General features: G+C 37.1%; 2 pseudogenes; both read right to left on the bottom strand.

The window, feature by feature from the left end:
• Positions 1 to 35,913: 35,913 nt before the first annotated feature.
• Positions 35,914 to 62,667, bottom strand: LOC149250765 (UBP1-associated protein 2C-like; annotated as a pseudogene).
• Positions 62,624 to 64,727, bottom strand: LOC149250764 (ABC transporter D family member 2, chloroplastic pseudogene; annotated as a pseudogene).
• Between the last annotated feature and the right edge of the window lie 7,362 nt (positions 64,728 to 72,089).

Genomic DNA, 72,089 nt, shown 5'->3' with positions numbered 1-72,089 from the left:
TAATCCTCCTGCATCCTAGGGCTGACAGTCAGGGAGGTTAGACTATTAAACAGGCAACAAGGGATGGAGCTTAGACGGTTAAACTGCAGGGCATGGAGCTTAGAGGGTTAAACAACTTAGAAGGTTAAACAGCCAAGAGTTTAAACATTTAAGCGAGCAACTAAGGTAGCAAAAATAGCAATGGCGCCGACATCTGTGCTGGTTAACGTGCAGGCTGATTTGATGGAGGTTAACGTAAGACAGGGCATTTGTACAAAGTAGCAAGAAGGGCAATGGTGCTGCCATCTGTTTGGGAAGCTATGACATTTGTGCAGGTTAATTTGGTGGGGGTTAAGGTAAGTCAGGTCATTTGTACGTGGTAGCTGCTAATTATTCATTGTGTACACATTTCATTCTATTCAGCATTATGCATGCATCGTCTGCTACGTGTAAGTTACTTTTGTTGTTATATAATAAAGTTAGAAATGATTTCGTGGTTACCTCGCTTCGACTTTTATTTTTGCTTCAGCTCCACTACATTGGTCTATATCAGGTATTGTTTATGTTATTACATTGTTTTGATATATTTTAGCCTCTGTAGGGTTTGAGTTTTTTACGTTGGTTGTGTATGATTTCAGTTGGGTTTGAGTTTTTTACCTAGGCTGTGTACGATTTCAGTTTTTATCTTGGCAATGGTTTTTTTTGTCTGAGAACTGTTTATCTTGCAAACCATGATTTGTTTTTTTCCTTAGTTATCATTATTGTAAGATTTGTCTAGGATAGAAATTCCAGGAAAGCACGAAGATGAAGGATTTCTTGAGGGCAGGAAGATCAGTGGAAGAATCAGAATGGTCACTAGTCTCAGAGGACGAAATGAAATCTAGTTCCTTGATCTATACATTAGAATCTACAGGGGAATGAGTATCAATATTAATATCATTATGATCATTAGATTCTAGAATGAAATCACAAAATGTAGGTTCTAACATTCCTGTTTATAACCTTTCTAGCTGGGAACCTGAACCTTGAGGGCCCAATCCATATCTTCCCTAGATTTAAGTCAGGTTTTCAATGGCTAGGGCACAAATTTCTGAATGTATTTTCAGACCTATTTTTTCACTACTAGCACAGAACTTCTGAGCTCATTTTCACCAACAAGGTAATCTTGGGCAAATATTTCAGAGCTGCTTTTTGGGACTGAGTTTTCACTACTAGGGCATCATATTTTGCAAAATTGCTAAGCTCATTTTCTGTGCCCCTCCTTCGCGTTTATCTTGTGTTGTGAAACTCCTCTGCGGCTGATGCCCTGTAGCACACCGTCCAATAAATGGGCGTAGCTGGGGGAAGTTAGTTGCGACTTACCTGCTCCGCCCCTATCCTTCGTCACTGATCTCAATAGGTAGGTGCAAAGGTTTCTTTGAATTGCAAGTTGCATAATGACCGAATAAGAAACATGTTCAGAGCATCTGATTTATTACCATTTTCTGTACTGTAGAATCCACTGCCAACTGCATGATGATCAATTGTGGATCAACCGTGCAAGCTTACCCTTTTAATAATCCCATTGTGTGGAGACACCCTTATAGTGAGGCTATTTTGTAATTCCTAGGCAATTTATGCTATCCACAAGTGTCCCAATTCTTGTAATTGGGGCAGGGGTTCCTCTGGTGCGGGCTGGAGGTTTGTGTTTTATATCAGATTAGCTTGCCTTTTCATCTAGATGCAGGAAGGGGAGGCCCTGCAGCCATGGTAGACCCTATGAATCTTCGGCCTTAGCTTTTTAGGAGGGGCGCTTTTCACATTCTCAACACGGTGTGAAGAATACAGAATCTAGTAATTTTGCTTCGCCAACTGTATCTGGGATCATATGTGTATATAAGGGACATCCATCTGGTGAAGGCTGACACTTTGTGGTGTTTACCTATGGCGCACGCCACATTCTAAATAAATATAAGCCAGAAAACATGCGTGTTTACATTACTATTTCTCTTTCAAATAGTATTTTTGGTTTCTGCTGCATTTATGCTCTGCTTGCAGTTTTGATCAAGAAGATATGTTCTAATCAGGTTACAAGCTTGTATAATGTACACATCATTGATTACGCAAAATACATTAGCTTAAACACTCGTATTAACTAAGCACTACTAGTATAAGGTGTTATGTTATATGAGTTATAAGCTCTACACATTATATAAATAAGAAACACATACGGATTATGCATATTACTAGTACCCGTGTAAGTATTGGTAATGAAATAGCTTGATCAATACTACTTCATAGAGTTGTTGTAAGCTATTACGATTAACTTGAACTAAGAGCTTGAACAGCCCATGTAACTTGTATTCCCTTGATAGCTATAACTAAGCTCGTATTACTGTAACACATCATGTATTAGCTAGGAATCAATGGGTTACTCATATTGCATTACCTATGATTCTATCCATAAAGGTTGTGTTAGCTACGATACTAACTTAGTTCAAAGAGGTGTGTATTCTATTAGATTCTACTTCATTTACCATATAGTTTCAAATATAGCTTATTACTTGAATCTCTGTACTTATACAGATTCAACAAGGATTAGCAGTGTCTACATAATCAATGGTTCTAGCTTGTACTTAGCTTATCAACTATACATGCCTTAGCCCATATTTGAATTGCTTTCAAGGTGGATAAACTGTGCAAGCATACCCTTTTAATAATCCCATTGTGTGGAGACACCCTTATCGTGAGGCTATTTTGTAATCCTTAGGCAATTTATGGTATCCACAAGTGTCCCAATTCTTGTAATTGTGGTAGGGGTTCCTCTGGTGTGGGCTGGAGGTTTGTGTTTTATATCAGATTAGCTTGCCTTTTGATCTAGATGCAGGAAGGGGAGGCCCTGCAGCCATGGTAGACCCTCATTTGGTGAAGGCTGACACTTTGTGGTGTTTACCTATGGCGCACGCCACATTCTAAATAAATATAAGCTAGAAAACATGAGTGTTTACATTACTATTTCTCTTTCAAATAGTATTTTGAAGATCTGTTCCTCAAGATTGATTTTGATAAAGTCCTACACAGAACTTCGGAGCTCATTTTCAGACCTAATTTTTCATTACTCACAGCTGATTTTTAACCCTGAGTTTGTCCCTGAATCTTTTGTTTAGTAAATCAGTCATATATAAAATAATATTGGTTCTTTTTATAACAGAATTGTTTTAGTCAATTTCTTTGCTTTGTTCACTTATATTTAAAATTGCTATGCACACACTGTGACATTGTGTTGTAGTAGTTGTGATAGTTGTAGTTTCCCTAATTTTTAGGTAGTCTAATAGGAACTTTCTCCATTTTTATAATTTCCAACCATTTATAGTTAAGGAGGAAGTTAGTTGCGACTTACCTGCTCTGCCCCTGTCCTTCGTCACTGATCTCAATAGGTAGGTGCAAAGGTTTCTTTGAATTGCAAGTTGCATAATGACCGAATAAGAAACATGTTAAGCTCATAAGTTATGCGTGTCTAATTGGTTCGAATCCATAGATAACAAGAAAGCATGGTATTCAAGCTTTAAGCTGATTACTAGTATGAACAGGTCATAGTGTTTACATAATCTTTATACCTGTCTTATTAGTACAAACCAACAGGCTATGAACACGATACCAGTAAGCTGAACATGTATTGGCATCTTGGTTCCATAAGGCTCAAGCTTAGCCTAAGTAATGGAGTTAGTTATGCTTACAGCTCATATGGGCATCTTGATTACACTATTACGGTGTGTACAAGCTATGTGAGTGAATTAGGTAAAGTAAGTACACTCTAACCTTTAGTACTAGCTCTATTGATTACACCAATGTAACTCATATTCAATGATTAATATGAGGTTAGTACTCAAGCTGCTAAGGTATAATACTATCTATGTTGGATAAGCAGTTCCATAATCTATACTATCACTGTTCTAATCAGGTTACAAGCTTGTATAATGTACACATCATTGATTACGCAGAATACATTAGCTTAAACACTCGTATTAACTAAGCACTACTAGTATAAGGTGTTCTATTATATGAGTTATAAGCTCTACACATTATATAAATAAGAAACACATACGGATTATGCATATTACTAGTACTCGTGTAAGTACTGGTAATGAAAGAGCTTGGTCAATACTGCTTCATAGAGTTGTTGTAAGCTATTACGATTAGCTTGAACTAACAGCTTGAACAGCCCATGTAACTTGTATTCCCATGATAGCTATGACTAAGCTCGTCTTACTGTAACACATCACGTATTAGCTATGAATCAATGGGTTACTCATATTGCATTACCTATGATTCTATCCATAAAGGTTGTGTTAGCTATGATACTAACTTAGTTCAAAGAGGTGTGTATTCTATTAGATTCTACTTCATTTACCATATAGTTTCAAACATAGCTGATTACTTGAATCTCTGTACTTATACGGATTCAACAAGGATTAGCAGTGTCCACATAATCAATGGTTCTAGCTTGTACTTAGCTTATCAACTATACATGCCTTAGCTCAGATTTGAATTGATTTCAAGGTGGATCAACCGTGCAAGCATACCCTTTTAATAATCCCATTGTGTGGAGACACCCTTATAGTGAGGCTATTTTGTAATTCCTAGGCAATTTATGGTATCCACAAGTGTCCCAATTCTTGTAATTGTGGTAGGGGTTCCTCTGGTGTGCGCTGGAGGTTTGTGTTTTATATCAGATTAGCTTGCCTTTTCATCTAGATGCAGGAAGGGTAGGCCCTGCAGCCATGGTAGACCCTTATCTGGTGAAGGCTGACACTTTGTGGTGTTTACCTATGGCGCACGCCACATTCTAAATAAATATAAGCCAGAAAACATGTGTGTTTACATTACTATTTCTCTTTCAAATAGTATTTTGAAGATCTGTTCCTCAAGATTGATTTTGATAAAGTCCTACACAGAACTTCGGAGCTCATTTTCAGACCTAATTTTTCATTACTCACAGCTGATTTTTAACCCTGAGTTTGTCCCTGAATCTTTTGTTTAGTAAATCAGTCATATATAAAATAATATTGGTTCTTTTTATAACATAATTGTTTTAGTCAATTTCTTCAATTTGACATGAGTGTAGATGTGATGTGACAACACACAAAATTGTATGGCTGAGCAACCGTGCATTTGTCGCCAATTGCCCAATTTTCAAAGTGAACATCTTTGTAATTAATCTTGTATTAGCTTGCTACAGTGGACTGATTTTCTTGACAGTGGTTTTTTTTTTATTCTCTATGAGGTAACAAGCCTGAGTGCACTAAATTTGTTACACATAATAACAAGAAAACTCATACAAGTATCTAATCTGTTGATTTCAGTGATTAATTTTAAGCTATCTGTGACAGTGGATTGATTTTCTTGACAGTGGTATTTTTTAATTTTCTCTAAGGTCTGGTGCATTCCTTTCATTAGTTTGATTGTGCAGTATTGGGCATTTGGATTGCAGAACCTAGCCATACTTAATATCATAATAACAAGCCTAGGTGCACTAAATTTGTCACACATAGTAACAAGAAAACTCATACAAGTATCTAATTTCTTGATTTCACTTATTAATTTTAAGTTGTCTTTGACTGGTCAGTGGATTGATATACATTTACAATGACTGATCCTAATGTACAACAGGTTCTTTTTTATCTTGGCAGTCGTATTTTGAACTTTGGTATCAAAACTGTGCATTGGATGTTAACTGACATAAGCAGTCTGAGCAGCTCAGTAGACATTTGCAGTCCCAAAGGTACACACAATCACTTCCTGTTCTATATTCATTTTCATTGTTCAACTTGCTATTATGATTCTGTGACTTGTAATTGCATTGCATCACTAAACATAATATTGCATCGAACACTTAGTCGTCATCATGTCTCCTATGTCTGAGAAACACAATTTGCAATTAGTCTTGCAAAAGCATCACTTATTTCGTGTGGACAATTTCTCATATCTAATTGGAGATTGTTTATTCAATAGTTTAGAACTTTTGCTAGATTTCCAATACACATCAGTAGAGCTAAGGAAAGGAACAATAGAGTATTTTAGAGATTGTCTCGAAAAACAAGATAGAGAGGCAATTTTGTCTTATGAACATGAATTGCATGAAGCCTCACTTAAAGAAATGCATAACATTAGCAACCGTGAAATCTATTTAGACAAAATGGCTAGATCTACCTCAAACAATATACCCCTAGCATCTAGAGGTCTATGGGGAGATATTTTTTGTATCCATTGGCTCTCAAACTGGCTGAAAATTCCAATTAGGGTTTGGTCCAAAACAAAGATGAGAGTCTATTTGCACTTCAATTCAAGTGTTACAACAAATACTCGTGACATATTATTCCATGACGAGGATCCTCTGAATGGGCACTTCGAGCCTTTGGTTCGTAGGCAGACTACAATTGATTGTACCTTCCAACAACAAACCGATACCTCAAAGAACAATACTGAACCGCAACCTGAAACAAAATGTCAATCTATTGAAGCTAAATCAAAACCATCTTGTCACTTAAACAAGCACAAGAGAAGTGTATCTTTGCATGTGCTTAAGGACATTGCTCCGAAAAATTTGAAAAGACAAAAAATAGGCATTGAGTATAACAAAATTACAATGAAACAACAAGTCGTTCTAGAAAACATAGAAGATGTTAGTGAGACACTGAGATTTCGGTCACTTAGAAACATGTCTGCTATGTCTGAGAAACACAATTTGGAATTAGTCTTGCAAAAGCATCACTTATTTCGTGTGAACAATTTCTCATATCTAATTGGAGACTGTTTATTCGATAGTTTAGAACTTTTGCTAGATTTTCAATACACATCAGTAGAGCTAAGAAAAGGAACAATAGAGTATTTTAGACACTGTCTTGAAAAACAAGATAGAGAGGCAATTTTGTCTTATGAACATGAACTGCATGAAGAGTCACTTAAAGAGATGCATAACATTAGCAACCGTGAAATCTATTTAGACAAAATGGCTAGACCTGCCTCAAACAATATACCCCTAGGATCTAGAGGTTTATGGGGAGATATTTTCTGTATCCACTGGCTCTCAAATTGGCTGAAAATTCCAATTAGCGTTTGGTCCAAAACAAAGATGAGAATTTATTTGCACTTCAATTCAAGTCTTAAAACAAATACTCTTGACATATTATTCCATGACGAGGATCCTTTGAATGGGCACTTCAAACCTTTGGTTCGTAGGCAATCTACAATGCATTGTACCTTCCAACAACAAACAAACACCTCATATGAACAAATGAACTTATGCAGTAAACAAGATAACATAGAAACATGTCTTCTTCCAAGTAAAGAAGATACAAGTGAAATAAAGATATCTCTAGCTAACGCTAGAACATCTGACATAGCAACCGCCACAAATACTGAGGAGATTGTAATGTTTCATTCATCAAATTCCTCAAAGAACAACACTGAAACACAATCTGAAACAAAATGTCAATTTGTTCAAACTAAATTAAAACCATCTTGTCATTTAAACAAGCACAAGAGAAGTTTATCTTTGCATGTGCTTAAGGACATTGCTCGGAAAAATTTGAAAAGGCAAAAGATAGGCATTCAATATAACAAGAGTACAATGAAACAACAAGTAGTTCTAGAAAACACAGAAGATGTTAGTGACACACCGAGATTTCGATCACTTAGAAACTTGAAAAAACATATTAGAAACAACGCAGAAACAGAAATTTTAACTTCTTGTCCATTAGACAAACAGTCAAAAAGTTTATCTTTGCATTTGCGTAAAGGCATTATTCGGAAAAAATTGAAAACACAGAAAATAAGACTTGCATTCAACACAACAACAATGAAACAAGAAATAGTCATAGAAAACGTGTGGCTTCTGGTTCCTCCATGGTTAAAGGTGAGAGGTTACAGGCTTCATCTTCTGCTGATAGATTACAGGCTAGCATTTGTCTCTGTCTATGTTTTTGCTCCTGTAGTCTCTGCCTCTCCTGATGGTGATCATCGAACTAAAGGATCTTATGCTGTGTAAACAAGGTAAACTCCTGCTTCTGGGTCATCAAATGAATCAATGGATCATGGGTCATCAACTGAATCTCGAATAGGAAGGGGTGCCGGGCGAAGTGAGGGCTCTTTAATAGGCTATTGAACGGGGATGCAGGCAGATCAGAAGTTGACAGGCTCCTTCATGGGTCAAGGCTTAGAAGCTCAGTCTTGCAGGATGACCAATTCAGTTGACAGAATCAGCATCTAGTTCGGTTCTAAATACAGGGACTTGCTGCCTGGCAGCCTCCCTTGTCTCTGACTAGTATTATCACAATAGCTCTATAATTTACGTGCCAATAAAACAATACTACGTCGATTGTATAAAATATACATAATGATGTTACGCATTGGCGGTGACAATGAGTTATTAATTAGAGCAGGCAGTGTCTGTAAGTACCAACACATCCGCTACATACCCCGAAATTTAGATGAGGCACACACAGTTAAGCCGAAGATGGGTTCATATGTGGGAATATCATTCAATCCATTAACCTGTTTAGTGTTTTAAGTGCACAATGCTAGTATTCATTTGAATCATTCATGGTTAACCAAAATGGGCTGCAATCATTGAAATTGATGCACTGCACTGGATTTTAGTAAGAATATGCCATCACACTAACAGTGATATCCATGTTCATTTAATGACTCAGGTTTATGAATAGGTAATTATGTTTCTTGGAAGTAGTAGCTTAAAACAACAACTATTGATCAAATCAACTCGTGTCTATTCTCAACACGATATTTTTTCTAAGATCATAGTTGCTTTCAGGGGTTTATAAAGTGGTTTGGTTTGGCTTACTTTAAGCCCGTAACACATACCGAATAAGGTAGCAGAGTGGCGTTCTAGAAACTGATGTGAATATAAAACTAGGTCGAAAGAGTGGGTGATATTGAGTTGAAGGCCCCGAAAACCTCCTAAAGTTTAATGATGTTTCTCTCACATCCTATGTGCATGAGTGAATGTTTTGGTTGTTTGAACAGATATTTACTGAAAGTAACGATGAAAATGAGACAACCTATGTGCATGAGTGAATGTTTTGGTTGTTTGAACAGATATTTACTGAATGTAACGATGAAAATGAGACAACAGAGGGTGAGGGATTATAATTTTGATGCCATAAATTAGTGCTTATTACAACTAAATGTGACATCGTTTCTTTTACATTCACGAGGTTAATCGAGACGAAATACAAATTAACACCTATGCAATGCAAGATTGGTGGCTGAGAGTCAATCTTTATTGGCAGGTATAGGATATCAGTATGACTTTGAAACCATTGCAATCCTTTTTACCTATGGAGCGAAGGAACGCACATCCTACATAGCTCGGGACAGACTCTTTGACTACTATTCTCATGTTACCTGGAATGCTTTTCTCTTATGATTTTCCTTATCCGGAAATAGTTGGAATATTTTGGATCAAATCTAAATTCCTCACTATGTGCTTTGTTTGTCACAATTGCTGTAGTTTAATCGAAATGTTTTTTCCCCGGAAAATTATGAAAATTTATTTATATTTTGATAAAATTTAGCAAAGAATTTTTCCAAATTTTAATTATAGTTGTCAATCTTTAATATTTTGAGTGCCTATGAAATTTTTGATAGTACTAAATCTATTTCCACAATCAAAAACATAACTCAAATACTGCTATTATATAATTTTTCAAAAAAAATTACCCAATCACTTTTAAAACCGATTACTCCACCCCACTAACGACTCTGAATATAAGTATGTTTTTCTGTGTGTAATGGCTTTGAAGTTCGGTAGATAAAAGTAGCGGGGAGACACCATTCGCTGGGACAAGATAATTCTAATCATGTCCGATCGCATTTGGATTTGTGTAAAAGTTATGGCAGACGTATTTCCTTGGAAGTTAAAGATAAAAAGCAATGAAAGAACATTGTTTTAAATATATTACATGCAAATGAAAGAATTGACCAACTATGCACTTCAAAAGCCTTTCGAATGTTTTTTCTACATCTCCGCACTCTACATAATGAAGCTTCATTCACATTTTAAGGAAATTTGAGAGCATAATGGAAAGCTTTGATCAGAAACAATATCTTTGGCATCAAAACATATTTTACATAATGAAGTTTTATTTACATTTTAAAGTTTTGATAGCAAAATAATATTTTTACATCAATTTTTTTTTCTAAATGCATTAAGTATATTTGAAATAATTAGTAGCTCTTTATTTTACCTAATGAAAGTTTTCTCTGCATATTTGTTTGCATTCTCTTTTGACCTTTTTGGTAGGTAAGGCAGCTAACAACCATCAGTTCTCTTACATCATTGGGAAGAGCAGTAGGGGTATAAAAGTGTTACATCACTTACCAACAAAATGATCACTTACAAAATTAGGCTCTTTTTATTTTAAAATGATTTGTCAGGGAGTGAAAAATACCCAAAAAAACTCCCCCTCCACCAAGGCACCAAGAAAATTATGTCACATGAAGACGCCAAAAAAATTATGTCACATAAAATCTTGCCAATAAAAAATTAGAAATAAAACTTGTATAAATTAAATATATATTTTCTAAAATTTATAAAAATAAAAATATTCAACAAATTCTTTTTGTTAAATTTACTAAATAAATCACAAAAACTGTGAAACTAATAATTTAATGGTAAAGTGAGTAATATAATCTTTAAAAAATATATTAAAAAGTGAGTAATATAATCTTAAAAAAAAATATTAAAATTTAGTAATAGAAAAAAATATATATTATTAAAAATTTAAATGAAACACCCAAAAAAATTCACATTTTGTCTCTTTTAAATACACAATCAAATTAATCATTTACAATTCCAAAATTATTCATGTTAGAATTTCACATTTTTCATCTTTTAAATACACACTGAAATTAATCATTTAAAATTCCAAAATTTCTCATGGTAGATTTTTTGCTTTATATAAGAAAAAGAATATAATGATAATAGTAAGTGAATAAAATAATTTAAAATATATAAATTACAATATCAAATATAACACAAGAATATAAGGAAACAACGAAGGAAACAAATAACATTAAAAAAAAAACTCTAAATATGTTTAAAGGCGTTGCTTAGTTGCATGATTTTGTTAGCTCAGAATAACCATTTATATTATTTCAAATAAGAGTATGATGCCACCTTAAATGAAAATTGCTTGTAGATTATGATTTTTTTTTGTCATTCATGGTCAATAACTCACGAAAACATGTACTTAAATGACACTTGAAATGAATTAGAGCAATGAATCACGAAAACATGTACTTGAATGACACTTGAAATGAATTAGAGGAATGAATCACGAATGGAATAATATGTTTGTGAAATTAGATTTGATGGTGGGTAGAAATAAATGATAATTTTTTTATGGTCTCTCATGATGTAGTATTGCAATATTGAATTGGATTTTAAATATTTTTAGTGGCATTATTATAAAATTGTTTTTAACTATGGAAATATTAAGTTTTATTAGTATTGATTTTTTAACATGTTATTATGGATATTTAACTCGTTAATTTGTGAATATATATGATAAAATATTAATACCATAATGCTTATTTTTGTTCGATTTCTAGATTTATTAAGTTACTCTTTTCATTCATCAAATATATAAAATGTCAAAAAATATGAAACAAATAAAAATATTGAATTAGATGACTTTTTTTATTGAATTTGAATTGGATATAAAACACATTAAAGGTAAGGAAAATAAGATGGCAAATTCTTTGAGTAGGAATGCACATGCTCTTATGGAAATCCCTGTTAGCAGTTTCGGTACATATTTTATGGAAAAGATCAAAAATTCAATATAGGAAGATCACAATTATCAACAAATTCAACAAAAACTGAAACAAGGAGAAGTTTCAGGTTATACTGAAAATTTCAAAAATTTGTTAATCTATAGAAATAGATTGTATGTTCCCAACATAAATTCTTTAAAATAAATTATATTAGATGGATATCATAAGAAACTGTATGTTAGACACCCTGAATATCAAAAGATGATAACATCAATAATAAATGAGTACTACTGGCCAGACATGAAAAATGAAGTAGCATAATATATGCCTAAATGTTTATAATGTCAGCAAGTGAAGGTAGAACACCAACACCTAGCACGACTGTTGAACCCACTACCCAATCCCTAATTAAAAATGGGAAGTGATATCTCTAGAATTTATTATAAAACTCCCATAAAGAAGATGACAACATGACTCCATCATGGTTGTAGTGGACACACTAAGCAAGGCAACTCATTTTATACTTGTACAGTTTACCTATGGAACAACTCAGATTGCTAACATTTTTATGGAGCCTTTTTTATTGCATGAAATACCAAAAATGGTCATGTTTGACAGAGATGCTAAATTTACTTCCAAATTTTGGAAAGCCTTACTTGGAGGAATGAGGACTCAGTTAAGTTTTAGTATTACATACCACCCTCAAACTAATGGCATGACAGAGAGGACCGATCAAATTTTAGAGGACATGCTAAGAATATATGTCATGGAAAAACCTACTAAATGGGAAGATTTCTTACATTTAGCAGAATATTCCTACAATAACAATTATCAAGATTAAAAAAAATGAGCCACTTCGAAGCTTTATATGGAATAAAATGCCACACACCCCTCAGTTGGAGTTAGCTTGAAGACAAGCTAATATTGGGACCAAATGCATTGCAAGAAATGGAACAAGTGGTATGAAAAAATAGACAAAACATAAAAACTGCATAGGTTAGATAGAATAGTTATGTTGATAAAAAGAGGACTCACAAGGAATTCAAGGATGGAGATCATGTATACCTAAGGGTTAAATCGAGGAAAGGCACCTTAAGAACAAGAATCTATACCAAATTGGCACAATGATTCTATGGACCTTTTGATATTTTGGACAAGGTTGGACCAATAGCATATCAGTTAGCATTTCCCAATGATATAAAAGTACACAATGTTTTTCATATACCTTTGTGAAAAAAAATATGTCTATGATAATTCTCATGTAGTTGATTGGAATTTGATACAGGTGGAACCAGAAGGAAAGTTCCTAGCAAAACAACTTTACATATTGAATTGGAGAGAGATCTTGGTCCCTCAAGTTAAGGTACAATGGAAGAACTTTACAACTGAGGAGACACCTGGGAGATAGAGAAAAATATGCGAGAGGCTTTTCCAGCACTATTCCAGAAGGGAAGAAACTGGGCAATGAGCACCAACGACGATGTTGAATAAAATGGGGGGAGATATGTAATACCCCTCTATTTGTTATGTTAATGATTTGTTATTTTTAGACTTGGACTATTTTTAGGTTTGATGGCCAAGGAAGCCATGTTGGATTTGTGAATTGATGTGAACAATAAAATTATTGTGATGTAGTAAATAGATTTTTATTAATCAATAAAATGTTAGAAATTACTTGGGAAAGAAGCATTAGAGTTAGAATATTCTTGCAAGGATTGGGAACCACTATTGGTGGGTGAAATTATGATAATTCTTTCCTTAAATATCTCCTAAAATTACCAGGATACATAATTGGAAAAAAGTAGATTGAATATGATGGGAGCAAAAGATATATTAAATCACTTAGTTGGAGAAAAAAACTAAGTATGGGTGGAATAAAGTGTTGCGGGAGAGAAAGGCACACTTTAAGAAAAAGGAAAAGCACATTTTTCAATAAAAGAAATAAAGAAAGAAAGAAAGCTTAGGGAAGTGGGTTGGCAGACCCAAAAAGCGGGGAATTGATAAAAATAGGGAAGAATACTTATAAAGATACATTACAATAGAAATTATGTTGTAGATTGTAACTGCTCATGAAATTTTATGAATCGCAAGACACAAACCTATTCTACTACTCTACGAAATTCAATTCACCAACTATAACACAATTCATAAACATGCAATAAGAATTAACACACATGCACAATGATTTATCTAGGGGAAAGCAATTGTTTAAAATCCATTCCTATTTGTATTGCATTAATCAAAGAATAGATATGTAATACATATGATTTCTCAAGCCTGAGCACAACCCACAAGTGTATAGTCTATCTCTCTACCTGATTGACTGAACCTGGCCAACACTTAGCCAAATTTCAAACCCTCCAAACCCTTATTTCCCTGTGAAAATCCTGACTAGTTGGGCCCCTATTATTTATTAATTTTCCCTCAATTGTTCGCGCAATCTATAAGGTTTGATCTTTGATTGCATGCACCACCTGTACACATCGGAATAGTCTACAAATGATAGTACACTTCCTTGCAATCTCCATCTCAAGTAGGTAACTCGAATTCTCTGCATGAAACAATTAATTTGGGTTGATTGATTAGTTATCTAGATTATCGTTAAGTTCCACTGAAGTCTCACTGCACGACTTGACCTTCCATTAGTTCCTCCAATTGTTAGAACTAGTTTAACTAATAATCACTCAATTTAACTAAATTAGATTGCTACAAATTAGAAATCAATCATGTTTATCTGAAATAAAGGCCTCCAACTCAAATTAACTGAGTTAATTGAGTGACAAAATCCATGTCTTCTAAGTTAACTACCTCCAAGATTTATGCTGAAATGGAAATTCATTTTTTCTCTAGTTTGACGAAGGAAAGTCAAACTGATATTTTCTTGCTCCATTTTTAAACACTCCCTCTTATAAATAAAGGGATTATTTGTCACCCCTGTCTTCCCTCTATAAAACTCAAATTTTCCTCTTGACAAGGCCTTTGTCAAAATATCTACATCTTGTTCCTCTGTTGGAATGTATTCCAACAACATTATCCACCTCTGAACACAATCCCGTAGATGGTTATACCTGATATCTATATGCTTGGATCGATCTTGAAATACTGGATTGTTAGAGAACTTGATTCAACTCTAATTACCACAATAGATCACGGTTAGATCCATATTCTGTGTCCCACAAGAATATTTCTCATCTGAATGGCCTCACATGTTGCTTGACTGGAAACTGTGTATTGTGCTTTTGCTAAGCTGAGTGCCACATATCTTTCCTTCCTACTGTACCAGGAAATAGTTGCGGACCCAACACTGAAAATTCCTCCTAATGTACTCTTTTGGTCTGATGGAATCCTCACTCAATCTACATCTACAAAGCCACATAGCTTCACTTCCTCCGTCTGTTTGTACCATAGTCCAAACTGGGTAGTGCCTCTGAGGTAACGTAGAACATGCTTAGCTTCCTTCAAAAATAATTTGGTTATCCTAACCATAGCTTGGTTTAGTGGTTGACTGCATAAGAGATATCTCGTCATGTGTTCACAACATACATTAGTGAACCCACAAGCTGCTAATAAATTGTAGCCTCCACTTCCTTACCTGAAGTGGCATCCTCGTTCCTCCTGTTGGTTTCTAGAGGAGTCTCCATGGGTTTTCTACTCTCCATGCAGAACTTCCTCAGTATCCCATTCATATACTTTCCTTGAGAGAAAAATAATTCACCATGTCCTTGCCATACCTCCAATCCGAGTAAGTAGTGCATGAGTCCCATATTCTTCATTTCAAATTCTCTTTGAAGGTCATCCTTGCAAGATATGATCAAATTATCATCACCCATTAAAAACATATCACCAACATATAATAAAATAATCAACAATTTACCTTATACGAAGATATGATAAAGGTTCGCATCCACTTCACTTTTGGTGAAGCCCAACCTATAGAGATAGTTGTCGATCTTGGTGTACCAAGCATGGGGTGCTTGCTTGGAATCGTACAATGCTCACTTGAGTCTACACACATGCGACTCTTTAGCAAAGTTCTCAAAACCTTATAGTTTCTCAATGTACACCTCCTCCTAAATCACACCATTGAGGAATGTTGTTTTTGCATCCATTTGGTGGATCTTCCACCCCATCTGTGCAGCTAGGGCAAGAATTAAAGTAATGGATGAGTACTTTGCTACATGAGCAAATGTCTCCTCGTAGTCAATTCCCTCAAATTGAGAGAATCCCTTGGTTGCAAATATGGCCTTATACTTCTCTATTCTTTTGTCTACTGCATGTTTTTCCTTGAATATACATATTGAACCCACAACTGATTTATTTGCTAGACTTGGGACCACTTCCCAAACATTGTTCTTTACAATAGAATAATTTTCCTCCACCATTACCTCAACCTTATAGTTTTCTCTACTTCTTCCTTGAAAGAGGATGTCTCAATCATTAGAGGCATATAGCTAGCATACCGATCAGGTTACCTTCTCTACCTATGTTATGAAGTGGGTGCTCCCACATTCTCTTTAGCATCATGTGATAATCTATCATCTTCCCTGGTTCTTTTCCTACCTTCTCTAGATTGTTCTAGCTGAGTGGCTATCTCCACTCTCTGATCATCAATCTATGGTTGTTCCACAAGTTCTTGAGGTTCCTCTTTTGGAGATAAAATCTCCTCACTCGGTGCAATTTGAATTTCCCTCTCAAGAGAGCACCACATTCCTTTCTCCTCATCAAACTTACATCCCTTCGTACAACTATCATTATGAGAGATTGAAAGTATACACAGTAGTTGTGAGGAGTTTCTATGTACCCCATAAATACCCCCAACTATGTTGTTGGCTTGAGCTTCTTCCCTGATTCTTTGCAGACATGATAGTAAACAAAGGCTCCAAAAATCCTGAAGTGCGACACTACTTTCTCCCCAAGAAAGCCTCGTTCGGTGTAATCATGCCCAGAATCTAATGTGGACTCCAGTTCTTCAAATAGACTGTTGTGTTTCATGACCCTGCCCAAAAATGAAGTGGTAGGCCTTAGTCATGCAACATAGCCCTCACAACTCCCACAATGTGATGACTCTTTCTCTCATCCACCCCATTTTGTTGTGGGTTTTCGGGTGCTTTCAACTCCCATCGATTGTCATCTTTTGCACAATTGTTTTTTAAATTCATTCGACACGTACTCACCTCGATTATCGCTCTTGAGATCCTTCGCCTTATTTCAAATTACTTCCTCAACTAGTGCCTTGAATTCAATAAACTTGGAGAATGTCTGATATTTCTTCTACAAGAAGAAAATCCAACACTTATATGAGAAATCATCACCAAAGATAACAAAATATTTGTTCCTGGTAGTGGAGGTTGTTGAGAAAGTTCCACAAACATTAGAGTGGATTCTTTCAAGGACTGCATGTGCTTTCCTGTCTCGATCATGGAAAGTGGATTTTGTGTACTTCCCTAATGTAGGAGCATTCAACCCAAGAGAAAATTGTTGTAATTAAGTAGACACAGGGGGTCATGTATTTTAAGGAATTTGGATTCCTAAGTGATGAATTATGTAATATTTATGCTTTTGAGTGCATAGAAAAGGAATTAATTAGATAAAGTGAGATATGTTGTAAATGCTCTCAAATAAATGAGAACATGAGTGGATAATAAAGACAAAATAGTTAAAAGTCAATTAGGACTCTTAAAACAGTTCCATGATTCGAGGAACTAGAGAGAGCACTTAGGAATTAATTGAGGTAGAAGTGGACATAGAAGATTTAGGAATCAGTTCAGTAGGTTTCGGAGGAGAACCAGAATTAGTTCAACAGAGCTTTCTGGTATAAATGTAAGCCTACGGGTAGAGTAGAGGAAAGAGGCCACCGATATTGAAGATCGGGCCTGTGAGAGACAGAGAGTCTCGATATGTAATCAATTGTTCATATTTATATATACAGAGATTTATTCCTAACTATGTAATTGTGTGAATGAGTATTTAATGAATGAATTACATATAAGTTGTGAATTCGTAAGTTCTGTAACAGGGGTTGTAGGCAGAGTTCTGAAGGACATGCAGAGGAGCACAATGATTCAGAGGAATCATAAAGGGATCTTTGAATCCAGTTGAATATTAGAGTGGAGCTCTGGAGAAGTAGCGAAGTGAGAATTCACAAAAGTTAAGCTTAGAGAAAAGGTTGAGCGGCAGAAGAGCGGAAGCCGAAACCCTGAAGGAAAACCCAAAACCAGAAGGGAAAACACTGAATGATGAATTAAAGTTAAAGAAAAGGAACGAGCGAAGAAGTGAAGAGGTAGGGCATATGAACCGTTAGATCTCAAAGATCAACGGTCATCACATGAAAGAGCCCGCGGAAAATAACTCGTGAAGAAGTTGTTTTTATATAGGAAAGTGGATTTTGGGCGGAAGAGGGACCGCAAGTGGTATTCTTCCATTTGGCTCTAATTCCATTCATAACGCGGCGTCCAGCAGAGTAGTGGAGAGGGGAAACTGGTTTATCGGGTAGTTAAACCTCATGCTTGTTATCTACCCGAAATCGGGGTGAACCGTCGGATCTATCAAGGATAGATCAATGGCAGAGGTTATAATGCAAGTTGTTGATCGGAGATTGGAGGAAAGGATGGCGGAGTATAAAGGTAATAGACTGAGAGTGTGGACCCAATAATCTATGGAAGCAGATGTATAAATTTTGAGATCCGGCTTAAGTGTTTCATAGTGGGTTATTTCGTTTGTATTACGATAAAGTTAAAGTCTCGGGTTAAAGGTGGGTTTGTGTGTAATTATTTCTATTAAAAGGGCATAATATAAATAATGCGTGGCAAAAGGGTTATGGGTAAAGTTTACGCATAACCAAATTAAAGAGAGGGTTTCATGGTTGGGCCGATATAATGAAGAAAAATGTGGGGTTTGGTATATATGTTGTTTATGGGTTAATAAACGTTAATGAAGGTTTATAAGGAGTCATTGAGTTCTGATATAAAGGAAAAGATGAGTTAAGGGTTAGACTTTATTAATCTATAAATCATTCTGCTTGAGACTATGAAAGGGGCCTTAACCATTGATGGTTGAAGATTTTGACTCGTTTGTGAGTTAACTTCCTGGGACTGATGCGCTTATGCATTGTATATGCATATTGTGGGTGTAAGCTGGGGTAACCCTGGCATCATTTAGTATCAAAGCCAAATTGTAATCAGAGCGGGGAAATATTTCCTATGGAAAGGAGTTTGCACACAGAATAAGGTAATGTGCATAAGTTAAGTGAATGAATGGTAGAGACTACAACAGAAGATTGTAAGGGGAACTTTTGAAGTTCTTGGGAGATTGTAGAAGTTCCAGCAGAGGCTTGGAGTAGACAGAAACAAAGGATTCCTTGAAGAAAAGTGAGAGCAAGATTGCTTAGTACAAGTTCTGAAGGAAAGAGGACTTGGAGACCAAACAGAGGACAGTCCATTCAAAGTGCCGAAGAATGGGAGAATAAGATCCTACATAGATCTTGGAGGTAAGATAGTGTGTTTTGTTTCAAATTGAAATTGAAGATTGTGGTTGCAAATGAAGCATCTCAATAAAAGACAACAAGAGAAGCTGTGAGAGGAGAATCAGATGTGTTCTTGAAGGCAGAGTAAGGAAAACACTCTAAAGGAGAAGTGGCAGTGAACCTGAAGAATCCAACAAGAGGTTGGACAGAGAGAGGACAGTTGAAGTGTTCTCAAGAGAGAGTAAAAGATTGTAGAAGCCTAGAAGGAGCAAAGGTGTTGCTCAAGAGGAGGTTCCAGACAGAGGACCCATGCTTACCAAAAGATTGAGTGAGGAGAGCTTAGTGAGGTAAGATTGCAGTGAGGAGGACTAGATGTTGTAGAGGCTTATTGCAGATGAGTGAGGAGCTCATGAAGGAAGAGGAGAAGAAGATGACTACTAATAGTCATAGCAAAGGTTCAGAGAGAAGCCACAACCGAAGATATGAGAAGAATAATGCCAAAGCAGATGGCAAGAGGATGAGTCTAAAGGAAATTGACAAAGAGATTGCAGAGTTAAAAGAACAACTCGATGCATTAAGAAGGATACTAAAAGAAAGCCAGAGACTAGATTGGGTCTTGAGGAAGAAGCTAGTGGAATGGTATGAGATGCAGAGAAGGCTACAACAAAAGCAAGTAAAGTAGCTGAGGGAAAAACTCAAAGAAGTTGAGTCGGAAATGGAAGAGTCCATTTGTGAACCAGAACATGGAAAAATTCTAGGAGAGAGTGAAGATGAAGACTTGAAGACTGAAACTTCAAGTAAGGCCAAAGGGTCACATGGTTTTAAATCTGACAATTTGTGTATGTTTGTAGGTGAAACATGTAAAGAATGACAATTTGCTGATATTGTCATAAAGGAGGAAGAAGACAAGTAGAATCTAAATTATGTTCTGGAAGAAGACGAGATAGAATGGTCTCATATACAGTTGGGGAAAGATATCAAGAACCCATGTGAAGGGCTTGGGGAGATTGAAGAGGAGACCATCGAAGAATTTATGAGTCATAAAGAGAACTTGGAACAACAAGGAGATATGATGGCTGAAGCATCCAGTGAGATCACATGGTCTTATGTTTTTAAAATTGATAGTTTGTGTATGATGGTAGGTATTGCAAGAGAAAAGCAACCTATTGAAAATATCTTCAGAGTAGATGAAGATTTAGAAGTAAAAGGTGACAAAAAAAACCTCTCAGAATAAGAAGCATTTGACTGCATACAGAAGAAAAAGTATATGGATGAGTCTAAAGAAGCTGTCATAGAGATGAGGAATCAGGATCTTATTCTGATGAAGAATGAAGGAATATTGTCTCAGAAAGGTAATCAAATGAGTTTGATTAATGTTATTGATGAAAAACAAATGTAGGAGAATATTAATGAAGATGATGAGACAAGGAAAACTCTAGGAGAAGAGTTACAGAGGGACAACAAGGCAAAATGTACTGAAGAAAAAGAGACTATGTTAGTTGAAAACATAGTAAAGGATCATCAATTCACCATGATGATAGGCACAATGGAAATAGCCATGGAAGCTGTTGAGATAGTCAGGAAAAGAGAAGGACATCTACTGAAAGATGTTAAGGAAGAAAAATACTATGCAAAAGATTTAGCAAAGAAAAAAAAGGACATCTAATGATTTATTAGTAACAAAGGAAGGTATGGAGAATTGTGTAAAATTTCCAAAATCTACTCCAATTGAAATTATTGAGTTATATAGAAAATTATATTTTCAAAGAAGGGAGTTGGAAAAACAGAGAATAGATGTTCAAGAGAGATTTTGAAAAAGGAAAACAAAAACATTGTCAGGAATGACAATCATAAGAAAAAGGAGATGGATATGAAAGTTTAGCATATTGACATTGCAAAGGAAGGAGTTCACTACAGTGGACAAAAGCAAAAAGACATCATTAGAGCAGATGATGTGGAAGAGAGACTAGTTGACAGTCTCATGCATTCTTTTGAGAATTCAACATAGCATACTAATGCGCTAACCGAGGAGAAATAAACAGAGCATCAAACTGAATTGTTGCCAAAGGAAGATAAGGCACAAAAGTCTTATGTTTTTTATTTTAACAAGTGTTTTGTGAGTGCATGTTTAGTTGCAGATGCTGGAGGAAATTTGGCACAGATGAGCAACCAAATAAAGATGAGAGAAGAAGATTCTGTGGAAGAATTCAATCCATGGAACAGAGATGCTCAATTTCTGGAGAGAATGTTGGAAAGTCATGATTCAGTGCAGACAGAAATAATCATGAAAGACGGTAAGGATGATAGGGAGGCAGTAAGCATAGTAAGCAAAGCAAAAGTTGGAACAAGAGCAAAAGTAGAAGAAAAAGTAAACCAGCAACTACAAAGTAAAAGTAACCAACAACAGTTTGAAGAGTTAGTGGATAGTAGCAACAACTTGAAACAAAGAGAAAGAGGCAGAAGTAAGAGGCAAAGTATGGACCAGCCCAAAGATGTGCTGGAAAAAGAAATTGAAGAATTGTGGCAGTTGATGATGAAATAGGCCATAGGGAGGAAAATGATAGTAGCACGAAGAATGATAAATCAGAGCATGAACCTAATTGGCAAACAGAAGAAGATGGAACAACAACAAAGGAACAAGAAATTTGAACATTTACAAAACAAAGTATGGGATCCAAGAAGACAAAGATCAGAAGACACATGATGAGGCGATCATGAATATTTTCTACTTTGGGAGTCTGATGCAGGAGCATTCAACCCAAGAGAAAATAATTGTAATTAAGTAGACATAGGGGGTCAAGTATTTTAAGGAATTTTTATTCCTAAGTGATGAATTATGTAATATTTAGGCTTTTGAGTGCATAGAATAGGAATTAATTAGATAAAGTGAGATATGTTGTAAATGCTCTCAAATAAATGAGAACATGAGTGGATAGTAAAGACAAAAGAGTTAAAAGTCACTTAGGGCTCTTAAAACAATTCCATGATTCGAGGAGCTAGAGAGAGCACTTAGGAATTAATTGAAGTAGAAGTTGACATAGAAGATTTAGGAATCAGTTCAGTAGAGTTAGGAGGAGAACCAGAATTAGTTCAATAGAGCTTTCTGGTATAAATGTAAGCCTACGGGCAGAGTAGAGGAAGGAGGTCACTAATATTGAAATTCAGGCCTGTGAGAGACAGAGAGTCTAGATATGTAAGCAATTGTTCATATTTATATATACATAAGTTTATTCCTTATTGTGTAAGATTGTGAATGAGTATTTAATGAATGAATTACATATAAGTTGTGAATTCGTAGGTTCTGTAACAGGGGTTGCAGGCAGAGTTCTGAAGGACACACAGAGGAGAAGAATGATTCAGAGGAATCATAAATGGATCTTTGAATCCAGTGGAAGATCAGAGTGGAGCTCTGGAGAAGTAGCGAAGTGAGAATTCTCAAAAGTTAAGCTTAGAGAAAAGGTTGAGCAGCGGAAGAGAAAAAGTTGAAACCTTGAAGGAAAACCCAAAACCACAAGGAAAAACACTTAATGACAAATTACAGTTAAAGAAAAGGAACGAGCGGAGAAGTGAAGAGGTAGGGAATATGAACCGTTAGATCTCAAAGATCAATGGTCATCGCATGAAAGAGCACGTGGAAGATAACTCGCGAAGAAGCAGTTTCTATATAGGAAAGTGGATTTCAGGCGGAAGAAGGACCGTAAGTAGTATTCTTTCGTTTGGCTTCGATTCCATTCATAACGCAACACGTAGCAGAGTAGTGGAGAGGGGAAACTGCGTTATCGGGCGGTTAAATCCCATGCTTGTTATCTACCCGAAATCGGGGTGAACCGTTGGATCTATTAAGGATAGATCAACGGTGGAGGTTATAATGCAAGTTGTTGATCGAAGATTGCAGGAAAGGATGGTGAAGTATAAAGGTAATAGACCGAGAGTGCGGACCCGACGATTTATGGAAGCAGATGTATAAATTTTGAGATCCATCTTAAGTGTTTCGTAGCAGGTTATTTCCTTTGTATTACAATAAAGTTAAAGTCCCGAGTTAAAGGTGAGTTTGTGTGTATTTATTTCTATTAAAAGGGCATAATAGAAATAATGCGTGGATAAAGGGTTATGGGTAAAGTTTACGCATAACCAAAGTAAAGAGAGGGTTTCGTGGTTAGGCCAATATAATGAAGCAAAATGTGGGGTTTGGTATATATGAGGCTTATGGGTTAATATAGGTTAATGAATGTTTATAAGGAGTGGTTGAGTTCCGATATAAAGGAAAAGGTGAGTTAAGGGTTAGACTTTATTAGTCTATAAATCATTCTGCTTGAGACTATGAAAGGGGCCTTAACCATTGATTGTTGAAGATTTTGACTCGCTTGTGAGTTAAATTCCTGGCACTGATGCACTTAACCATTGTATATGCATACTGTGGGTGTAAGCGGGGGTAACCCTGCATCATTCCCCAAAGTACATCCTTTTCATACATCATGCTGCCCAAGTGCTCCTTTAGGGAGGCCTGTGGTTATTTACTACAAAATCATCAGCGTTCCATGATGAATATGGCCAAGTCTCTTATGCCATAGTTCACCCACATCACGACTCTTCACCTTTTACACCTTAATTCTTAATGCAACAGAGTCTTCCGGATCTAGCTTATACAGGTTCTTCACCCGAACCCTGCTTCACCTGTCTTATGGCTATATCTCTCAGGGAATCTTTTCCTTTGTTGAAGATCACATCATAACCACAATTTTCTAAAACTACAACAAAGATGATATTTTTCTTTAGGCTTGGAAGAAACATGATATCCTTGATTCTAAGAGGGGAACCTGACTCGCTCTGAAGGGTCATTGTACTAATCTTGATCTCACTGTACCTTCCATCATCCCCTATCTTGATGTGCATGTTGAAATATTTCTCCTCCAAGTCACTGAAAAAAATATATTCCCTATCATGTGGAACAAGCCATCACTATCAAAGTACCACACACTCCCCATCATTGTGCTATCCATGCATGTAATGAGGGTAAATTCAAGCTCAAACTATGAATCCAAGGATTCACCTACTACTCCTCTTGAGGTATTCTTGCTTGTATTTTTGTGTGGAAACTTCGTGGCATAGTGCCTGAATTCATAACAATTGAAGCATTTAATTTTGGACTAGTCTTTCTTCTTGCCCCCTTGATTGGATTCTAGTTTGGATTGAGATTTCTTCCCTTCTCCCTTCTTTGCATTTCCATCCAATTCAAATTTTTCTTCATCCTCACCCTTCATTGAAGTCCCATCTCTGATATTCAACCTTATTCTCTCCTGTACCAACTTAGACCATAAGTGTTCCTAATTTGGTAGGTTATTCCTCATGTTCACTGAATCTTGGTAGTTGTGCTAGCTCTTGGGAAGGCCTAGAAAGGCTAGGCTTACCAAATCATCCTCTGTTACACTAACGCCAACCCTGTCAAGCTCATCACGAACATGTGTGAACCTACTCAGATACTAAGGTATGGACTCGTTCTTTTGCATCTTGATATTTCAAAGTTTATCCTTGAGCGCTAGCTTCCTATGGTCACTATGATTATTGAACAATTCTGTCAGTGTTTTCCACTTTGCGAATGGAATTTATTTTTGACTGAGATTTGAGACAATGCGATCCTGTACTCCCTCTAAGATTATTCTCCTCACTTTGGCCACGTCTTTCTTCCACTAAGAAAGGCCCTGGACATCAGCTGATGGTGGTGGTCGAATGTTTATCTTGACTTATTCTAACAATTAGTTGGCATCCAATACTGCCTCCATATTATCCTTCCATGCAATGAAATTAGAGCTACCTTCCAAGGCATACTCTAGCCTTAACCGTGTGAAACTCATCTTCCCGACTCTGAAGAGACCTTGCAACACTAATCTACAAATTTGATTATACTGATAAATACCTTCAAAATGTCTACTCTAGTGTGAATCCTTCCCTAATACCATGTAGAAATTATGTTGTAGATTTGCAGCTTCTCATGAAATTTTCAAAATCACAAGACAAAAACCTACTCTATTGCTCTGCGAAATTCAATTCACACTATAGAACAAAAATCATAGACATGAAATAAGAATTGACACACATGCACTATGATTTATATATGGGATAACAATTGCTCAAAACTCCTCCCTATCTGTATTGCATTAATCAAATAATAGAGATGTATTTCTCAAGCTTGAGCACAACCTGCAAGTGTATAGTCTATCTCTTTGCCTCACTGACTAAACTGGGAAACACTTAGCCAAATTTCAAGCCCTCCAAGGCCCTATTTCCTTTTGCATATCCTAACAAATTGGGCCCCCATTATTTAGGAATTTTCCCTCAATTGGCTACACAATCCATAAGGTTTGATCTATGATTGCATGCACCACCTGTACAAACTTCTACTCTCACTATTTATGAAACATACAAAAATTTCAGTTGTAAACCATCAGCAAACAAGGATGGATATACATTTATAAGATACAAAAATTTCAATTCAAATTAAAAAAAAAAAAGGTATGAGAAGCGGAATGAAATAAAATGGGCTTACAACTTCTACTGTCACTATCAAGTCTTTTGATCACACGGCAACCATACTCACAAACCCGTCCTGTCTTTTGATCACACAGCTGCCATACTCACAAACCCCACTGTGTTTCATCTTTTGGTTAAAGGTGGTAAAGAAATAAATTAACCAACAAAAAAATATTATGTAAATGAATAAGAAATTTTAATTTATTTTTAGTCACTTTTGTGATATTAAAAAGGTGGAAGATGAAAAATAATTTTATTGGTCTTAGTGAACTTTCATCGTCATTATGATCATCATGGCAGAAATGAGAATTGCAGAGCGAATTGATAACATCATATGCCATCCAGAATAATTGAAAGACCGATTATTTCATCATGCTCCAATCCACTTATCATGAAGGTGAAAATAAGATCTTCAAAATATAAACCAATAATATGATTACAAATTGTTTTTTTTTTATATATATATATATATATATATATATATATAGATAGATAAGTGTAACATTATAGAATAGGGAGGGACTAATAAGTAGCTTGTATATAATTTTGTAAAGGTATAATTTCTAATTAAATGAGTGTGCTTCTATGAATTAAATAACTATTAAAAAATATATTTTACATTATCTAGATTAAAAACCCATAAAAAATAACTAAACCATAACTTAAAGTTAAATTATTATTCTTATTATTCTTATTCATTATAAAAAAGAATTATATATATAAACATGTAACAATCTTCTTAATTACTATGGAAACTTTTAGATTATAAATAACTTTTGTTACAATATTATTGGTATATACAATGGCTTATAAATTCATGTTGATATGATGTTTTTTTAATTATTTATAAATTAATTAAAAGGGCATAACTAATTTGATATAAATTTTAATCATTGATTTTGATCTTATCTTAATCTACTAATACTGCTATCAATATTCCCACATATTTCATGTAACTTAAATCTCCAGCGTCCACTTAATAATTGATACGTATTCTAATTAAATATACATAAAACAAAAAAACAAAATTTAATTAAACGATGATTGCTTGACAAGAAGTTGCACAGCCCAACCCCAATCCAACCCTCCAATCCTAGGTAATGGCGAGTTGCATAGTTTGCTATCCACTTTGCATATCCATCCCGTTTTACATGCAATATCCCATTGATGCATCAAGTCATTAATCAATTAACTACTATTCCAAGAATTTTCTTAGTGCGTGCTGTTTAATATTTGCCGTTCCCATTAAATCTTCAGGTTACTTCTTCCACCAAACCAGCGAAAGGTTGAACATGATTTTCTCTTGATGAGACGTGAGGCATATAAGCCTAGGAGTAAGAAATTGAAACTTGAATTTAAAATTTGAACCAGGAGCGCACTATTCATTTGAAGGAAAGTTGCAATGAGAAAACCAAGATTTATTGCGGTAGTTATCTCCTCCATTCTCCTCCATTACGAGTTTTAAAATTTCAAGTTGGAACCAGGCCGACTTTATTCTAAAATCACTGCAGTGAGAAAATAGATATTTATATGAGCACTTCTCACCTTCACTAATCATCCTGATGTTCGCATCCCAACAACGATGTGATGAATCGCTCTGCACTAAATTCCTTACAAAACAAACTACATCCTCCCAGCTGTAGGCGTCTCATTGGATTGTCTTAAGTGAACTCTATCTCTCGCTCTGCCATTCAGTTCTCATTGGCTTGAGAACCAAGGGTAAGTATATAGATATCTCCCTTCATATTCACTGGATCGTCGTTCATTCGAATGGTATTGTTAGTAGTTCCGATAGACCGGCTCATTTTTCACAATTTCATTGATATTAGGGATTTTGGCTAGAGTGATTCGCAGCGAAAACAGCTTAAATGTTGGCATGATTCGAGGTGTTTTGGTTCGATTCTGTCACGAACCTGATTTCCACAGTTTTCGTTTTTTTTAATAGTGCCAAGAAAATAAAATTATCTCATTATAAAACAAAATTTCTACTTCATTTCCTTTAGGTTCCCCTCATGCTAGGGATGTTAGTGCAACACCTAAAGATCCTCCTTACAAACGATGCATCTAAAAGAATACCCTTGGTGATCCTCATTAAGAATAATGCATCCGGCGAATACACATAATGATCTCGCCAACGGATTATGCATCTAAGGAGTTTATATGGTTAGATATTGTAATTATTTTAGCTGGTGGAGTTGGTTAAATATAGAGAGTCAGTTTACTGAGTGATTGAGTCTTGAGTGTTGAGTCAAGTCAAGTGATAGAGGACTTTGATTGTGTGATTGTATGTGGTTGCATGTCAATATATTTTAAGTAAATAGTTACTTGGAAAAAGTTTAAATACCCTTTACCAGATTCATTGTAATCATGTTTTATGTAAATTATTTATGTTTTGTCTTTTCAATCTTTCCAACAAATTTTCTTTCCAACAATTTAATATCAAAGCCAGAAAAAAACAACTAGAAATTCTGTGGCCGCAGCTTGCAGAGTTCTCAATTGAAAGGTCGAAAGTTTCACCGCAGCGATTGAGCAATAACCCATAGTTTGTCGGCTGTTGAGCAATAAGCCGTAGCTTGTTGATTTTTTTTTCCGCACGCGGTTCATTTGCCATACTTCATGGGTTTGAAGTGTTAACAAAGGGCCTCATGCAATCATGACCGAGTTAGCCAGGACATACAAGAGACCAACCCGTGAGGCAAGTTCAAAAGGTTTTTTAAAAATTCTAAAGGTTTTTGTTTAAAGGGTCGTAGTCGTGCACGCCGAGTAAGGTTGGACGTTTAAAGGGTGTGAAAAATATTCCAATTATTTTTAAGCTTGAAAAGTCAACACAAGTTTAAAGTGACCCGCGTAAGATTTAGTGGTCAGACCGTATAGTTATACGAGCGGATATTTGTTTTGTTAAAAATAAAGGGTTTGTTTTGATATATTGAAAATTAGTTGGGAGCTTATAAAGGTTGGTAAAGAGTTATAAAAGGGCTCTATTAAAAAAATTGGTTTTTATATATTAAACAAAGTGCATGGTTTGAAAAAGTTTAGAGAGATGTTTTCAAAAATATATTTTTCGAGGCTATTATAAAGTTGGTTTTTCCTCGTTAAAGAAAAATGGAAAGTTGGTTCTGAGAAGTTGGTTTTTCCTCGTTAAAGAAAAAGGGAAAGTTGGTTTTGAGAAGGAAATTTCTAAAGTGATTTTTGTTTTTATTTTTAAATAGAAAAGGGTTTTATTGAAAAGAGAGTTTAGGGCTTTGCAAAAGTTTGTTTATGGTAAAATTTTGGTGTTTTGTCCAACATAACAATTTTTTTGGTGAAGATTGTGCCTTATGGGCGCATATTGAAAATTATATTTTTTTCAGGGATAGTATGGAAGACAACATCATGTAATCAGAAAAGCATCTATAAGAAAATGAATGACAACAGTTATGGGTCACAAAACACAACTGAAGAAAACTAAGAAAATGAATAAAAAAGAAGAGGTAGAGATTGTTCCCATAGTTAGAGAAGTCTAGCAGAAGACAAAGAAGAAATCGAGGGTGATTGTTGTAGCTTTGATTTTCTACCACCTCCTATGTTTACAAGTGAATATTTTGATCATTGGATTATCAAGATGCTAGCTTTTCTTAAAGCTAAAGAGTTAATTGAGTATGAATCTAATAACCCATATAATGCGGTATGCGATGTTTTAGCATTGAATTTTATGAAACATGCATTGGATGAGAAGTGTTTGTGCAAGGTAGCAAAAGCTACAACTTCTAAAGAAGCATGGAAGATCTTGGAAGCAGAGTTTGGCACAAAGGAGAGTGCCATGCAGCATCAGGTTATGTCACAAGCAAAGAATTCAGCCACAGATCGGAGAGTATATGAGCAAGACTCTGAGATGAAAATAGAGTTTGGAAAATCCCACTCAAAAGTGGATGATGGTTGTCAAGACCATAAAATTGAAACCCATTATGCAAGCATGCATATGGATGAAGACGATGCAACAAGGATTGCAAAGAGAAAAGTTGAAGCCTTTGTGTGTGAAATAGAGCAAGATAAAATAAATTCTCAATGACTCCACCGTGACTTGAATGATGCAGATGATTGTGAATCCCACACTGATAAGACATATGTGTATGATGACTGCAAAGTGATATCTGAATTGGTGAATCCAGCCGCAGCTGATGGATTTGGTGAAGTTGAAATTGTCAATGAAATTGACAATGAGCACAGGAATGCAATAATATCCCACCATAGCGTGGATGAACATTATGTTGATAATATGTGTGGTTTCTTTTTTGAAACAGGGATTGATTGTGGCAATATGATAAGCATCATGCTTGATGAAACATTCAAGGTTGAAGTTTCCACTATAGCAGCAAGATATGAAGCAGTTGGAACTGCTCATGAAACAATATGTCATCTAGCAGCAACTGATGATCAAGAATATGATAAAGTGATTGAAGAAATTTTGATGAGAATATCCACTAACATCATAATAGTGGAAGAAAACCTCCGTGAAGTTGAAAAGAAGGAAGAGGTAGAGCAAGAAGCTCTCACTAAAGAGAGTCATATTAAAGATGTTTTTAACATTGTTTTTTTATTATGCAGGTGTTCAAAATAGCATGGGTGAAAAAGTTGAAAGCAAGGTTGTTAATAAATTTGATGCAGATTACAGGAAAAAAGTAGCAGTACCTGATGATGAAAGTGAAAATAATGATATAGATGTTTCTGAAGACAAAGATGAATGCATTGAAACCATTTTTCAGCAATAGAGTCAAGAAGAAATAAGATTCTGCTATGAAGAAATATCACAGAAAGAAAGTCAAGAATATGAAACAAAAGAAACAAAGCAAAGAAGATAGTTTGAAGATGCAAAGTTTTGGAAGTAGTCCATGGTTGAACGAATATTTGAGGAGGAAGTTGTAGAAGACATGATCCAATTGTTTTTCAAAAAAAGTTCAAAACAAGTCAAAGAAAAATTGCAGCAACAACAAGTGAATAAAGCCTACAACAAGAAATTTCAACAGAGAATGAAGTAATTTCGAGGACATAAAATTTGGAAGAAGAGAAAAAGAAAATGCAAAATTGTGAAAGTCTTAAGTCATTGTAAGCCTAGCTGAGACATAGATCAATAGACATGTTTGAGTGATAATCGAGTCAAGCTAAGTCATGTTGAGTCATACAGGTGTAATTAAGGGGGAGTGTTAGATATTGTAATCACTCACGCATGTGGAGTTGGCTAAACATAGAGGGTTAGTTAACTGAGTGATTGAGTGTTTAAGTGTTGAGTCAAGTCAAGTGATAGACGACTTTGATTGTGTGATTGCATGTCAGGATATTTTAGGCAAGTAGCTAGTTCGAAAAGGTTTAAATACCCTTAACTAGGTTCATTGTAATCATCATGTTTTGTGTGATCAATAGAAGAGCAACAACTCGTGTTTTATGTGTGAATTATTTATGCTTTGTCTCTTCCGCATTTCCAACATATATTTACCCTTACCCATACAATATGTTAGACATGAGAAACAAGGGCTTTATGCTATGTGTGTATTCGATCATAGGTAAATAAGGTTGGCTATGCATGCATTCCAAGGACCCTCTTCTTGTAGCTCACATGTGGGACTTAAAAGAGAAAATCAATCACTAGATGATTATTGGGATTTGAAGGCGACTTGTTGGAGGCCATGTCCTTGCAATTCATATGTGCCTTCACATGATTGTTAGATCTTGAGAAATTTGAATGATAGACAATTTTTCTTCTACTTCAAGGGTGAAAATTACGTTTTTCAAACCCTATCCCTTCACTTCGACTTATTCCCTTTCCCATTTTGTCCTTCAACATTTTCAGAGTGGTGGCATGCTCTCATCACACTACCATTAGATGTTCTATTATGTTGGAGTTGATCGCCTTTACAGGGGTTGCGTGGTAGAGCTACCCTTCTGCAACTCAGTGCCATTCCCTGTCAAGTATAGGTACGATTTTGTCCTTTTATTTTTTATATAAGTTACCCATTGCTTGGTTACTTGTAATACTAGTCTAAAATTTGTGGTTATCTAGATTTTTTAGCTAAACATCTACTTCTGCTATTTCGATGTGTTCTCTAGCATACTGCAAGTAAATGGCTTCAACACCCACTTGGCATCACGATAAATCTTAGGAAAAATTCCTGCTGCACATTCCATAATTGATTACCTTTCCCACTTATTGCAGTTTTTGTTGTGTTTTTGTTCTATTTACTAAATCTACGAGTGGGGTTCCATATGAAACAACGATTTTAGGCTATGTGTCTATTGTATCAAAGGTAAATAAGGCAGGCTATGTTTGCATTGCAAGGACCCTCTTCTTGTAGCTTACATGTGGGACTTAACATAAAATCGATGACGAGATGATTATTGGGATTTAGGGGCCAACCGTTGGAGGCCACATTCTCGGAGTTTATATGTGCTTTCACGTGACTGTTAGGTATTGAGAAATGTAAATGGTAGAGATTTTTTCTTTTAATTCAAAGGTGAAAATTACATTTTTCAAACCTTATCTCTTGACTTTGACTTATTCCCTTTCCCATTTGATCCTCCACTAGTGGTGTCAATCTCTCATCGCATTGCCATGAGAGGTTCGGTTATGTTGGAATTAGTGGCTTTTATAGGGGTTGCGTGGCAGAGCTACCCTTTTGCAACTCAGTGCTATTCCCTATCAAGTATAGGTAAGGGATTGTTACTTTATTTCTTTGTAAAAGTTACCCATTTCTTGGTTCCTTGTAATACCAATCTAAAATTCATGGTTTTCTAGTTTTTTAAGCTAAACATCTACTTCTACTATTTCACAATGTTCTCTAGCATACTAAAAATCAACGACTTTAGCACCCACTTGGCATCTAGATAAATATCAGGAAATTTCCCTAGTGCACTCTTCACAGGTGATTAGTTTTCCCACTTATTATAGTTTTTGTTGTTTTTTTGTTCTGTTTATTAAATTTACCAATGGGGTTCCATACGGACCCTTTATAGAATAATTTTATTTATTACCCTTTTTCGTTGTTTATAATAATACCTATGCTTGGTTTTGCAGAGATGGGTAGGAGTCTCCTTGCTTGAGCCTCTACCCTGACAAATACCTTGGTAAGAGTCTTCTAGATTTTTCCATTTCCCCAAATGGGTGATAATTAAATAATAATGTTAGAACCAACCCCCCACCTCCCCCGATTAAATCTTATGAGGGTTCAAGCAATGGAAAATTACTTCCTTTCCATATTCCTTTTCTTGTTGATCATTGTTTAATTTGGGTACCTATAAATTCATGTCTTCTATCTCTCAGCACTATTGGAGCAAAGACTAATATGCAAGGAGGAATTTCTCATGTTTTTTCATAGTTACAAGTACAATTTCCCCATTTAATATCGTCGTCTAAAATTTGGTCTTGAATAATTACTCAAAAGTAAAAAATTTCTCTCACAGTCATATTCTCTTCGATTTTATGGTTGCACGTAAATGGAAATTGGGTCTATAATACTTCTCATGGCTAAGGACATGTTTTGCAACTACTAGCTCTTACCATTATCCTACAGGTCAATCCTCATCATGTTGCTCGCGAACTCCTATCGATCTGTTATGTATAGTGATGTCTTTTGAGTTTCAATGTTGTTTCTAGATGATGTTATAGGATTTTTACTATGTAGTTTCTTTTGTTTCCTAAGAAATTTACCTTGATGGGAAAAACTCAGCCACCAGGCCATTTTATATTGTAACAATGGCCTTTGGCCTATACAATTCCTTTTAACAATGGCCTCTAGCTTGTACAATGCATTTTAACGATGGTCTCTCACCTGTTATATATCGGTTTTTAGAGATTACGTGGAATCATTATGTACTAGTGTGTATTTTGTTTCATAGGTAGAGCTAGAAATCCTCCATATTGTTATAATCTTAATCTATAAACATTTTCCGAAATGGATTGCCAAACACGATAAGTTAATTCCATATTTTTTTTCTTTTGTCGCTCTAGTTGCTTTAACGGTTTTTCAGTCACTGTATAAGCCTTCTTTGGATATTGTGTCCATATTGTTAATGTTTCATGTTGTATAGTAGCTAAAGGTTTTGATAGAGGTTAGCATTTAAACTTATAAAAGAAAAATACTCTCTTTATTTTCGTTATAGCAGTGGGCTCCCTCATCATTACTAGGTGTATTTAGTACTTCAGATTTTTCTCTCTGTGTTAACATCTAGTTACTCTGAGCCTTTGTCTTGTACCCTTCTCCCAAGCATTAATTGAACTTTCCATTATTACTTTTTTTTTAAAGGGTTTGGTCTTGAATGCCAACTGTTCCAGTGTTCATGTGAAATGTTGATTGTAGAAAATAATGTGTTCGTTAAAGTTAGTTTTTAAATTAATTATTTTCGTTGCGTCATGGTTTTTTTCTACTTTGCCATTGAAATATCACTCAAGGGAGCTGCTATGTTGGTGGATACTTGAAATCTATATCTACTGGGAAGTGTATTACACTTTCGATCCTAAATTCTATTCCCTAATATGCGCAGGTGCTTGAAGTTGTCATTGGTCTGGACCGAGTGTAGTTTGGATATTTAATTTCATATAGTTAGGAACTATCAATTTTGATCAATAATGGGAATTTCACTTCGATAACTAACCTAGGAATGACTCCCTAATTTCATCTCTAACACAATAGTAATGATTTTGATATTTGGGTCTCAGTTCTCTGCATGCAACACATATCTTCCTATTACTAATGTAGCAGTAGTATCATTGTTAACGCTTAGTAAGGTTTGTTTTTTTTTCATATAATTTTTTTTCCCTCTTTGATGTAAGCATATTATTGTAAACCCCAATTTCTTCTTCCCTATTGGATTTATCCTGTAATTCCCTACTTAATCTTATCATGCAAATTTTATTAGTGTTTAAATTACCTTAAAATATTGACTTATAATTATCAAGAAATATTGGTACATACGTACATTGGTGAAACTGTAAATTTATTACTGATATAAATTTTGTTATTATTCAATTCCCAACTTACCTCCTCAAATATATTTATATTTTGATGGGATATGGTTTCCTTCCATTTATTCCAATTTAAATATCCACATCCCCAAAATGTCCTCTCAAATTTACTTGAGAGAAGACATGGTCCTCTCCAATTAATTACCAAATTAAATATTCATATCTCATTCCCAAAATTTCCTCTCAAATTTACTTGGGAGAGGACATGGTCCTCTCCAATTAATTACCAAATTAAATATTCATGTCTCATCCCCAAAATTTCCTCTCAAATTTACTTGGGAGAAGACATGGTCCTCTCTAATTAATTACCAAATTAAATATTCATATCTCATTCCCAAAATGTCCTCTCAAATTTACTTGGGAGAAGACATGGTCCTCTCCAATTAATTACCAAATTAAATATTCATATCTCATCCCCAAAATGCCCTCTCAAATTTACTTAGGAGAAGATAAGTCAAATGTAAGGATGAGGGGGTAGTTATGACATTAATGATAGGTGTTTGAGGTGGAGAAGAGGAGGAGGCATAAAAGGGGAAGGATGATGGGAGGAGAGGGGGGCTTGGTCTTGCTTTTGTTTTGGTTTGATGGTGGTTTTGGGGGATTCGTTTTGAGAAGAAGGGAGAAGGGAGAGAAGGAGAGTATTGTTTATCTTGGATACACACTACATCTAGTTGGACTTGGGCTCGGAGAGCTAGGGAACCTATGGAGGTTTCCTGGGCTAGGAATTACTTCCTAGTTGGCTGGGAGGTAAATCCAGTTGGTAGTCAAGAGGAGCATCCCAACAGGATCAAGAGCTCAAGGGCATCTCAACCAAGCTATCGGAATAGGTATTCCTCTGTTTATAAATTAATCATGTAAGTGATTGAAATGAAATGCTCACTATTTAATTGTAGGGAATAAATTTTAAATGGTAAAATATCATCATTTAAATGTTTAAGTTGGAAATAAATTATTGCCCATTTTATTGTATTTGAAATTAGAGAATTTAGTTCTAGTAGAGGACCCTAGGAAGGAGCCTCACACGTGGTATCAGAGCTAGTTTCAAAATCTGGACCCAAAACCCACTAGACCCAAATCTCCGCTAAAAGAGTTTATAACCCTCAAAGTTACTTGTAAGCATTTTATTGTAAAATTATGTGGAACTGATTTCATTTAAGACTAAATTAATGAATTTTTTTTATTCTACCAACAATTTAGAACTTATTTTATCACTGCCATGTGTGTCCTTAACTGCATCGCCCCTTCCAACATCGCCATGCTGAGACCCATAAGCCCCAAGCTCGGGTGCACTCCATATGACCCTACTGATCCAAGCGAGCTCTGAACAAATTGCGAAAATGCAACCGCTTGTGACAGCAAAGATGGATTGAATGATGATACCAAGGCAGGATTAACAGACATAAAAAGCGAGTGATCCAGCCCAAGAAAGTTCTGGTTCTGACCAGCCAAAATAGCATTAAAACGCCTAATTGAACTCGGAAGCACCACCCTGATTAAAAGGAAATGTGCTGCCAAGAACACGGTGTGCTTCCACGGCCGATCCGAGAATCAAAACCGCACCATGGGTCAGAGCAAGGTCATTGGGGTCCAGAGAGCCGGTAACAGGGGTATGCATGTTCCTCTGCTTGCTACTTTTTACTACCCGCTTGCAGTTCACGGCTCCTCAAAAGCCTTCTTAGCACCCTCAAACCCTAAGGGCCCTTCCTCGTGTTGTGGCCACAACTACCACCCTATCAAGACATGCCTTGGTAGCAATTTTGAATGGGTCCCCTAAAGTTGATCTTCCACCTCTCCGAATGATCTGTTCTATTCCATAGGCCTTAACTCGTTGATCAAGCCAAATCTCCAATTCCTAATGGTTAATCCCCCCTTTTTAAACACCTGTCACATGATCCATTTATAATCCTTCTAGTCCTTCATTCATATCCTCCATCGGCACCCTTTCAACCCTCAAAAAACCTTCCATCGCACCTTCATCTCCATTATAACTCTTTATAATGGAAATACTCAAAAATATGCACAAATCGCGCCTTTTTTGGCCTATCGCAATTAACATTGCACATTGCTCTCTTCTAGACCCGACGGAATTATCAGCCCAAATACATATATTTCGAGTCCGGAAACCATATCGCACATCACTGTCGGCAGGTCCAGGGTTATATATATATATATATATATATATATATATATATATATATATATACATATATATATATATATATATATATATATATATATATATATATATATATATATATATATATATATATATATATATATACATATATATATATATATATATATATATATATATATATATATATATATATATACATATATATATATATATATATATATATATATATATATATATATATATATATATATATATATATATATATATATATATATATATATATATATATATATATACATATACATATAGCACGCCACTCTTCTGGAACCGATGGCTTTATCAACCGCAATATATACATTATCGAGTCTGGAATCCATATCACATATCGCAGTCGGCAGGGTCCAGGGCCTATATATAAGGCACATCGTTATACCTCGGACCCACCGATAACTACAAATTCGGGCATACAATATTTCAAGTCCATCTTTACGGCCGGACGCAGGCTTCATCGTATATTCTTGTGTTTTTCAGAAAAACATTGAAGTCATGGTTTTTCAAAGGGAAGGCTTATATTGCAGACATGCCAGGACTATTAACCACGATATATATATTATCGGGTCTGGAGCCCCAATCGCATATCGCAATTGACGGAACCTAAGAGCTTTATATAATATGCACCATGATATTTCGGACCCACTGATAATTATCAGTTTGGATGCATAAATTTTGAAGTCCGTTGTACGGCCCGGCCGCAGGTTTTCCCATGTATTCCTTTGTATTTTTGTGAAAATGCTCTGGAACAGATTTTCAAAGGGAAGTGTTATAATGCAAACCCACTGATGATTATAGGCTCTCGTACATAAATTTTTAACTCCATTGTATGGCCCTGTTGCGGGTTTTCACAAATATTTGTGTGTATTTAGTAAAACGATGCGGTTGCAATTTTTAATGCAAAAGCCCATATGGTGGATGCAATATGATATAGGTTCCCATCTATAAATTTTGAAGTCTGCTATAGGCTTGGCTGTGGGGTTTTCTGTGTTTTCATGTGTTAAGCCCCTCCACGTTTGATCTGCCATTCGTGGATCCAATGGTCCACACAAATTTCGGGTGAACAAGTTGGTCGAGGAGTACCCGCCCGAAAAGCGGTATCCTCTTTCCTCCTAGATGCTACGTGTCATTTGAAGAATGGAATCGAGGTCGTCCTCTCAATACTAGTTACCACTTATGACCCCTTCCGATATACCATCCGGTTCTGTGTTTTACGGTGATTTTTAATGTAAACTGAGTTTTTTCTTATGGGACTTAATCGATGCGTGAATAAAAAAAAAGGGAGCTAATTCTTTCACATTTATTCCTTCTGATGTTATAAACGCTTCATGAAGCAAGATTGGTGTTTTTAAGCATTTTATCATATTTATATGAGTATGACTGAGGTCGGTTATCTCTGCAGGCGAAGACCGAGAGAAGGCAAGCAAGGTCGAAGGATAGGTGCATAGGCATCAAGTATGGCTCCAGATGAAAGATGCATGAGTGGATGTGTTCCATTCAAAGAAGCAGCCTTAGGCGTTGTCAATCGAGTTCCACGCGTTGCCTATGTATTCCTAAAGCAAAAATGCCCCAGATCTCATCATGAAGAGATGGCACACAGTCATCATCCTCTAATCAACATCTATTCATTTCACCAAGAAATGAAGCGCTCCAGTGACAGGAAACGCCTTATACATGTCAGCAATGATAACGATGGCTCTACATCTTTTTATTTGGATCATTATATTGAAAATAACAGGGGAAGACGAAGGGTCGGGGCCTAAGGCATAAATATTACTTCCAGATAGGAGAGAAGGGCTTTTTGTTTGGAGAAAAATAGCGTTGATTTATTGTGAATAAAGAGGATTGTTTGGTTCAAGAAGGAGCCTGTGTTTCAGATTTATTTTTCCCTTTTCTCTGATATTTTAGAATCAGTGTGTTGTTGCTCATATAAAGACAAATGTGATTTGCTTTATGCATATTGATAACTAGCAGTTCATGGTTATTCCTGGTTATTTGAATGTAATTCAATAACATTGATAATTCATGAAAGGTTGTTGATTCCATACTCTATTAAACAGTAGTTGGAAGTGTTATTTGTATGGAAAGGAATGTTTATTCCTGTATAAGTAATTACATTGTGATTAGGAGTTAATACAACCCTATTCTTATATGGACTAGTAATTGATTCATTTGTACTTGGGATTTATATATGATGTTTAACCTCCTTATGTTTTCTCCTGTACGATAGATTAGGATAATTAGGACTAGATTAGAGTAGTTAGAAGAAGTGTATATAGGATTTAATACATAGTGGTTAGCTATTTTATTTTGTTGATTTAATTGAAGTCTTCTTCTCAGAAGCAATCTTTCAACACCTATTAATGTTCACAGGATCCTTCAAAACCCGTTGGAACTAGCCATTCCAAATGAAAGCAGGCCTAATTGGGGTCTGTGATCGAGTTAGTTCCCCTTTTTGGCACAATGAAAATTTGTCATGTCAACAAATTGGCGCTAGAAGGAGGGCTTGAACCGCCATCCACAGCTTTTCAAGATTTCATATGTAATTGCCATGCATGGATTGTGAAGGTCGAAAAGACCTTCCTCTCATTCCAAAAAGCCTCATTTCGAAGAAGAGACATTGTGGGAGTATCCTGTCACTCAGGAACAACCAGTCAGAAGACTTACTTAGGCTTACGCTTGTTCTCTATCACAGCTCCCTATCTTTCAGTATTTACCTCGACAGCAAAAATAAAGCCAAGTATATGTTCCATAAATGAAGAGACATCTGCATCCCCGTCTCTTGAAGATATTGTGCTTCAATCCTTCCAAAGTATTGACACTGCCTGGGAAGAAATTCCTGAAGATGCACTCTCTGAAGGTAATCCTTGGCCCGATTTGGGAAGTCTTAATAAAGAAAGCCTTGAAGAAACCTTCAACCAGAACATCCCTATCATTGATATGGCTAATATTCCTCAACCAGATGGAAACCAACTCCTACCTCCTCTGGGAACACTTCCTCCCTGGCTCGCTCAGGATGCCATAGCAGTACCTGGGCAACAACATCCCTTACCCAAGAATGGAGAAAGAGTGCTACCTAAATTCAACCCTAGGAAGGGAGACAATATTGATAACCATATTCACTTCTTCTTCCTGGCTGTGCACATGTTGGGGGTAGCTGATGAAGATATAGTATGTCACCTATTCCCTTTTACCTTGATTGGTGCAGCTTCCACATGGTACTTTAGCTTAAGAACTGGATCGATCACCTCATGGGATACCTTTCAACAAGCCTTTTTAGACAAGTATTGCGATGACAAAACCCCTGCTTCCTTAGTTCTAGAACTATCCCATTTGAAAATGGAAACCAAAGAAAAGGTTAAGGATTTTAATATCTGGTTCAACACCTTGTTCAACAAAATCCCGGCCACTGCTAGACCTACTAAGGAGGTGCTCATGGAATTCTACATCACTGCTCTCCCTATCCCTACCGTGATGTGGGTCAAAAGGAGTAACACACAAACCTTACAAGGTGCTATCGATGAAGCAGTAAAAGTCGAGAATGAAATGCTCAGTCTCACAACATGCCACCATACAACCGGAGAAAAGAAAGCCTCTCAAGCATCCAAGAAAAATAATGGGAGTGATAACAAAGGGTTGAAACCAAAGAAAAGGATGCCACATATGTAGAATGTTTGCATCAGATCAATAAGAAGTTGAAAAATACAGTCATCGATATGAAAAGGAATTCTAGAGAGAGTACAAGCGGGAGTGGAGGAGAGTATAACAACAGAAAACCTTTCAAACCTTTCTATCGTAAGAAGGCAGAAGGTGGTCATGGTCCACTTGCACTGCTTGCTCCACCCAATGAATGGAATTTAAATACAGAAGAGCTGGATCTTATTGGATCGCTCCTTAACCAAGAAGAAACTATAGTGGAGCTAGAGCTAGAACAAGAATATGATGAAGAATACCAAGTAGAAGGGCCTTTGGAAGAATAATCTCAAATCAACGTACTGTGGGATTTCTATACAAACGAGAATGATGATGACCAAGGAGACAGTATAGTGGAGATCCACACTAATGAAATCCACACACGAAGCAAGGGGCCACTTGCAGGTGTGATGAAGTTTGTCGATCAGACCAAGAAGGATGTCCGCCCTATGAAGGCACCCACTCCCAAAGTCCCTGTTGAGAAGGGTAGACCTAGTGGTCAGTCCAAGAATACGCCAGTGGCAAACCATCTAGAGAAAGAAAATGCATCTCCCACTACAACGAAGGCAACTCAAAATAGTAAACTACCAACTAAGAATGGCAAAACAGGTATGTTTACTCTGCCCTATCCTGTTTATAACATTGATTACAATATTGTGGATGACCTTAAGAAATCTAGGGCTAATATCACATACTTTGATTTGCTGAAATTAACGCAGCAAAGAGATTTGCTCTTGAAAGCTATGAATGAGTGGAACTACAAAACTCCCACCATCCCGAGCAGCCAAACCCAAAAGTCAGTCTCTAGACCTATTAGTACTCCCAGTACAGCCCAAAAGCCAACAACCATGGAAGCCACACTATAAAAAATGAATCAAAACCCGCAAGATGTCAATGTAGCCATGATAGGAAGGAAATCGAAATCCATGACTCCCCTTTCCTTATCACATTCGAAATCTTCAACATGAATGTACACAATTACTTGGTAGACTCAGGTGCCTCATCCACTATGATGCCTCACACTGTTGCTAAAATACTTCATGTGATACTTGACAAAACTGGAACTCGATTAGACAGGACAAATGTGAAAGTAATTGGGGAATTGAAAGATTTATTGATTCAGATGACTGCTAAACCACAATACACACAAGTCATTGATATAGTGGTAGTCGATATACCCGAGGCTTATGGAATGTTGCTTAGTAGGGATTGGTCAGCAAAATGGAATGGATACTTCTCAACTGATTGGTCCCATCTCTTGCTGTTATACACATTTTTGGGCACTACAACCCCAAGCATAAACTTCCATAAACCAAGGGCTCCTAAGTCCCTAAAGGTGTTGTTCCAACCCCTAAAAGAACAAGGTCAACTGATTACAACATCTCCCAGAAGTTCTCCATGAAAAACTACTCAGAATTGGTCAAAATTGGACCATTTCACATGATATATAAGCAAACTGCGTTGCATCACACCTGAATACACACAATAGGTGCGATGCATGTCAAAAAACCCTTCTATGGGGTGCGATGGGCGAGAAGGGATAAATGGCAGGGTCAATCCGCAAGGTGGAGGAGCATGGAATCTTCCAGAAACCTCTCCTGTGACACTTGCCTCTCTGAATTCGACCAGGGATGAGTAAGAGATCATCAATCTCCAAGTGGAATCAAGAACTATCAGAGAGAAGACACTAATCAAATCTCAAAAGCTGACTCACCTCCCATGCAGACATCTATATATCGATCCCTCATCCCATAGATCCAGAGGCTGGAATTTTGTATCTTGTAAGGAAGTGTTGTTGGTTTCTTGGTGCAATATCATAGTGTTGGGTGATCTAAGCTTTTCATGAGGTGAAGAAGGGCTTTCCTGCTGAGAGGATGATTCTGGGTTAGAACAATTGGTTTTAATCCTCTTTGCTCTTTCTTGATTATCAATAAAGCTATTCAAGTTTTCCTCCACATTCTTGTATGATTGATGATTTATGCATTTGTGTGGTCAATGTACATCTGATCCTATATTGTTCATGATAATAGATCTAGGTTCTTGGATAGTGTTATGCTGCTTTGATTCTACAGGTACTCCTTGAAGCTTGGTAGACAAGGAAGCGAGTGGCAAAGACCTACCAGAAGAGAGAGGAATCGAGCAAGGAACCAAATGCAAGACAGAGGTTGGTCTCCTTATTCTTCTCTTATCTATTTCTCATAAAGGAAGAGGAAAGTAGTTTTTAGTGTGTTTGTTTCTAAGGTAGCTACCAGCTTTAGTGGGACTAGCAGCTCTGCATAGACACTAGTTTTCCCGATAACAAAATGTTGACTCCACTGGGGAGCGAGTAGATTGTCTGTTCATCTACATTTTTTTACTTTATAAACTTACAGACGAGCCTGAAGTCAAGCCAGCTAGCCTTCGAACTGCATTTTCTATGCAAGTGCAAAGTAGATCAACACTACTTCAGTCTATCTCCGGGTTTTTTTTATGAATTAAACAATTGATTTACAAGCTCTCTAATTGCCCTCTTGGTGGCTCTAGTAACCTCCTTAGATCTACCCCTGTGATTGATTTACTGATTACCACTTGCTCGGCCTAAATCCCTAAACAAAACTGCAAACTGTGACTCAGAACCCAATCAAAGTCTCGTCCCTGGTCCAGCGCACTGTCTGTTATGTGAACTTCAAATGCATCACACTTCCCGAGTGTAGTAGGCGCATTGCATTTCAATTTCACTGTGTTACAGGTGCACTGATTAGACAAGGCCTTGTTCCTAAATTTTGGTTTCTGTGTTCACTCTTTTTAGCTCTATTTAGGAGTTTTGCTGCTTGTAGTCAGTACACCTCTGTTTGAAACCTCTTTCCTTATTGTTGTTCCGCCCCCATTGTGCAAAGAATTGTAAATGTTTTTATGTATTTTTGAGTCATTTTCAGTTCTCCTTTACAAAGAAGTAGCGTAATTGTACTATCCTTTCTTGATTTGAAAGTGTCACAAGTGTCGCAAGTGTTGTTTTGAGAATCTGATTGTTCTTGATAGTCAATTACACTGTTACTCTTGTATTTTATTTGAGTTAGTAGTTTTTAAAGTGTCTAAAGCAAGTTTTCAATTCCAAATAACAAAGTGTCATCATTGTCCTCATTTTGTTTTGAAAAAAAACTTGTTAGTAATTGTCGCTTTGGAAAATAATTCAGATTTGCACTTAGCTTTCTTTTTATCATTCACACATTAAGAAGGCTGAAAACAAATACATGCATGTGCATTTGCATTTAGACTATTTTTTGGTTTGATTTAGGACAGTGCATATAGTGTGTGCTTTGTGCTCTTTGTTGAAAGAACGCCATCTCTCTTTCCTTAGTAGCTAGGATTTTCATTGCAAAAAGAAGATTAAATGACTGTTTATCATCTTAGATTGCATTTTAGGAATTGTACATCTACATCATGCGGTGAACCTGAAAGGAAAATTTCTTAAGCAAGATCAACCATAAAATAAATTTAATGAATCTAAAAATGCTTTGGAACCTAATGCACAACATCTAGAAGTCTAGGCTAGAGACGTATTCTGGCGTCGTAAACCCTGGTAACTGTTGTTTTCACTGTTAGTTGGGTGATTTCTCCACTTTGAGACGATAAGTGCCAGTACAGACTTGCGCTCCCACATACCGTCGAGTATATTTTGGGAGACCACAATAGGCTTTATCCTTTATCCATAGGAAGCCGTGTCTGCCGCCCTATCGATTGCAATGCACTGAACACAGCATTCAGGAAGATTGACTGTCGTACCGTAAAAAGTATTCTGCAGTTTTGCGATTGGTTTGGTAATCCCTCTGTCTAGATTTCCAGAGCAGTCCCTTTCATTCCTTTTCAGACTCCTTAACGGAAAAGGTCCATCTGAGCACTTGTCACTTCAAGCTCATTAAAAATCGAAGGCGACTAGAGTCATCTTTTGTTTTTTCTCGACTCTTAAAAATTGAAAAAACAAGTTGTGTCAAAGCATCTAAAATTTATTTTAAACGGAATAATCATCACCTTTCCTATGTTGATCTTAAGTTGAGAAAAATGGAGTCCACCAACCAAGGAGTTCCCCTTGGAGGAAATCCTAGTCCCTTCTCCTCTTGGGGAGATGTTGGTGCACCCCATATGGCCACATTGTCTCTTCCAGGATTGACAATCGGCTTGCCCGTATGGCTCTTCTCAACTTCTGTCGTTCAGAACACCATGATTCATGAACAATCAAGTTAGCAACTAAACGATATTAGAGTTACCCCCAACCCTCTACTTCGTCCAATTCTTCCTCTCCTCCTTCCTCTTCGCTTGATGAAGCTGGTAAAGCCCAAAATCAAGTAACTGAGAAGAAGAAGGAGAAGAAGAAGAAAGAGAAGAAGAAGAAGGAGCCAAAGGCGAAAAGGGGTAACCAAGCATCATCTAGAGAAAATCCACACACTGCACCGACCAGGCCTAAATCGCCATGTGTCATTTGCAAAGGAGACCACTATCATCGAGATTGTCCTTGCATCCCTCGGATCTTAAGGGACTGGTCTCCTCGTTTGCACAATCCGGTGTCATCAACCTCTGACGATCATGTTGAGCATACACCGTCAACTATTGAAAGTGAAGCCCTGGACAAAAAGGAAAATATAAATTTCCTTGTAAATTATGTGAAGGCGATCACGCCGTCCACCGTTGTCCCTTCTTAGACGAAGCTAAAAGAGTTTTGGACGACCATCTGGTTTCATTGTTACGACTTCCTCCTGGATATAAGGAACTCTTGCCGAGTCCGTCACTAGTTGAAAATCCGGCTAAAACGCCCTTGTGGTCGGCCGAAGCATCTATCATTGAAGATAAACCATCTGAATCCATACCAGACGAAAGTCAAAAGGTCGAGGCGGCAGTTGACCCGGTCTTGCCTTCAGAAGGTCCATCTTCAGATGATACAGTCATCGAAGAGAACAAGAACGACACCGTTCAAATTCTCTTCGTAAGCACAGACTCCGATGAACATGGGGGCAGTCTACCCGTTCCTTTACCGCAGGAAGGAAGTTCGTCAGAGTCATACCCAGCTACCTATTCGGTCCCACCTTCAAGCAACCTGGTTGTTTCCTTTGACTGGAATCTACTAGGCAGACCCCGTTTACCGGCTAGTGTACCATTCCGAATCATTGCTCAAATATATAGAATGGTCATGGCCGATACCATCACAAATGAAGGGGCTTCTGTGAGTATCCTTTCCTCAACTGCTTGGAAAGCGCTTGGTTCGCCATCGCTTTTGCCTGAGATGAGAAATCTAACAGGCTTTGACAAAGGAACCAATCGACCGTTAGGGATCCTTCCCGATGTGCCGATAACATTGAGAAGGAAAACCATTCACATGAACATAATGGTAGTCCAAGGATCCCTGGATTATAATCTACTCCTTGGACGAGACTATATTTATTGCATGGGAGCCATTGTCTCCTCACTCTTTAGAGTAATGTGTTTTCTGCACGAAGGAAGAGTGGTCAAGCTCGTAGACCAACTTTCATTTCCCAGTTCACACATAGCAAATAGTCATATACCAACCCTGAATGGTCTTTTCATGCAAGGAATGTCTCATCAATCCCCAGTCCATCCTCCTGATGAGCGCAAGTGATTCGGGGGACACGACTGAAACCCATGGGGCATGCACCCTGGTCTGCTTCGGCAGGAAAACTTCAGGTATAGGGTAGGTTTCCGCGAAGGATATTTGACTAGTCTGACACACCCGTCCATTTAGGAAAATGGGATTAGATTGGAATAAGATTCCCTCGTCAAATTTATGTGAGTGGAGGCGTCTGTGCCACTCACCTTTGTCTATCTCAGTAGACATCATCGAAGAAGTGTTCTGTTTGTGGTACAAATAGAATAATCTTTGGTAACCTGAGAAAGGTAGGCATTTCCCGATAAAACAAATATTTTGTCTGCAAATTGAGGGGTAACCTCGAAACTCTATTTCACTATACCTGGGGGCATGCAAACCTTTTGGCATGCAAGCGAAGAGCAACCATTTATTTTTTTAAATTTATAGGTCCTCTAACCCTTTAAACTCGTAGGATTGGTCGTTTCCTAACTTGCATAAAGAAAGGAGGGAGGCAAAGCTTTGAAAAAAATGTTGTTTTTAGATGAGACCTCCTTATTATACGACTGGATCGAGCAGTTTTGATGCGGACTTCAAGCTCGTTAAAAAATAAACATAAGCAATGAGCAAATGTTCCTCCAGATTTTAAGCTCATTTTAAAATAAAAAATGAACCAATTTCTGGTAAATAACCATCATGAATGTATTACTTTAGCCTTTGAAGCCTTGGTCATGTTCTCATCATCACCTCCACTCTGTATTGGCGATCATTCACCTCCACTTGATTGTTTATGCCTTTTGAGGAACAACTGCGAAGAGTGATCTTGTTAGCCATCCTTGTGACACTGTCGTGATTGGAAAATTCCAAACCTTACCTGGTGTTAGAGCCTAGATTTGTCTCAGGCTAAAAAGACAAGGTTCTAGGTCCACATCAAACCACGCTCAGCCTTGTAGCTAGCCCTACGAGGACAGGAGAGGGCTCTCTCCGGGTCAATCTCGGCAAAGTTAAACAATGAGGCTCGAGATGACTAAATTTGTAGTTGATCTTAGGCTAGGTATGAAATACAAGGAGTTTGAGGTTGATTTTTGGGGTATTTGTTGAATCAAAGGAAAAGGCAATTTTGGGTGCGGGGATGAGACACAGTTTTTGCAGAGGTCGACTTGGGGCAAGGTAGGCGATTGTCTTGATGCTTTTAAAGAGAATGAATGGCTAGATCTGACTGGTGAGAAGCTAAGGAGATCAAGAATATTTCAAGGATTCTCCTTAAATAGATGAAAACATGAAAAATCAAACAAATTTAAAGGCAGAGCATAAGAAACTATGGATTCTACCTTAACACTTCATTTGTTCAATTGCAGAAGATGAGAGAAGGAAGATGATACACATAACAACTTACAAATACTGAAAGAAGCACACCATCAACACATAAAGCCACAAGGATCCCAAACAGTGCTGCAAAACCCTCGTCTTTCCTTTGCCAAAAATGCAGAAGTGAATGTACAATAGAGTGTCAAGATTTTCCCAAGAGTCCAACCCTGAAAATGACTTGAAAATTACATAATATAGGAAATCCAACCTCTTCCGTTGCCTCTAGGGGTCGAGCTGATCATTCTAGGAGTTGTTTCAACCAATTCTAATCAAAGCACTACAATCTAGGCAGTCAAAACAACTTGCCTCTATAAGGTAGGAAACTGATTCATTCATTAAATTTTCACTCTTTGGTGAATGAATCTTCTAGATCAAGTAACTAAGTGTCAAATTACATCATGTTTCAATCATTACATCAAGAAAAAGTCAAAAATTACATCACAAATCAAAACTGGTCAAACTAGCTGACTTTTTGAGCTGAAAGATTAAAAATAGGGCAAAAAAGCCATATGCGCCGTGCTACTTTTATGCTGATTTTGAGGCACTTTCACGAGTCCAAATTGAGCTCAGGTTGTCTTTTGGAAAGCCCTGCCTGTCTACTATCCAACCCAAGTGGAATTTTCCAATTTGGTGTCCATTTGCCCCTCCAAAAGTGCATTCTCCCAAGACTGCTTCCTGTGTGTCAAAATAGGGGCAGTGAGGTCATTTTTTGCATGTTTTTTGACCTTTGGGGACCCAGAACTTGCCCAAATTTCTTTTCCAAGTACCAAAATTCATGATTTTTCATGGCAAATCCAAAACTGCAAGCCATTCGTGATTTGGAGCTCCCAATCCTATGGGTCGTGCAAGGTGCACGGCGCATATAGGGAAAAAACCTGTTTTTTAAATGCAAAAATTTCAAAATGACCAAAAATGCCCCAAATCTCTTGAAATTTGGGTTGGAGTTCCTTCATCAAGTGTGATGATGAGCTAAAGAGGCCTCGGCCAAAATCTGAAGACGATCGAGCTCCCTTTTCTTCTTTTGCTTGCGGATTGCCTTTTTCAATTTTGCCTTTAGATTTCTTATCCAAGCCTTGCAAACTTGGTTCCTTGCCCTGTAGTGAACAGCCATATGTCTCAAAAATGCATTATCTCTATTGGCTTTGCTCAGCCACTTCTCCAAGTAAGTGTTGACCCTTTCGAGATTAGACTCTCGATCCTCATTGACCTGTCGCTCTAGAGAAGTGAACTGAATCCTCCTATGTCGGGCAGCTTGGCGATTCTCACGGATGTTCTGTAGCTCCATGATCGCATGTTGATCTTCAAGCTGCTTATTTCTTTGTTCTAGATACCTGATGTTCCATTTAGCCATCTCCAACTGGATTTCCAAGGCTTGAATGTTTGTTTCTTGCTCCTCAATCATCATTCTATATCTAGACTTCTCTAAATCCGTAGCTGTCTCAACATCAGGAATGATAACAAAATCTGATGGCTCACCTGAAGGCCCTTTCTCATGCATGGGCTTCTTGCCCTTGTCCTGTACCTGTACCTGTGGTGTTGATGTCGGAAGCGAGGCCCCTTCCACGCCAGGTGGAGATAACACTCGCTTTGCTGCTGCAAACAAAGGTCTGGTACCTTTTGGATAGCCTCTCTGATATGTAATGAAACTAGGCCTGGTCTCATGACACTCATACTGTTGAGAAGGTTCACCCTCATGTTTCACCTCTGATACTTCTCGTGAAGCTCTGAAGAAATCATGTGAGATAAAGTCATCCCAAGTGATGCCCTGCAAACCAAGCTGATGAACCACTAAAATCTTTATAAGCACAAAATGATATACACTGTTGAGTTGCTACTGAGGGTTACTACGTTATATAAAGGTTGTCATCCTCTCTATATTCTAGCAGACGAAATACGGAATGTTCATCATCCGCACCCTGGTGAAATGCATAAGTAACCTGATGTGATAAGCATAAAGACGAGAGAATCGTCCCTCACAGCTGAAATATTTCATGATCAATCTCATGAGAGGAGCATACTCATCTTTCAGGTACCTGAACGGGAACACTCTTTTGAGCTGCCTCAAGCAATTGGGTTTGATATATGGCTCATAATGCTGCTTGTCAATCTGCTATTTTTTATGCCATAGTTCACCAATATTTGGTATACCTGTTGCTAGCGAAACAGTTTCTGGTGTGAGTGTAAAGGTGACCCCAGCCAAGGTAGATTGGTCTCCATGCAAATGCAAGACAAAAAGATGAGCCAACTCATAATGAAACTGGACCTCAGCTACCTTTTGACAAAACTCATAGCATGACTGATGCTCAAAGCACTGCATAGCAAGAGGACAGGCATGCAGTTCTATAAGGGTGACTGGTTCTTCCCTGACATGTTTGCCACTTTTACGAGGCCTCCGGGGTTCTTGTTCACCTACGGGAGAATCACTTTGGGTTTCTGCCTCATATTCCGATGAGTGACCAGATGACATCACTGCTGATATACAAACTGCCTCAAATGAATGCTGATAAGTGAAACTGTTGTTTGCAACTGAATATGGACTGTTCCTTTGATTTAAACAATGCTGTGACCAAGGGGAAACAATGTACAAGGGATATTAGGAAAGGGAAAACATCAGGGAATTAGGGAATTTTGAAATGAAATGTATTTAGGGATAGGAGGGGAAATGTAAATATGAGATTAGGGTTTTAGGGTTTGGGATATTAAATAAGATTAAGGAGTTTTTTATAGAGGTGGGAGATTAGGATTTCATGGATTGTAGTGTAGGATTAATGAGGGAATTGATGGAGGGAATTAATGAGGAAATATGATGAGTGGATTTGGGAATGAGGAACAAAGGGAAATGGGGAAAAAACATAACCTTGGTAACAAACTGTTTTCAAACCCTACAGCACTTTTATATTGATAAAGGGATGCTTTCAAAATTCGGTCTCCACGGAAATCATCTATGAACCCATCACATTCACCATTAAAAACAAAGCCAAGGCAATGGAGGCGAGCCTACCTGACAAATTGATCTGAAGAGGAGGCGATTTGATGAGTTTTCGGACAAGTTACGGGCTCCAAACTGTAAGCGCCGTGCTCCTTACCCAGTGCGCCGCGCAAGTTATATGCGCCGCGCTGGTTATAATTTACACTGGCCTGGATGTCTGTGTGCGCCGCGCAAGTTATGTGCGCCGCGCAGGGGAAATGAGTACCAATCCGCTCCAAAATGCTCAAACGCGACTTGCAATTGTTTTCTCCTCCTTTGGCATGCACAAATGACTTGAAACTTCATTGAAAACCCTTATATAGACACCAATTTGATTTTTTCCTCTTTCATAACCCACTTTGTTATGTTTTGCAATTGACACTTTTTCAGGATTAATAGAATTTTGACCTTTTTGTTTCCTCTTTAAATTTGGTTGAAATAATGATTTTCTTTGACAAATTTTTGCAGGGATAGCTATGATATGATCTGGCAAAGGAGACCAGGGCTGCGCTGGGACATTTCAAGAACTGAAATTTTTGAAAATTTATTACAAAAATGAAATATTGACTTATCTTCAAAACAGAGTTTTGAAGAGAAGTCATAATCTATCCGTATAATGATAAAAATCTCTGAGATAACAATCTAACAAGGACCTCCCTCTGGCCTGCTGGCTTTATTTAAACTTTGTCAAAGACCTTATCGACTTAACCCTAGACCTACTGACCGAAAAAACTATTATGACCCAGAGACTGAAACAGGACTGCAAATGACTGTTTCAAGACTTAATTTTTAAGAATAGACCTGAGCCAACAGTGCCAAGCATGAGGGGAATGAGTGACACAAACCTCTCCGTCAGATTTATGGCATGCTTCTAACGAAATGCAACTGATCGAAACTGATGAGACACCTAAACATGAAATGCAAAAAAGAGTTTTGATCTCTGACGGAGGGATAACCAGACCGACTCTAACACCTGGAATCAGCTGCTACCCGAATCTATCACTTGTTTCTCAAAAAATGAGTCTCCTGTAAGATCTTTTCAACTGACTCGTAAAATATGAAAATATTGTCGATCCATTGGCCTCTCCAGCTCGTTAAAGTGACCGGACGTGCTATCTCTCCTTTAGATTTTAGTCTTTTTGGACCTGAGGGATTATTACACAAAAAGATCGAGTGCTTGTTTTGTTCAGCTCGTTAAAATTACCGAAAATTCATCCCTTTTGTATTATTTTATACTTTTTCAGACTTAAGGGATTAGATGATGAAAAAGGATTTTTGGACTCTCTAAAATTGAAAAGGACTGAGTTATCTTTGTCGTTAAACTCGTTAAAACCTAATAGCGACAAACTTGTCCATAACAGACAAGAACGAGTTTCACTATCGCTAGGCTCGTTAAAACATAGCGATGGGTTTGCCCGAAGGGAAAATTATAGAACAAGCATATATTATCCTCCTCAAGCTTGAAAAAAATAAAGAGGCACTGGTCAGCAATGACTGGGGAAAAATTGAGAAGAAAACTTGAAGAAACTTTGTTGGTAGCAAGTCGCTCTTGAACATGACACTTTCACTCCACATCCGAGTCGGGTTGGGTTGTTCCATTCACTGGTCACATCACCATGGTTCCATCACACCATCCACATTTGGGGTTAATGCTACCAATCCATCATGTCAGTGTCGCCGATATGTTCAAGAGAATTCGCTCAGAGAATTCACCTGTGTCCCACCCGCTATAATATATTTTCGCTCTATTCTTTCATGACCGCCACCCTGAACCGTATATCACCAGATCGTTTTCACCTCCATTAAAATCATTTGCTCTATTCTGTGTCATTAATGTGGGATTCACTAAGGCCCTCCTATGATGGATCGCTTCTTGTCGACATCAGCTCATTATCCAAGAAGTCGATCTAGGAACAACCCTTTCAGTACTTTGAAGCTTGCATGCCTCAATGGCAAGTTTCTCACTTCCGGCGACAGGTTTACATCAATGGCCTTCGACTGAAAGATTTTGCGTGGTGTTCGATGCCAAGTCCCTTATTCACACCACGTGAATTATACTGCAGTACCTTGAGGGTCACTATCATTATTGGTGATTCCTCTCGCGTCGGTTAACAACTTACACCATTGGCTGGTAATCAGGCGATGTCTTTTCATGTTTGACTCTAGAACATTTCTCACATGGATCGACTTGTACTTTGAGTGAAGATCGAACGAGATTGAAGACCCTAGATCTAATTTCATCCATCTGGGCTGCGATATATATTCAGGAAAATAAAGACATCAAATGTACATCATTGTTGCACAGATAATCATCCAATCTAAGGGATGATGGCTCTACCAGAATCATCAGTCTACACTCAGACGATTGTCTGTCCTATGTACATGAAAATGAATTTATAAAGCTGAGAACATGGGAATGCCCGCCTCAGCTAGATCATGAAAATAATATGAAGATAATGTATTGTATTGTATCTTATTACAGGTCACCTTCCAGCTCGAAAAAACTTCAAATCCTCATGATAAAGCATTTCACCCGACATTAAAAGATTAACGACCTCATGCTTTAGGGGGAAATTGTTATAGACATTTTTGGGCACTGCAACCCCAAGCATAAATGTCCATAAACCAAGGGCTCCTAAGCCCCTAAAGGTGTTGTTCCAACCCCTAAAAGAACAAGGTCAACTGATTACAGCATCTCCCATAAGTTCTCCATGAAAAACTACTCAGAACTGGTCAAAACTAGACCATTTCACCTGCTCCATAGGCAAAGTGCGTTGCATCCCACCTGAATACACACAATATGTGCGATGCATGTCAAAAAACCCTTCTATGGGGTGTGATGGGCAAGAAGGGACAAATGGCAGGGTCAATCCGCAAGGTGGACAAGCATGGAATCTTCCAGAAACCTCTCCTGTGACACTTGCCTCTCTGAGTTTGACCAGGGATGAGTAAGAGATCATCAATCTCCAAGTGGAATCAAGAACTATCAGAGAGAAGACACTAATCAAATCTCAAAATCTGACTCACCTCCCTTGCAGACATCTATATATGGATGCCTCATCCCAGAGATCCAGAGGCTGGAATTTTGTATCTTGTAAGGAAGTGTTGTTGGTTTCTTGGTGCAATATCATAGTGTTGGGTGATCTAAGCTTTTCATGAGCTGAAGAATGGCTTTCTTGCTGAGAGGATGATGTTGGGTCAGAACAATTGGTTGTAATCCTCTTTTCTCTTTCTTGATTATCAATAAAGCTATTCAAGTTTTCCTCCACATTCTTGTATGATTGATGATTTATGCATTTGTGTGGTCAATGTACATCTGATCCTGTATTGTTTATGATAATAGATCTATGTTCTTGGATAGTGTTATGCTGCTTTGATTCTACAAGTACTCCTTGAAGCTAGGTAGACAAGGAAGCGAGTGGCAAAGACCTACCAGAAGAGAGAGGAATCGAGCAAGGAACCAAACGCAAGATAGAGGTTGGTCTCCTTATTCTTCTCTTATATATTTCTCATAAAGGAAGACGAAAGTAGTTTTTAGTGTGTTTGTTTCTAAAGTAGCTACCAGCCTTAGTGGGACTAGCAGCTCTGCATAGACACTAGTTTTCCTGATAACACTTGCTGCCTCAAAAGGGGAAGGGTGATATGCTAAGAGTTGATCGTGAAAGATAGATGAAGTATGTAGCGACGAAGCTAAACGGTCCCAACGAACCTGTAATGTTTACCAACTCTATCCTTGGGAATTATAGTTTCAATGTTTGTGCCACAGAAACCTGTTTTGAAGAATTCCATGCAGAAACAATTGAAGAAACTGCAATAAACACACAGTTTGAAGCTCTCCCTTGTAATCCAACTGATTAACCACCTTGTAATATAGCATATAATAGAACTAGTTTCGTAGGAAGCAATTCAATTGATGTAACATTAGACTCTGTATTTTGGACACTCTATTTTGATGGCTCTAACTGCCTTGAAGGTGCAGGTGCTGGGAGTGTTCTCATTGATCCACAAGGGAACCAACATCTGATGGCCAACTGGTTGGAATTCATGTGCACCAACAACACAGTTGAGTATGAAGGCTTGCTGCAGGGCTTGAAGAAATCCATTGATATGAAGGTGAAAAATATTAAATTTTTTGGTGACTCACAGACAATCATGGATCAGGTAAGGAAGAGGATACATCGCAATTCACCACACTTGGTAAGGTACCAGCATGAGGTATGGGGCTTAATTGAAAATTTTGATTCTTTTAATATCACATACATACCTCGAGGGCAAAACCAAGATGTCGATCTGATGGCTAGTATGGCTGCTAAACTTTTGCCTGATTTTAGATTGAAGAAGAATAATTGTTATGTTCAATTGATTTTCAGACCATCTGTGCCTGATAACATCTCAAACTGGTAGGTGTTCGAAGATGACAAGCAAATCCTAGAGTTCTTGCACTACGAGAAGACATTCAAGAAGGCAGTCATTGATGAAAAAGAGCATGACAAGCTTATGAATGAGAGGGAAGATGATGAAAAGGATTAGTCCAATATGATTCCCAAGTCAGTTGTAAATATGGAGCACTTGTATGACCTGCATAGTAAATTCAAGAAGCCAACTAATTGCAAAACGCATAGCTCATCCATGAAGTATGAATCGGTCAACCTTGGGACCAAAGAAGACCCAAAAACTATTAATTTGTGCTTGGGTTGCTATCCACAAGAAAAGGCGCCATTTGCAAAGCTATTTAAAGAATACAAGGACGTCTTTGCATGGACATATGGAGACCTAAAAACATTTGATACCAGCGTTATGCAGCATGTAATTCCTTTGAAAAAGGAGGCTAAACCTTACCAAAAAAGCTTTGCAAGATGCATCCAAGCCTAGAACCGTTGGTGAAGAAAGAATTAAACAAAATGTTGGATGCTAAAATCATCTTTCCGGTCAGACACACCCGCTGGGTAGCCAATCTCGTGCCAGTAAGGAAGAAAAATGGAGATATCAAGCTATGTATCGATTTCATAAACCTAAACAAAGAATCACGGAAGGATAACTATCCTGTCCCCTCTATAGAACACATCCTTCAATGCGTTTCTAGGTCTGAAATGTTGTCCCTATTAGATGGGTTTTGCGGATATAATCAAGTGATGGTGTCTAGTGGGGATCAATTGAAGACAACCTTCAACACTAAATGGGGCACCTACGCATATCGTAAAATGCCTTTTGGACTTATTAACGCGAGCACCAGATTCTAGAGAGCTATGGACATAGCTTTCTGAGGGTTGATTAATAGATCAGTAGTGCTTTACATGGATGATATCATTGTTTATTCATATCACAGAAGGGATCATATTTATCACCTGAAACAGATTTTTGAAAGATGCCGAAGGTATGGAATATCATTGGATCCCAAGAAGAGCATCTTTGCAATCACAGAAGGGAAACTACTAGGTCATATCCTCTCTAAAGAAGGGATTGTTATTAATCCTGAAAGGATAGAGACCATCATGAGAATACAAGCCCCTGAAAATAAGAAGGCCATGCAATATTTCTTTTGGAAGATCAATTTCGTTAGAAAATTTGTCTTAGGCTTCGCGGAAATAGTGTGCCCCATGCAGCTAATGATGAAGAAAGACATTGTGTATAAATGGAGTGATGAAGCTAAGAATCGTATCAGTGAATGAAGGAAGCCATTGCAGAAGCTCCTGCATTGGTGAGCCCCAATTTTGGCAAAGAATTCTTCTTATACACCTTTCTTTCGATCTTTCATATGCCGCAATTATCACTCAAAAAAATGATGATGGAAACGAAGTCCCTATTTCTTACATGAGTTCTAATCTCCAAGGAGCAGAATTGAACTACCCAGATGTGGAAAAACAAGGCTTTGTGGTTTTTAAGGCCATAAAACATTTCCACCCTTATTTATTAAAGGCTAGGACTAAAGTAATGATTCCCCATCCTGCTGTGAGAGCCCTCTTCGTGCAAAAAGAAATGGGTGAACGGAGAGAGAATTGGATCACTGCACTTCAATAATTTGACCTCGAGATTAAACTAGCAAAGATAGTCCGAGGGCAGGGGTTGTGCAGGCTAGCAGTAGAATCCTTGGCAGATACAGAAGGGGCATCCGAAGAACCAGAAGTGCAGAGCATGCAAAACGAACAAGTAGAACGTAGGGAGGAGCCCTTATGGATTAATTAAACGTTGATATATGAACACGAAGCGTCAGAAGCCCTTTTGGATCCTGAGTCGTGGTATTACGACATATGCTTCTATATCACACAGGGATCATGTCCTGAACACATGGATGCATCACAAAGGAGAGTGCTCAGATTGAAATCTAATTAGTATCACTTGGCCAATGATACATTATACAGAAAAATTATGATGGAATCTGGGTGAGGTGTTTGGAAAAGGGTGATGCCAGCCATGTATTGAAAGAGATGCACGACGGCCCAGCAGGTGGTCACTACGACGGACAAACCACTGTTCACAAAATATTAAGAGTTGGATATTATTGTCCCACAGTGTTCAGAGACTTGCATGCCTATGCTCGCAAATGCAAAGTGTGTCAAACCGCCGCAGGACGAGAGAAAAAGCCAGTCGTTCCCCTCAAGCTAGTTATGATTTATCGCCCATTCCAGCAGTGGGGCCTAGATATCATAGGCGAGATCACTCCAAACTCCTCACAGCAACATAAGTATATACTCACAGTTGACTACTTCACTTGATGGACCAAAGCCATCCCACTTCGGAAGGTGAACGAGGATGAGGTAATATCATTTATTGAGAAATTCATTATCAACAAGTATGACATTCCTGACGCTCTTATATTTGATAATGCTTCTTATTTTTCTTCGTTGAAATTGACTAAGTTTGCTATTGATGAATCAATCCACATAAGGTATACCTCAAATTGTTACCCCCAGGGAAATGGAGTTGCATAGTCCTCAAATAAGAATCTCATACGCATAATACATAAATCTGTCATTGACAACCAGAGGAACTGGCACAACGCTCTCACTAATTCCCTTTGGGCTGATAGGGTCACCCCTAAATTGGCCTTAGGAAGCTCCCCATACTTCCTCATCTATGGACAGGAATCCATCTTGCCTCCAAATGTTACCCTGCCCTCTTTACAACTCTCCCAAGCTTCAGGAGGAACCCCTTCATCCGTGCTTCAAGAAAGGATCAACCAACTAATGAGCTTGAAGGAATTGAGAGATAAAGCCAAAATTAAATTCAAAAATCACCAAATGATTATGAAGAGGTGGTTTGATCACCATCTGGCAGGAGATAAATATTACCAAGTAGGAGAGCTAGTCCTGAAATGGGATGAGTTAAATGAGCCAAAAGGTAAACACACGAAATTCCAACACTTATGGCTGGGCCCATTCCAAGTTGTGGAAAAAATTGGTCAAGGAACTTACAGGTTGAAAAGTTTACAGGGAGAAACTGAAAAACTCCTTGTTAATGGCCAACATCTGAAGAGATACTTCCAGTAGCCACCACATGGTGGTTACCTCCTGAATAGGTTAGAATTCATTTTATTTTTGTTGTTAGTTTAGTTACATTTCCGTCTTTTCCTTTCTTGTTTCTTGCAATTTTATTTTCCTTCTATTTTGAATTGTAGTGCTTTTCAGCCAACTGATTTTGGTCCTCCAGTCTCATTTTTACCTTTCAGATTTGCCCTCATTCACGACCTTCATCCTTCCCCTTCCTCATTAACCTATTGATGATTCTGTTGTTTCTAAATCCATCATTACCTTGCAAATCAAACAAACAGTCAATCAGCCCATGAGAACTTGAAAATCAGCCATGGAATTCAAACCAAGCCACTCATTGGCATTTGTTGAGAACTGGGTAAGGTCTGTTTATAACTTGGATATCTGGAGCATGTAGGGGCATCTTTATAAAACAAAAAATGTGTAACTATAGCTGGACTGGCATGGAGGGATGCTGCATTTTGAATAAATCCCACTCAGACCTAGCCTATACTTGGCTGTAAGGTTTGCATTCACTCTCCATTGGTCCCATCCACCACACTAAATTTTCCAATACCTGTTATCTACAAGTAAATTTCCTTTCATGGGCTAAACTCACTATCATATACCATGTGGTAAATCCAATTGTGCTCTAGTCCTTGTGCCTGAAACTGGAAGGACTTACTTAAAATGAAATGAAATGTCAAGTCCTTGTGCCAATCTGGAAGGACAGGTTGTTTGGGAAGCCAGTTAGAGTAAGGACTATTGTTGAGATTAGAGTACCAGTTGACACAGCAAGCCCAACCTTTCTTAAGCAGTTTAAAAATATGGCATGATCCATGTTTACGCCCCATTCAATCAATGAAAATATAACACTGAAATTCTCATATAAAGTGCAGATAAACATGTCTACATCAAGTTTGATGAGCAATAAAGAGATGAGGTACACACCTAAACAGGTATTGACAGACCAGTGATGGCCCCGAAAGGATTTTTGAAAGTAGGAAATAGGTAAAGGAAGGTCAATAAATTCCATAAAATCACCATTGGAGAATGCCTGTCAAAACCCTATCAGTAAGTAGAAGCTATTTGTCTTTATCCCACCTGAAGAAATTAATGTTGAAGTGGAACCCATGCCTGTTCATTTGTACAGTTTTCATTTCAAGTTTATCTTAACACCCCGATGTTTTATTGATCTGAGGTTTATTTGGAAACAGAGATAACTAGTTCGCCCAACGGTTCGCCATTTGTTGTGGCCACAACTACCACCCTATCAAAACCTGCCTTGGTAGCAATTTTGAATGGGTCCTCTAAAGTTGATCTTCCACCTCTCTGAATGATATGTTCTATTCCATAGGCCTTAAATCGTTGACCGAGCCAAATCTCCAATTCCTAATGGTTAAGCCACCCTTTTTAAACATCTACCGCATGATCCATTTATAATCCTTCTAGTCCTTCATTAATATCCTCCATCGGCACCCTTTCAACGCTAAAAAAACCTTCCATCACACCTTCATCTCCATTATAACTCTTTATAATGGAAACACTCAAAAATATGCATAAATCACCCCTTTTTTGGGCTATCACAATTAACATTGCCAATTGCTCTCTTCCGGACCCGACGGAATTATCAACCCAAATACATATATTTCGGGTCCGAAAACCATATCGGACATTGCTATTGGCGGGTTCGGGGCTTATATATATATAGCTAGCACGCCACTCTTTCGGACCCGATGACTTTATCAACCGCAATATATACATTATCAGGTCTGGAAGCCATATCGCATATTGCAATCGGTGGGGTCCAGGGCCTATATATAAGGCACATCGTTATACTCCAGACCCGCCGATAATTATAAATTCGGCCATATAATATTTCAAGTCCGGCTGTATGGCCAGACGCGGGCTTCCGCGTATATTCTTGTGTTTTTGAGAAAAACATTGAAGTTGGGGTTTTTCAAAGGGAAGGCTTACATTGCGGACGCGCCAAGACTATTAATCGTGATATATATATATATATATATATCTATATATATATATATATATATATATATATATATATATATATATATTATCGGATCCGGAGCCCCAATCACATATCACAATTGGTGGAACCCAAGAGCTTTATATAAGGCGCGCCGCGATATTTCGGACCCACCAATAATTATCAATTCAAATGCATAAATTTTGAAGTCCGTTGTATAACCCAACCGCAGGTTTTCCAGTGTATTACTTTGTATTTTCGTTAAAACACTCCAGAACCGATTTTCAAAGGAAAGTGTTATAATGCGGACCCACCGATGATTATAGGCTCCGGTACATAAATTTTGAAGTCCGTTGTACGACCCGACTACGGGTTTTCACGAATATTCCTATGTATTCGGTAAAATGTTGCGGTTGCAATTTTTAATGTAAAATCCCATATGGTGGACCCGATATGATATAGGTTCCCATCTATAAATTTTGAAGTCCGTTGTACGGCCCGGCCATGGGGTTTTCTGTGTCTTCCTATGTTAAGCCCCTCCATTGTTGATCTGCCCTTCGTGGATCCAACGGTCCACATAGATTTCGGGTGAACAAGTTGCTCAAGGAGTACCCGCCCAAAAAGCAGTATCCTCTTTCCTCCTAGATGCTATGTGTTGTTTGAAGAATGGAATCGAGGTCATCCTATCAATACCAGTTACCAATATGACCCCTCCCGATATACCATCCAGTTCTGTGTTTTACAGTGATTTGTATATAAACCGAGTTTTTCCTTGCAGGACTTAATCGATGTGTGAATAAAAAAAAGGGAGCCAATTCTTTCACATTTATTCCTTCTGATGTTATAAATGCTTCATGAAGGCAATATTGGTGTTTTTAAGCATTTTATCATATTTATATGAGTATGACTGAGGTCGGTTATCTCTACAGGCAAAGACCGAGAGAAGGCAAGAAAGTTCGAAGGACAAGTGAATAGGGATAAAGTATGGCTCCAGATGAAAGATGCATGAGCGGATGTGTTCCATTCAAAGAAGCAGCCTTAGGCATTGCTGGTCGAGTTCCATGCATTGCCTGTGTATTCCTAAAGAGAAAATGCCCCAAATCTCATCATGAAGAGATGACACACAATCATCATCCTCTAATCAACATCTATTCATTTCACCAGGAAATGAAGCGCTCTAATGACAGGAAACCCCTTCTACGTGTCAGTAGTGATATTGACGGCTCTACATATGTTTATTCATATTGGTATATTGACAAGAAGAGGGGAAGACAAAGGGTCGGGGCCTGAGGCATAAATACTACTTCCATAGAGGATAGAAGGGCTTTTTGTTTGGATAAAAACAGCTTTGATTTATTGTGAATAAAGAGGACTGTTTGGTTCAAGAAGGAGCCTGTGTTTTAGATTTATTTTTCCCTTTTCTCTAATATGTTAGAATCAGTGTGTTGTTGCTCGTATAAAGACAAATGTGATTTTCTTTATGCATATTGGTAACTAGCAGTTCATGGTTATTCCTGGTTAATTGAATGTAATTCAATAGCGTTGATAATTCATGAAAGGGTTCTGATTCCATACTCTATTAAATATCAGTTGCAAGTGTTATTTGTATGGAAAGGAATGTATATTCCTGTATAAGTAATTGCATTGTGATTAGGATTTAATACAACCTTATTCTTATGTGGACCAGTAATTGATTCATTTGGACTTGATATTTATCTATGATGTTTAACCTCCTTATGTTTTGCTCCTACAGGATAGATTAGGATAATTAAGACTAGATTAGAGTAGTTAGAAGTATTGTAGATAGGATTTAATACATAGTGGTTAGCTGTTTTATTTTGTTGATTTAATTGAAGTCTTCATCTCAAAAGCAATCTTCAAACACCTATTACAGTTCACGGGGTCCCTTAAAACCCATAGGAACTAGCCATTCCAAATGAAATAAAGCCTAATTGGGTTCTGTGATCATGTTAGTTTCCCTTGTTGGCACAGCGAAAATTCACCATGTCAACACCTCGATTACTCCATAATTCAAAAAAAATATCAGCAATTTCTCCACTGGCATATCGGTCGTAACATTTCTCACATATATTTTCTGCCCAATGGTCTTGGTGGGAGGGTGCGCTAGCACCGGGCCAACGGAAACCATCTGGCAAGTACTCATCCTTCTATCAATTTTCTTGCTAGGCTCCTTCAGGGATTTCTGCGTGCCTTCCATGTGTTTAAAGGTCACGAATCCGTAACCCTTGGATTTCCCAGTTCCCTTGTCCACGATGACAGTGCATTCTTCCAGCTCGCTGTATTGGGAGAAAACGGACTTCAAAGCCTCCGACGTAGTGTCCCAGCTGAGACCGCAGACAAAGATTTTTCTGTGCGCCAGATCCTTGTTGACATGTTTTCAAATATTTTCTACAAGTTGAGGGTCTTTCTTGGCATTCTCAGAAATGATGTCCATCAGCTGCTCTTTGCTGAGAGGCTCCAATAGCTTCTTCATGTATTCTTTATCTTCCTCGACTTCGGCTTCAGTGCTACAATCGGCTTCAGAGTAATACTGACTTTCTGCAAGCTTCTATAATGACCCAATTACTCATAGAAGTGTCTCTGAACAGACATAAATAATGTCATACATGCCTGCTTCTAGCTCATCCAGAGAGGAGAATCAACTTCACTGCAGTACCATCAACGCCATGACCAGTTAAGGAAAACATTTATGCAACTGACTTTGTCAAATATGTCTTATCTTGATCAATGGTTTCAAGTATCCAGTTGCGCTCAAATGTATCAAATGCATGATTCTCCAACCGCAGAATTTGCTTGTGATAATTGCGTAGATTTCTTCTATGCCTGACGCTTATATATGTTATTCCCATAGCTGCAATTTATTTGTACAGATGAACCTCATTAGCTTCAGCTAGCGCGCTTGTAGACTCATCCAACAGAGCAAGTTCTGGTTGTGCAAGTAGCAACCGAGCAAATGCAAGTCGTTGTTGTTCACCCAGCAAAAGTACGCATGACCAGTCAACGTTGGAGTCCAAACCATTGCAGCGTGTGATTAGATGATCAAGACATACAACCTTCAATACCCCAACAAGCTCATCTTCATTTGGCATAGGTTTAAGTTCACATCGTGTGTTTGTCAATCTCGAACTTTTCAATGAAAATGGTAGAGAATATGATTCTGACACAGCAATAAGATCTTCAATCCACATAGGATAAAGCAGCTGCTGGCGCAGTGTTCCTAAAACCATGTAAGGCATTGGAGGAAGGAAAAATATTGCCCTAGAACTTCCTTCTGTTCCATCTACGAGTTGGTGTTCTTTGTCTTCTGTACGATAGTTTGTTCCATTCACTGGGCCATCATTGTTAATTTCTCCTTGTAAAATAGATCTATCAGATCCTTTATTGCTCTGTTTTATATGGAATCTAATAGTGCCTTTACCAGAACACCATATACCAGCAATAGCTCTCAACAGTGATGTTTTTCCACTTCCACTTGGACCCATTATCAGTAAGTGATCTCCTTTAGTGACCACCAATGACAAGTCTTCAATAAGAGTCATGGTGTACTGTGGTGTTTGTAATGTTAAATGTTCAATTTCCAAAAGTTTTGGACAAACTTCAAAAGTATCTACTCCATTACATTCCGAAGCAGTTCCATAAAACTGATCAACCTTCAAGAAAGCTATCTTTGGTTTGGAGTCTTCTATCAATAGACTATTGCTTTGATCCAAAATATCACTGAACTCACCTAACCGATCAATGACAACTGAGAAAGCACTGATAGCCTGAAACTGGTATACAATTAGTGAGAAGTCACCCAAGACATGATTGAAAGCGAAGTAAGACTGATTGATCACTCCAAATTTGATTTTTCCAGAGAAATACATGGGAGCCACAACAGTTGCAGGTAAAATTTGAATTAGGTATCGGTATCCACTAGTGAAGAAGTCCAAGTTCCGTGATGAAATCAATAATTGAGTTAAATTCTCAAAAGCTTGTTTGAAGTGCTGGAGAAGTAGCTGCATCTCATTCTCTTCACCTCCATAGAAAGCAATTGACTCTGCATTTTCTCGGATGCGCACTAGCCCATAACGAAAATCTGCCTCTTCTTTTTCTTTCCTTGCATGAAGTTTAGGTTTACAAGTCCCTTTCCTGCAAGGACACTGATGGTTGTTTCCCCGAGTGAATAAACAATGAGCACCACAAACAAAGGTGGATAAATTCCAAACAGTATGTTGCTGAATGATATCAAGTCTACTGTTGCCGTAAACAATGTTAATGCAAATGAAAGAGAAGTCCCGGTGAAAGAACTGAGGTCATCAACAATCCTCTGATCTGGGTTATCCATGATTGATTGTGATTGGGTCTTATAGAAAGTTTGGTTCTCAAAATAGCTGCCCAAATAGTATCTTGCCATCCATGCCTGCCATCTCAGTCCAAGTGTTTCCCTTCCATAATCTCTCAGTACAAAGACCTACAAGGGTGCAGCAATTTGCTCACCGGAACTCCTCCAGCAAAAGCTCTGAGGTAATACAGAAGTTGTTTTGTGAACTACTCCTGATCTTTGCTTGCAAGGGCATTATAAAAATCACGCCCAAGAAAATTGAATCCCACACTGATTCCTGTAGTGGCTAGGGTGAGAGCAAATACACCAGCGAGTTGTAATCTAGCCTGAACTTTATCCTCTGAGGTCCAATATGGAATGGAAACCTTCCAAAACCTATTGATAAGCAATGATGGGCTCAACATTCTCCGCCTCCACAAACATTCGCCTCAACATTCTCCGCTTCAACAAGAAATGCACCAAAACAGAAACTGGATGGATGCTTTGAGTTGGTTTCCACTCATTTGGTTGAACCCCAAAATCTCTTAAAAGTTGAATAATCCTCTCCTGATCTGCATGATTGAAAATGCATCTAGTAATCCATTCAATTACAGGTTCCATCAAGCGTACATACATCTGTTTTTCATGATAAGACTTCATCATTTTGGTACCTAGATTGCCTGAAAGAACCCTTTGAAATAGTGTGATATAATCACTAAGTCCTGTGATGAGAAAACCCTTTTTCATAAGGAATCAATGCTTGTGCACAACGAGCCAAGTACAAATGATCAAATGCAGAGGCTAAGGGATCTGCTAACCCTCTAATCATCAAACTCAATCATTGGCAAACATTCAACAGATTCTCATCCAAAAATGTCGAGAACGGAAAATAGCCACTTCCAAGTATATTCGAGGAAGTAGTTCTCGAATAGAACCAATCTTGTAAAACCAATTGCTACACGTTTCTTTAGCCTCATGCGGAACATCGATGCATGTGAATCCCTCAGGTAAAAGTCGTATGATATTTCCCTCATCATCAAATTTTGCCTTTCTCTTGATACGCTTCTTGAAAAAGAGTGGAAACAAACTGAAAAATATGGACACTGTATGTGCTGAGCACAGACACAATCCTGGAGACAGTGAAGGAAGTGAGAATGAAGATGGCAGTGTAGATGGTGCAGATGAGGACTTCTTATGAAAGGTTACGAATGGAGAGTCAAAACAAGTAAAACAATGCTCCAAATTAGATCATCACTAGAGCAATAAGGATACCAGTGTTCTGTCCCGAGATTATAAGAAATTGAGATCCAGGAATGAGGATGAAGGGGATGATGCATTTCTGACCAAAAAGAGGCCAATTGAATATGGGGACACTGAAGCTACAAGTTGGCAACAAGAATTTTGAAAAAGGGAAACTTAAGATCAATATCAATAAGCCTGTTGGCCAGCGTTTTGTCTCTGATGAGGAAGAACAGACCACAGGTACATGTTTATTTCTTTATAACAGAAACTGGAGAATTTATATTATAAAGGGTTGCAGCATTGTTGATCAGCGAAGTGTACATAGAGATAGATTTTATGAATTTCCAAGAAAACTAAATAGATATAATATGCCAAAACAGAGTTTTTAAGTACCTTCGCAGTTATAGCCTTCCAAAAAAAATTTGGTTGGTATATATCCTTAAAAAAAAGGACGTTTAATATTATTATTGAATGACAAATCCATATTGATAAATGAACAACTCAGTTACTCACAAAACATTAACTACAAAGACATTGACTGAATTGAATTAGGCTTTAGTGTGGTCTCAGGATCATGATAGCGCTAAAGCAAAGTCATCATTGTATTTTCTCTTTGGCCTCTTTCATCTTTTTGTTAAAATGTATTATATATACTCTTCCAATTGCTACAACAACAACATCACATTCAACTATAAATAGATTTTCAGTGTTCACCTCCTCTTGTGTTTGAGGCAACCCCAAAACAGAGTCCATGGTAACATCAGCCCATGGTTTATTCAACACAGGCAAAGGCTTATGCAAACTAGTGCTTTACTATCCTCTGCAATTTAACAAATCTTGTGAGCAACAATAAGTTACTCACATCTCTCATTGTGGCCAATGAAACCTTCAACTCACTTAACTGAATGCTTTATTTTGCCGAAAACTTCCTCTCAACCCACTTGAATCCAATTTTTGGATCAATTTCTCTCTCATTGATCTAGCCAGAATACATAATTGTTTATCTTTAGACAAAAATCCATCCACCAACAAATATTCTTCAAAACTGCTTCTAGTGTTTAATTGGTTGGTAAGATTCGAAACCCTTTTTCCAAAATATGCATAATTCACGTAATCCTTTTCTATTACATTCAAGCCAATTGTCTAGCATAAGGAAAAATCCATCCACCAACAAATATTCTCCAAAAGTGCTTCTAGTTGTGCCTCTTCAATTACATTAAAGCCCATGGTTCAGTTTGCATAGTTATAATTAAATGGCAACCCTACTTAAAGTTTCCACAACAACATTGCATTTCTTATTATATGTTGAATAACAAAAGTGACAATCTGAAATAATGGGAACCAATTGCCATGTCCATGTTATAATTTTTCTCGGGAATTTATATACCATAGTGCTTGATGATCTGGGCAAAACAAATTCTTTACATAGGAAATAATGCTGCCAATATAAGGTTTTTGAATGACAACATATATTTCTTTACCAGAAGTGTTATATTTTCTTTTGGCATCAATTTTGTTAAAATGTGCTACAAGCCTACATGTCCGAGTCTGACTCAATACTAATCCAACTGCTACAGAAGAAGCATCACAGAACATCAAATGCTATATAAGTGGGGATATACACCATTTAAGTCCAATATTGTATATCCCAACCTATACAGCATTTAATGCATTGCTGCATGGGGCATATTGTTTTCCCTTTTTGGGTAGCTAAATATCTTTTTCCAGTGTTACTTCATCTAAATGTTGACATTTGGTGCAATTTGTTAAGGCTGCAGCTATGTCAGAAATGTTTAATAAACCTCTCCTAAATATTTACTACCAAAAGAACTTCTAAAACCACCTCACCAAAGGAAGTCACTAATCAAGGCAAGTAATGAAAGACAAACAAGAGGAGGAAATGAAAATTTTGTCCAACTCCTTTGTTCAAATCATTCCTACTCTGAGAACAACTTCTTTTAACTAAGGTTGCTTGGCCTTTTCACTAGCTAGGTGGTCTACCATAGTTGTTCATTGCAAGATTCTTGCCAAAATAGGCATGCAAGCTATGCCTAGTACGTGCTACATTAAAATGTATTAGTTGGTAGATTTTATTCCCACTTAAAACTGCATGTTGGGAGATTGTTTCCTCAGTTAAATGCTTGCAGTCTTATTGAATTGCTGAAAGAAAAATAACGTTACAATTTGTATTTTTTATTTATTTTTATTATCACAACAAAAAAACATATTGTTATAAGCTCTAGAATGTTCAAAAAGGATAACTAGAAGTATAGACTATTTAGTTTTGCTATTGGTGATCATCATTCATCATCAGAGTAAACTAGATAATGTCAAATTCTGGATCTAAGTAATAGGAACCAAATGTGGATTGTTGTCATTTGTTTCCATGGTTATTTTGATCCGACCAACCTTTGGCTGACCTTGCAGCCATTACAAGTGTTCAAAGGGATTTATTGAACCTTCCCTAGAACTTTTATAAATTATACTCATTTCAAAATGACCAATGCAATGAATATTTTTAACGAAAACCCTCTTTTGCAAACTGTTTTGGAATTGTACTTTCTTTCCAGAACGTGTTAGGGTAATATGCAATATCCTTTAGAGAGCTTAAACATTTTTTTTTGGATGGTTTAATTGGGCAGTACTACCTGTGGAAGTATTCAAGTTTTATTGTGCAAGCATTATACAAATAATGATAGAGATGACTGCTAATATCTTTTGGAGAAGTCTTACTAATGTTTCTTTTCTCAAGCACAAAGATACAAAAGCTAGCGAATATATGTTTATCTATTTATTCTGAGTGAAGGAGACTAATAACATAAGTAATCCATATTTAATTTATAGGTATGGGAATATTATTTAGTTTCATTTGCAACAAAATATTGTCAATGGTTTTGAAATGTCATTTATATGAGGTCTTTAGAGTAAAGATTGGAATTTTTTTGAGTACCCATGTTTTATACCAGCTATTATGTATTTATCAATTTTTATACATTGAAGAAGATGAGTAATATAAGCAATCTATATTTTTTTTTGTAAAAGCGGGAAGATTATTTAGGTGCATATCCAACTTGAAGTTTTTAAATATTGTTAGTAGTTTTGAAATGGTGTTTCTATGAGGCCTTACAAATAAAATTTGGTTCTTTTGTTTTTTCCCTTTTTTGTCTATGAACTGGTAAATGCATAGTTCGTATTTACTTATCAAATGAAACTTCTTAACTCTACTTTACTTTCTAGAACAGGCCATTCAAGTATGGCCTTGATCTTCTTGGATCCATGATTAGGGTATTTACTGAAATTGAATTTCAAAGTACTAAAGGTTCGTCTTTTCTTTGCAATACTTTCTCTTTTCAAGATTGATTATGCATTATTTATTTATTTATTTTATACAAGTGCTCTAAATATTAATTCATGTTTATCCTAACAATTATTATTATGAAATTAGACAAAATAAAAATAAAAAAAAAATTCAATGTGTAGTATAAGTACCTAGTTTATTGTTCTTATAAATGTATTCGGGGTGTTTATCAACACAAACAACATGACCAACTATTCATACAAACCATTCTTGGTTTTGAATCCTGTATTTCACTCATCTCCTTCTTGAATTCAAATTCGGTAATATCCACTCCTCGGATTTTGATCTCTTTCGAGTACAAAGCAAGGGCATAAACTGAAAACAAGAGACCATGATTAGGGCTGAATTACACTGACCTTTAACACAATCTAATTATGCTTATTGAGAAGATATAAGATATTAAAAATGCATGAATTCAAATATCTGATATTCTCGTCACCTTAAGGAATAACATAAATAAGTAAACAAAATATAGGTTTGATAAATATGCACTTGTCTTTACTGCTGTGGATATCATGGTTTATAATTTTGATGAGCATGGATTAGAGATTAATATGCATCATTTTAAATGTCAAATATTTTCATTGCTTAGGACAGTGATATAAGTATGTGTATTGAAACCTATGGATCATAAAAATTATTAGCATGAATGGTATGAGCACTTAAAAGGTTTACAAAATTCACATATGATTTCTACTTGGACTTGGTTGCTTCTTTTTGGTTGATGTAACAGTGCGAAGAGAACCCGATAGGTGTGTGCAACTGTTTTATTTTGTTTACAACTTCAGTTTGGACAATGTGGTTGTCAAGTAAGCATATTTTGGCTAGATGAGGCAACTCACACATGTTGTCATCCATGGAAAAGCTACAACTAATTGTGGAATTATGAGTTCTAATTCATGGTCATAAATATGAAAAGAATGGCCATGACTATAAATGAGTGATATAATTATATATTGGGCTTGTTACTAGTTCAAATTCCTTCTGCTAATTATTTATTTTCTTATAAATAAATCGGCCTTGCTCTCAACTTGAAGGCAAGAGTGAGGTTGTTGGTACCAGGCCAGCCTACAGAGTCATCGACTGTACATGTCTTGCCAATAACATTGGCATCTGATTTCCCCAAGACCTCTATTCATCACGCTATCATGCATGGATAAAGAAATGGTGAAACAATTTGAATGGTTTAATATTGAAATTTAAAAGCAACACATAATTAGGCGCCTGGGCAATGATATGACCATAAATTTTGTTTGGAATACAAACATCGTAAGCATAAAGTGATAGAGTATAGAAGCAAGTAATAAAATACTTGAAAGACAGACGATGCAAAATATTCGTTAAATACAAATTTAGGATGACTTGAATTCCATACTGCTTAGAGAGGTTGAAGGAAGTGTCAAACATAAAAGACATCGTAACATAGGGTTTGATAGTTCAGGCATCACTTGGTGGACCAAGTTAAGATACAATGGGACAAGTCTAACCCAAGATCTGCTACCCGAGAGGATGCAAGGACTATATGTCGCAATTACCCCTCACTTTTGACCATTTATGATGTCCATTTTGAATTGGATAGCTACCTATGCTAAGGCTTTATTTTGCAATTCCATGTTATTTATTTATGAATGCTATGTAATATTGATGCATTTAATTGGACAGGTGAAACTACTTATGTAAATCATTAAATGGATTAGGTATTGATGACTGAAATGTTCGATGTATGACCTATTGTATGACTTACTTGGTTATGATTTATCTATTACATGACTTATCAGAGTTATTGTTGTTTCATGTATGGCTTAAGTGGATATGATTTATCCCTTGAATGACTTAGTGAAATTATGATTTATCTAATGTAAGATTTATTTCCAGTATGAACTACAAAATTGATATGTGGATACTAGACTTAATAATATGATGTTTAAAATCATGTATCTATATCTATTTTATGGTTATATATATGCATGGATGAGAACTAATCTGCAGATTGGAAAGAACTATATGATAACCAAGATCTACTCTTCCATTGGGGAAGGTCGAGACATCCAATAAGGAAAGGTGTGATGTACATTGTCCTATTACATTTGCTATCCACTTGATATGCACTCTTATGACATGGGTAAACTGTAAATGACAGGTGACAAGGCTACCTAACTAGGTTATTTGATGACAAGTATCCAACCAGCATTGTAGTGTGGTCCATATTAGGGCGTTGACCCTAGTTGTGAGGATGGGTGGAGGTATTTCCCACCGTGTAACCTCCAAACCTGGAATCGTGGGAGGGCAGTGGTCGACGCGCTCCCCTAGACATGTGATGACGATTTCCAGTTGTCTGTTGGGGAAGTTAGGTTGATATAATCGACACTTCCGCTATATTGGTTTTATCAGTGGTTAAATTTGTATTTCCAATGCCACTGTATATAGCAGCAGAGGATAGATAGGGTGGGAATGGAAGTAGGTAAGGAAGGATAGGAGGATATAGATCAGTTGGAGACTCTTGATGAGACATGATGTCATTGTCTGACTTATCAAATTTTACTACTATAACTCTCTCTCTATTTTGTTATGCCTTATTTCCAAACTGCTTCGGACTCCTTGTATCTTTTACACTCTAACTTCGTGATGAAGTTTTCTGAAGGAGGAGTTTCTGTAATGCCCTACTTAATCTTATCATGCAAATTTTACTAGTGTTTAAATTACCTTAAGGTATTGACTTATAATTATCAAGAAATATTGGTACATACCTACATTGGTGAAACTGTAAATTTATTACTGATATAAATTTTGTTATTATTCAATTCCAAACTTACCTCCTCAAATATCTTTAAATTTTGATGGGATATGGTTTCCTTCCATTTATTCCAATTTAAATATCCACATCCCCAAAATGTCCTCTAAAATTTACTTGGGAGAAGACATGGTCCTCTCCAATCAATTACCAAATTAAATATTCATATCTCATCCCCAAAATGTCCTCTCAAATTTTCTTGGGAGAAGACATGGTCCTTTCCAATTAATTAACAAATTAAATATTCATGTCTCATCCACAAAATGTCCTCTCAAATTTACTTGGGAGAAGACATGGTCCTCTCCAATTAATTACCAAATTAAATATTCATATCTCATCCCAAAATGTCCTCTCAAATTTGCTTGGGAGAAGACATGGTTCTTTCCAATTAATTAC

This window comes from Pinus tabuliformis, chromosome 7, assembly GCF_031772625.1.
Source record: "Pinus tabuliformis cultivar Carrire ecotype Pingquan chromosome 7, CPIR1, whole genome shotgun sequence".
NCBI lineage: Eukaryota > Viridiplantae > Streptophyta > Pinopsida > Pinales > Pinaceae > Pinus > Pinus tabuliformis.
Note: the sequence above shows the minus strand (reverse complement) of the source record. Positions and strands in the feature narration are given on the sequence as shown.